Below are 72,089 nucleotides of genomic sequence, written 5' to 3'. Positions count from 1 at the left end.
TCAAACAGTCAGACTCCAAACTCCGCCATGGCCAAGACCAAAGAGCTTTCGAAGGACACCAGGAAAAGTATTGTAGACCTGCACCAGACTGGGAAGAGTGAATCTACAATAGGCAAGCAGCTTGGTGTGAAAAATCAACTGTGGGAGCAATCATCAGAAAATGGAAGACATACAAGACCACTGATAATCTCCCTCCATCTGGGGCTCCACGCAAGATCTCATCCCGTGGGGTCAAAATGATCATGAGAACGGTGAGCAAAGATCCCAGAACCACACGGGGGGACCTGGTGAATGACCTGCAGAGAGCTGGGACCAAAGTAACAAGGTCACCATCAGTAACACACTACAACGGCAGGGAATCAAATCCCGCAGTGCCAGACGTGTTCCGCTGATGAAGCCAGTGCATGTCCAGGCCCGTCTGAAGTTTGCCAGAGAGCACATGGATGATACAGCAGAGGATTGGGAGAATGTCATGTGGTCAGAGAAAACCAAAGTTGAACTTTTTGGTATAAACTCAACTCGTCGTGTTTGGAGGAAGAAGAATACTGAGTTGCATCCCAAGAACACCATACCTACTGTGAAGCATGGGGGTGGAACATCATGCTATGGGGCTGTTTTTCTGCCAAGGGGACAGGACGACTGATCCGTGTTAAGGACAGAATGAATGGGGCCATGTATCGTGAGATTTTGAGCCAAAACCTCCTTCCATCAGTGAGAACTTTGAAGATGAAACCAGGCTGGGTCTCCAACATGACAATGATCCAAAACAAACCGCCCGGGCAACAAAGGAGTGGCTCCGTAAGAAGCATTTGAAAGTCCTGGAGTGGCCTAGCCAGTCTCCAGACCTCAACCCCATAGAAAATCTGTGGCGGGAGTTGAAAGTCCGTGTTGCTCGGCGACAGCCCCAAAACATCACTGCTCTCGAGAAGATCTGCATGGAGGAATGGGCCAAAATACCAGCTACTGTGTGTGCAAACCTGGTAAAGACCTATAGTAAACGTTTGACCTCTGTTATTGCCAACAAAGGTTATGTTACAAAGTATTGAGTTGTAGTTTTGTTATTGACCAAATACTTATTTTCCACCCTGATTTACCAATAAATTCTTTACAAATCCTACCATGTGGATTCATGGATTTTTTTTTTTCACATTCTGTCTCTCACAGTTGAAGTGTACCTCTGGTGCAAATTACTGACCTCTGTCATCATTTTAGGTGGGGGAACTTGCACAATCGGTGGCTGACTAAATACTTTTTTGCCCCACTGTATATAATGTACAAAGTACTTTCATTTACATGCACCAACAGGAATATTTTAGATGAATATGATCCAAACCACTGCAGTGCAGTTCTGTTGATGCCCATGGTGTAATCTGATCTATGTGGTCAAATTTTTCACTCACTGGTATTGAATACTGTTTAACAGAACAAGCACAGAGATGAGTGCACTGTCAGAGGCCATAAGAGTCAATAAAGTAAGTCAATTCAATTAAAGTCAATTCAGAAAGATCAATCAGAGAGAAATAATTTAAGTAAATATCAGCAGCTATTAGAGTTGTTGTACTTAATCTGTGCACAGATGTAAAAACAAAACAAAAACAAAACTCTAATAGTTTACAATTTTTTCTGTCAAGAAATTCACAAGTCATGTTAAAGGAATACTTAACAGAGCTCTGACTCTTTTGCAGCCTGGTGGTACTGTTGAGAAGAAACCCGGGGTTGTTCCTGTTTTCCTCAATCAGTGACAAGTAATAAAATGCTCCTGCTTTATGGACAGCCTTTGGTTAATAGGGTAACAAAGTATTTTCCAAGTCAAATGAAGACCCTCTAAATAAGAAGCTATTTCCTCTCCAGGTCACGTGTCATGTACTTTAAGATGTGCGTTTGAGAATTATACTATGAGGTCAAGTACTTGACTGAAGTGATTCGAGGATTTATTTTTCAGAGGAGCTACATAATAATTCAACACTATTAACAGGATAATCAGCTGTGGGAGTAGAGTTTAGCTCCAGTTAAGATGTATAAAGGTGTCAAAGGTGAGAATTCTGACAGTCAGTGTGACTGGTATTGATTCATTTAAACTAACATTTTGTGTAAGGCAGAATAATATGTTGATTGAGCCTAATATAATTTACAAACAGGGACTTAGAGAACAAGCCAATGTGTAAAAATCCACATTTAATTTAACCTTAGTGTATGCCACTGATATTGGCAACATTGTCTAGAAACCTTTGAATCTAAAACTGTACTTGGGAATTAATTTCCCTTGTCATGTAACTTGTTTTCTCCTGGCTTACATTTGTTTCTTGTTTTAACAAATAGTTATGCAATTAGTGTATCTTTGCCAGTTATAGAAAAGTAGTTTTCCCTACTTTTGCTAGTTTTTAAACAGTCATATTCGATATAGTAGGATTTGTCGTGGTGGCAATCCCGAAAAAAGCTTCTCACATTGTTAATCTTATAAAAAGAAAAGCCAATTTGTGATCTTTTTGAATCTTAACCATATTATTCTGTGTTTAAAAACTGATCAAAATAAAAATAGCAAAACTGACAGTAAAAAAAGAAAATGATGGTCCAACACACAAACACACAAATCAGCTCAATTGTGCCTCCACCACCTGACTTACTGTGCACAGGTTAGAAAGAAAATATGTGATTAAGGATGCAGATCCCACTAAAGTAGTCAGCTATTCTGCGCAGAGATTACTGTGTACAGCCTGCACTTTTTCAACTGTCAAACAAACACTTGTTGCTGTTCCACTGCTCACCATCCGGATGATTTAAGAACTGAACCCCTAAAATGCAATTTGATACCTTCATTCCAGAAGTTCATGCAGTCATTAGGATTATAAGTACGCATGCGTTTATTTAAACTCTTTACGGCAGAATAAATGCTGCGATTAACTAAGTAGAATAGAAGCATCTGCTGCTGAAGCTGGAGACCAATTTTTAAAATGCCCTAAATGGGTGGTAGATGATATTAATTATGGAGCCTCAGGTTGCATCATCATTAAAGGTACTTTGTAGTCAAGGAAAAGGAATAATTGCTAGATAGATTACTTAATAATCATAAAACAGATGACACAGCCATCTCAGCTTGGAAGGTAATACGCAAGAAATCCTTAGTATATGCAACACTGTAATGGTTTTGAAAGTTGTACCCAACAAATTAACTCACTAACTCCATAGAAACCTTAATCATTTCCCTGCAACATGAGTACTTAAACACAATTCATACTTACTTAATACTTACTTACTCAACACTTTGTTACATTTGAGAACATTTTCCTGATGAGCTAGTCATCTTAATCAACACACATATATATATATAGGTTATTGGCACAGTGCATGGTAGCATAGTGTTCTGCCTACCTAGTAATCAGTCACTACTTTGAAAATTACAACTTTACGAGCATACATGGACTGGGAACCCATCCCAGCTACCATAGGGGCAGAGGCAGGATACATCCTGTCTGTTGCAGTGCAAACACAGAGAGACAGACAACCATTTGCACTTACATTCACACCTATGAGCAATTTAGAATTACCAAATAACCTAGCCCTCCTAACTGCATGTCTTTGGACTGTGACCTGGAGAGACAGACTTGGGAATAGCATGCACACGACACACAGAACTCCCCCAGCCAAATAGTGGAGTCAAACTCAGAATAAGCTTTAAGAACAACCCGATAATAATGAATTACAGTAGTTCAGCCTAGTAATAAAGTAATAAAAACATTAACTAGTTTGTCAGCATCACTCTGAGACATGATATTTTTAATTTTAGATATACTGTGTAATTGCAAGAAAGCAGTCCCACATATTTGTTTAATATCCAAACTGAAGGATATTTCCTGGTCAAAAATTATTCCAAGATTCTTTACAGCGTTACTGCAAGCAATGCCATTCATTGTAAGTACCTCAAGCAGGTTAAGGCAGGGGCAGCCATCTGCCGTGACCGGTTGGGAGGATGACAGGATAAAGACACGCTGTGGAAGCGAGCCAAAGATGAATAAGAACTAATAATTTACACACACAGTGAGTGAAAAGGAATGACTGAAGAAGAAACACCCAGTGCATCATGGGAATCCCCTAGCAGCCTACACCTATTGCAGCATAACTAAGGGAGGATTCAGGGTCACCAGCCCTAACTATATGCTTTAGCAAAGAGGAAAGTTTGAAGCCTAATCTTAAAATGTTTTTTAAGATTAGGAACCAGCTTCTGTGGAACCAGCTTCCAGTGTCTCCTGAATCCAAACTGGAAGCTGGTTCCACAGAAGAGGGGCCTGAAAACTGAAGGCTCTGCCTCCCATTCTACTTTTAAATACTCTGGGAACAACAAGTAGGCCTGCAGAGCGAGAGCGAAGTGCTCTAATAGGGTGATATGGTACTACAAGGTCATTAAGATAAGATGGGGCCTGATTATTTAAGACCTTGTATGTGAGGACCAACCCATCACTAGTCAGCGATCATGCTCCTGTATCTTTAAAACTAATACACAAGAATAATACTACACCAAGTAAAAACTGGAGATTTAATTGATTGATTGATTGATTGATTGATTGATTGATCATACTTTATTCATCCCGAGGGAAATTGGGTTAAGGCTGCCAGCCGTGCCAGCGCCATCTTACCCTTCCAACCATAGATACATTACACAAACATCACATGGGGAAGACAGGTAAGAGGTATAACAATGGAAAATACACAACATGAGGAAAGAAGAGGAGAAAAAAGAACTCCCCCCAGACTGAGCTCCGACAGGGAGATCAGTTTGAGAACAGAAAAAAACACCTCAGCGCATACAAAAAGCACATGACTATCAATACACCATACAAGACAACCCATATGGAAAAGATATATATAAATCTTATAAAGTTTTTATCTGTCTTGTATGAAACTTGTATGAAAAGCATACAAGAGTGAAAACACATATAAGATCCCTTGAAAAATTATATAATGAAACTAGAATTAAATGAGATAATTGATAAAAAAAAAACAAAATTCTTAGTACAAAGACTACGCCTACAAAATTATGAACATGGTAATAAATCCGGTCAATTTCTAGCAAACCAGCTAAAAATAAATAAAGAAAAAACAACTATATGTGCTGTTCAAGATTCATCTGGGAACACAATATATGACTAGAAAAAATAAACAACATTTTCAGGGATTTCTATAAAACGTTGTATTCACCACAAATAAACCCATCTAAAAAAGAAATTGATCAGTTTTTGGACAACATAACTCTTCCAAAATTATTGGACACTCAAGCAATGGCACTGGATTCACCACTGACACCAGGTGAACTCCAGGAAGCCCTGATAAGTATGCACAATAATAAGGCTCCAGGTCCAGACGGCTTTCCTGCAGAATTCTACAAAGAATTCTGGACGATTCTAGCACCAGTTTTCTACAGAACGTTGTTGGAAATTAAAGAAAAGGGCAGACTTCCATCAAATATGAGTTCCGCAAACATTAATCTCCTGCTAAAACCAGGCAAAGACCCTGTATATCCCTCAAGCTATCGTCCAATATCCCTTATAAATGTAGACCTTAAAATAATCTGCAAAGCTCTCTCAAAGAGACTGGAGAAAATAACCCCCCTCTTAATTCATCCTGACCAAACTGGTTTCATAAAAGGTCGGCACTCATCAACAAATACACGTAGATTACTTAATTTGATAGACTACTCATACAGTAAAAACCTAGAAACTACAATATTCTCTTTAGACGCAGAAAAAGCATTCGACAGAGTTAACTGGAAATTTCTATTTGCAACTTTACACAAATTTGGTTTTGGATCCTCTTTCATAAACTGGTTAAAAATATTATATAATTCCCCAACAGCTTGTGTCAGAACAAATGACCAGACATCCTCCAGCTTCTGTCTCTTGAGGGGCACCAGGCAGGGATGCCCACTCTCCCCTTCACTGTTTGCAATTTTTATTGAACCACTAGCAGCAGCAATTAGACAGAATTCAGTAATTAAGGGCATAAAATGCAAGAACGTGGAACATAAAATCAGCCTTTATGCGGATGATGTGTTACTCTTTCTCCAAAATTCACAAACCAATATCTCTGGGGTGATTGAATTGATAAACTCTTTTGCAAGAATATCAGATTACTCAATTAACTGGTCAAAATCTACAGTCCTACCGATTAATTGTTCCCTCCATAATTCCTCTTCTACACCACTGCAATCGGGAAATATAAAATATTTAGGTATTAATGTTTCTCCCAAGCTTGCAGATCTAACTAAATTAAACCATATCCCACTTTTAAAGAAGGTAGAAGATGATCTGGCTAGATGGAAATGTCTACCCATATCACTCATGGGAAGGGTTGCCGCTATAAAAATGATGGTCTTACCAAAAATAAATTATTTATTCTCAATGATCCCAACTAAACCGCCACAAGATTGGTTCAGATCTCTAGATTCATGTATGTCCAAATTCCTTTGGAAAAATAAACCCCCACGTATAAGCTTAAAAACACTACAAAAGACCAAGGATAAAGGAGGACTAGAACTGCCTAACTTTCAGCACTACTTCTTAGCCAACAGGCTTCAGTTTATCTCAGGATGGCTAAAACACACCCTCTTAGATGAACCTTGGCTAGATGTAGAACAAGCACTTTGCAATAATCTAGAGATCTCAGACCTACCATTTATCAGCTCAAACATCCAACGACATGAATGCTTTAAAAGCATCAACATCAGCTCTTCTCTGACAGCATGGTGGGAGTTTCTAAAATTGACGGCGTCTTCATTAATCCCATGCAAACGTACACCTATCTGGAACAACCCTGACATATTACAAAACAATAATATGATAAACTTTCCAGATTGGAGTGGTAAATTAATCAAATATTTAGAACATATACTAGAAGGAACAGAATTTATTTCATTTGACGGACTAGTTACACAATATGGGATCAACAAGAAAAGATTTTTAGAATATCAACAAATTAAATCCATAGTAAAAAAGAAATTTAAACCGGGTCAAGTTGAACTACAAACACCACCAAGTGTGGTTCAATTTCTTACTCTTAAAACCCCCAAATTACTTTCCAAAATATACAGAATGTTTTCTAAAACAGATGAATCAATATCCCTTCCTATTGCAAAATGGGAAGCGGATTTATCAGTTAACTTAGACCTAAACTTCTGGTCTCAGATTTGCTTAAAAACCTTTCATCTAATTAGAAATCCCAGTCTTCAATTAATTCAATACAAAATATTACATAGAGTGCACTATACAGGTCATCGGATGTTCAAGATGGGCTTTAGGTCTACCAACAACTGCTCACACTGCCAAACCAATTCACCGGACAATTATATCCACGCTCTTTGGTTCTGTCCACCAGTTCAGAAGTTTTGGCGCGAGATATGGTAAATGGTAAATGGCCTGCATTTGTATAGCGCTTTTCTAGTCCCTAAGGACCCCAAAGTGCTTCACACTACATTCAGTCATTCACCCATTCACACACACATTCACACACTGGTGATGGCAGCTACATTGTAGCCACAGCTGCCCTGGGGCGCACTGACAGATATGTCAAGATATGTGAAGACTTATCAAAGTGTCTGAAATGTAACATTCCAACTTCCCCCTTAGTGTGTTTGTTGGGCAGCTTAGATAATGTCACTACAGAAAAGAATATCGCCCACATGGTTTTCACTGCCCTATGCATAGCCAAGAAAACAGTCCTCATGAACTGGAAAAATAAAAACAATCTTAATTCTAACCAATATAGAAATTATCTATTAGATGACATTAGTCTTGATACAGCCTCTGCCACCACATCAGATCATCCATCACCTAGTGGGGGTGGGGGGTCATAGTTTGGTCCCACCTTTGCTGTTGTGATTGGTGTGGGGGTAGGGACAGGCTTGGGGCGTTGGGGGATTCCCCGGAGGCATCTTCCTTGGAGGACTCAACCCGGGGTAGCGGTCATGGCCTGTTAAGGGCTCTGTTGGCTCTTAGGTGACGGTTTCCTCGTGGCTGCGTGGGGTTCTGGGGGTGCACCGTCTCTGGGCTGGGGCCCTGGCTGAGCCTTGGGGGCTTGGGTCTTGGTTGGTGTGTCGCCGGGGTCGTGGGCAGGTGGGTGTATGGAGGCCCAGCCCTGGCGCAGGGTGCCGCCAGTGCATCGAGCCACCTGGGGGGCTCTTCAACTGGTGGGGGAGGCTGTTACATCTTGCAGGAGGTCCCCTCTCTCCAGGAACTCACTCTGCAGGTGGGGGAGATATAAGAGAGGTGGAGAAAGAACTCAGCCTGGGTGTCTATTGTCTTGTGTTGTCTGGGAGATGAGTGGATGACGGGGTGGGTGCAGTTTTCTCTGTGGTGGGGTCTGGTGGGCTGTCCCGGAATCTGTGGGGCCCGGCGGGGCTGCTGAACTGGGCCCCGGTCTGGATGGGCCTGGGCCCCCTTTCCCTGGTGGGTTGCAGGATATGGGGGTGCCTACTGGGGTCAGCGGGGGAGCTGGCCCCAGGGAGGGGCCACTTGCCCCTGCCTTCCTTCCCTCCCCATTACATTGAGGGCTATCAGGAGGGACCATGCGCTTACCTGCTGCTCTCTGGCAGGTAGCTCCATGCCCTCCTGGGTTTTAAATGCACCTTAGAACACACATGCATCAACACTACAATGAGCGGGTGGAGGGAGGTTTGGAGTCTTCACACACCCCCATTCTCTGTTGCCTGTTGGGGTGGGGGGCTGGGAGGAGGAGTTGGCTGTCCGACTGCGGTCTGGAATGTGGGGCCTCCCTGCTGCTGTGGAGTCGGGGCGGTCTGCCTCTCCCCACTGCAGGGAAAAGGGTAACACCACCTGGGTCTGGGTGCAGTTCCCCCCTCCATGGGCAAGGGTACCTAGACCCGGTTCGTAGAGTACGCTTGGGGAGTGTGATCGTGTGTACAGTGTCTCTTTATGTCTGTCTCCACGTTGGGTGAGTGTGGAGTAAGTGCATATGAGAGCATGAGGGTGGGAATGGATGTTTGTATCTGTGTGTGCCTGTATGTCTGTGTCTGTATGTCAGGTCGAGTATCAGACGCCACCTCTTTAGGGACATCTCAGGCCCTCCAAGGTATGGAGGCCTATCCACCCCCACCACTCCCCCTGCCGGTGGCAGACACCCACCCTGCATTGGTGGTTCTTTGTGTCTGGGGATGGGCGTCCAGGTACCCACCGGCTCACTCCTGGTGGCTGCTTGTCGGGGCCTGGAGCCTGGGGTTCACTTGGGCCAATTCGGGGGTGGGGTGCCCTCGGCCTCTCGGCCTGGGGCTCGGTCACTCTGGCACAGTTGGCTGCCGGCGGAGCTCACGGGCACGTCACTGCAACTCCCCCCGGCTTCTGCTCCCTGGCTGCTGGGTGAGCCCTCATCTGGGACTCTCCTCAGCTCTTTCTGGGACAGTGGCGCGGCTGCCCCTCTGTTGGTCTTCCTTGGTCTCTTGTGTTCTGGGGGCCTCTGGATGTCTGGAGTCTTGATCTCCTCCATACCTGCTTCATGCCCTGGAGGACGGGGCTGTGGCCCCCCCACACTCCCTAGCAGATCATTACATGAAGGAACCTTTTAAAAACAAGCGCGTCCATGCTCACAGGTGTACACACGGGTGATCACACCCACAAACTACACCCTTTTTGGCTCCTACCTCAAAGCACACTGTGTTCTGTTGATCTTACGTGCTGCACAATAATGTTTAATATTTAGTATTGACTGTTATATTCACATAGATCATCGCAATGATGTTGTTTATTGTATTGCTCTCTTTTTTTGCTTGTTTTCTCTTTTTTCTTTCTCAACAGGTGATCCAGGTGATTGATAGATGTATTTTTTGTCTGTTTGTTTTGTTGGTTTTTGTTTTTTGCCCTTTATCATTGTTTTTTCTTCCCCTCGTTCTTTCTACCCTTTCTTTTCTGCAGTCAAGTCTGTCCCATGTTTAGCTGGTGAAAATAAAATAAAATAGACAATAAAAGAAAAGGTGAATCAATTGGACCAATACGGCAAGGCTGGGATGGTCCGTTTGGTAAAGTAAATCTGTTGGGCATCTTTCTTCGCCTTTTGGCAATAATTCTGATGGCAAAAGAACCAAACGGGACAGGCGAAGAAAAACAAACAAACAACCCCCCCCCCCCCCCCCCCCCAACAAAATATCATCATTACCTTTCCCTTAAAGAGATATTTTGAACTTCTAGTGTTCTCCTTTATAAATGCTAACATTTTTGAAAAAGCAATGTAGAATTGAAAATCCTGTGTTATAACTGTGTTCCACTTTTAACACAAATACTTTGTCAGCTTCACACACAGAAGCACAGAGAACATGCTAGTGAGGTCAGTCAGCAAGTTGGCCCAAGGAAAGAATACTTGTGCATGATATACATTTACGTAGACTTAAGTAATAGAAGTTTGTCAAAAAGTTAATCTCTTTTGATTAGGCAGACCATTCCAAAGGTTAGGTGCCATAAAGCAGTAAAGACACCCGTCTGATCTAGTGAGCCGGTTGTTGTCCAAGGATATCAAGTTTTGTGTAAATTCAAATGAATGATTTACATCTGTTAACAGGTATCTGCAAGAATTCAGCTGGGATGAAACAAAGACATATACATTATTGTAAAACAATAATTTCATCCTTGAATTACAGAAACAGGAGGATGTGAGCTTTTGAATCATGAGATGTAGTTAGTGAGTCTCCTGAATCCCAAAAGACTGTATGTTGGTGGAGGTGTGTTTGAAACATGCAGAGGGCAGGATGGGCTGGTTTACATGTGCCATGAACATGCCATGTTCAGTGTTCAAGAAAAGGAAAGGGGGAAAAACACTCAATTGAATTAGTGTGATTTTAAAACCCAAATGAAAGCACACCAAATGACTTTAACAACAAAGATTTGGGTGGCATGCTGAAAGAAAGCAGAGATGAACTAGTGTATAAGTTCAATTACCTGTAGTGTTATTTTAAACATTTTCTAGATTATGTGAAAAGTGGTCAAAGGAAACAGGCAGTGCTCCTGAATGAAGCGACAGAGGAGAACCACAATCCAAAGTAACTGCAAGTATTTATTTCTGATTTTCATGGAAAGTAGCCTAAAACGAATTAAATTATTAGATATGTACTTTAAACTTTCATGCATGCAGTGGAGAAATAAAAGTACATTTACAACCTGCAGCTAAGTTTTCTATTTAGCTAGCTTGTGTCTACATTTGACATTTTACTTCACATGTCATATGTGAATAGAATTTTCAAAGCACCACAATGTCAAACTGAGCTTGAAATGGCCAGCTGTCTACAAACAGCACAGGTGTGATGATGCGTGAATTTTTAAAAAATGTAGCAGACTTTTATTTCTTCCCCTGACTGTCAGATGACTGAAGCAGAGCAAAACAGAGCGAAATGAAGATAAAACACAAAGTTTCTTAATACTTACCATGATGCATTATCTTGCACCATGAAGATTTATTTCATATTGAAGACAGATGAATCACAGGAAATGGAAAACAAGCTGTTATCTGCAGCTGCTTACAATAACCTGTGCATGTCAGTGTGCTGCTATTTCACCATTTTCATTATCATTAAAGCTGCAGTAATTGTTTTTTTTGTTTGTTTGTTTACTTGTGATCTGTCCAGTGGTATTTGATACTGAATCATGTGAATCAAATCCTGCATTCAATTCCATTTATGAAAAAGAAGATGAACCAATATATTATATGATGTTACCAGACACAAAAAAGAGCCACAAAATGCAGATCAATAAAGACCGAAAGCTGCTGTTATTAAAGGAAGCAAACAGAAAGCACAAACAAAAAAGAAAATCAAATGATTTTGATCAGAAAGTGTTACCTGTTGGGCTATCTACTCCACTGAATGCTGAGTCTCCACCTCCCCCACTGTGGCCTTAACAGGTACAGAGCCAGTGCCGGTTGTAGTACTGTTTGTGTACTTCTTGTTGCCACTATACTCAGTGCTGCTCTCGTCGTCCTGCACTGTGGTAGCTCCCGATTGGATGCCAGAGTCTGTGGCATAGTAAGTCTGCTGCCACTCTGCCACCTTCACCACGCTGTCTGCCTCACTCACTGCAGAAAACAACACACATCTACTGCAACCAGTAATATCTACTGCAACTATTGTAAAGTGGTACATTGGTTGCACACCTGCAGCTAATGAAAGTCTGGACCTAGCGGTTAACCTCAGTGCAAGCCTTTCCTTATAGTAATTTCTCACAGACTTAACACAATAAAACAAAAAATGTTTTATAGAGTTTTTTGTTTTTGTTGTCATTGTTTATGATGCACACAGGTCTGACTTTCAAGGGTTTTTAGAAGCTGGTATAGCTAATGTTACCTACTTTACTCCAACATTTTTCTCATGCCATTACCAGAACTTGCAACTTTTTGTACCACAATCCGCATTTTTACTCAACAAGGAAGTTTGCTTTTAGGACTTTCTGAAAAGTTGAAAAAGTAAACAGTTTTAAGAATGCAAAGTATACAACCAGACGAATCGGTAGTTAAATGGCTTAAACAATCGTCTAGCAAAACTTTCCTCTGTATAACTAGTTAGTATGTTTTTCAAACATTGCTTCGGAAAAAAAAGTCTTGTTTCTGACAGAATAACCCAGTCGCTGCATTCTTCCATTTCTATTGGGCACAGCTTGAGCTTGTGGGATGCTGGCCATAGAGCCTGGGTGAGGTCAAGCTGCACTAAGACTCTTCAGTGAGTAGCCTCACACAGCTCACTGAATGGTCTAACTGCATGTAGTGCTGCTAATTCTACCATTTTTGGAATAGTACTATTACTAAACTACTACCAATTCTTCAAATCTTTCTGTGACAAGTACAACCTTTTATTGGTAGCATTACCTTTAACCCTCTCAAGCTCAAATTAAACTTTTTGTTGCTAATGCACAACCAAGTCCTGCAGTGGTACTTCTGAGTAAAAAAAAACTCATAAAATATGTATGTGGGGTAATCAGGTTGTTAGTTTTTAACTGTTGCAAATCGGCAACGCCTGCCTTGAGAGGGTTAAAGATGGTACTGGTGTTATTGCTAGAGTATATACTACTTCTAATGCAATTACCACATCTCATTATAACTTCTACGTTTCCTGCTAGGATTAAACACTGAACTTCATACTAAATGCTACCACTCAGTACTACCACTAGTGTTCCTTCTACTACTGCTACTTATTCAGCAACTAATGCCAGTGCTGCTACTTCCTCTGCTGTTGAAAATACTGCTATTTGCACTAAACTACTAAAATGATTCTGGTATTGCTACCACTACAGCTACCATTAATGCTTGTTTTGTAAGTACTGTAACTGTGATTTTTGCTGCTGGTAGTCCTAATAATTCCACGTTTTTTACTCAAGAAGTGGCATTCCTTTATAGATAAATGAATGACAAAAGCAGCAATATACTGCTTGTACTATTACAAGACTACTACTACTAATCACTGCTACTATGAATATACCTACCTGTACCTGTATACCAGCTAGTCCTAATAATAAGTGCAGTGCTCATATTGCTACTTGTAGTGCACCTATTTTTTACTATATCAACTACTACGACTAGTGCTGCTTCTGTTAATTATCCCTGTTGCTTGTATCAGATACTACTCCTATTTCAACTCATGTTGCTACTGCTTTTACTTTTTTCTTCTAATGATGCAGATACTTCTTCCAAGAACCACCTGTTTTCCTCCCACAGCTATTACTACCGCAATGAACTTAGGCCAGAGCTGGGTGCTATGGTGACAGAATACTTACTTTGCATGGACATCATCTCCATCCACTGGTACTGCTGCTTTCACTGACCTCTCACCTGCAGGAGAATACAGGAATCATTAGGTCTGAAAAAAGATTCAAGATTAATCCTCTAGTCCGACTAGCCTGGGAAATCGCAAGTGACCCCTTGTACCCCACCCACTACCAGCCCTCTGGTCAGCGCCTCACATCAATCAGGTCCTACACTTCAGTCTCACAAACAGCTTATTCCCCTGGGCCATTCGGACAGTAAACAAACATCCACCAACCTCCCCACATCCCACCCATTCACACCCAACCAACTTATCGAGCCACAGTCTGAGTCCAAGCACTTTACAACTTCTTCTCTATTGTGTGCCTTTCTATTGTTGTTGCATATATTTCTCTTGTTTTGTATATATTCCGCGTGATTCTATGTATTTCTCCTCTTTGCCATTCATTCCTGTTGTGTCCTATTTATAGTTTATTCTGGCAGAGTTGGTGTGAGGAACCTACAATTTTGTTGTGCATGTACAGTAACAATGATCATATGGGTTACAGCATAACTCTGAAGATGATGATGGCCCAGATTTATAAGGGGCATATCCAGTCTCAGAGGCATCTTCACACAGACTGCACCTGGGGTCTTTCCTGGTGTGATAGACCCCAACCTCGATGGATCTTGTGCTCAGAGCTTGCTCCTGTGCTACCATGATTAGTGCCTCTGTGCTGTCTTTCGGTTCAGCTGCGTACAGCCACTGGTAGGATTTCTGGGTATCAGCCACGTCCTCTATCTGCCGGTGGTACATATCATGTAGGGGCCTGTCCTTGCATGATGGTTCCTCCTCTTGCTCCACCTTCTTCAGTCTCTACTTCATTAGATAATCACTAAGCACTTTCGGTCGACTGTGGCCATATTTCTGATGTACCCATGGATGTTTGTTGTCCCATCCTGGACAGTGGTTCTGACACTCACTAGTCCTTGGCCTCGTACCTTTCGCTTAGTGTACAGTTTCAGGGTCCTCGATTTGGGGTTGATCCCTCTATGCATGGTGATGACCTTCCTTGGCTTGATGCCAATGGCTTCAATCTCCTCCTTATCCCAGTTTATTATCCCAGCAGCATACATGATTGTGTTCAAGTGGATTCTAAGCAAATGGGAACCAATGTACTTGTATTATGTATGTACCAATGTATTTGTAGGTAATTGCAGCCATCCTCAGTGTCTGCAATGTTGCATTCTGCTAGCGCGATCCCCTCAGTTCTGACAGTCTTCCCTCTCTTTGTTACCACCCAACTACATTTCTACTACTACAGCTTGATGTCATCCAAGTAGAGGAGGTGGCTGATAATTGTGTCATTCCGTAATCTGTATCCATAGTCAGTCATGTCAGTGATCTCACTGTGGGGGGTTTCAGGCCTATGCAGACCAGCAGTGGGGACAGGGTAACTCCTTAGTAGATCCCGCACTTAAAAGTGACTTGTGCAATTGGCTTGAAGTTGGCCTCTATTGTTGTTCACTAATTCCCCATTGAGTTCCTAATGAGTTCCTTGTATGGTTCTAGGCATTCCAGGATCCATGTGTGGGGCATTGAGTCATAGGCTGTCTTGTAGTCAATTGTAGGGATTATGCATAATGCTGCATTTACATTTTTAGTAGACCTTCAGATGGTACTTGATGCAGTCTTGGTAATTGGCCACAGAGGGTCCAGGTTTCCATCTTCACCATGATCCTATCTTTCAAGTCAGCCGCTACTAGTTGCTTCACCATCAGTCTGGGTGTTGGGTATCAAACATTCCATAGGTCCACAACTTTCCTTTCATGTAACCCCTTCTGCTGGGATATTTGCACTATACCAATCCATTAGCGCCTTGTTTTCATCTCTTGCCCACTTATGCCTGCTTGTTCCGGTAACTGACTTCTCATCAGTGTGTCCTCAACACCAGATGCGGACCTTCTTAAGCCGAGCAACATCCGAGCTTATATCAGAATCAGAATCAGAATCAGAATGGGTTTATTGCCAGATGTTGAGGTTTACAACATTAGGAATTTGCTGCGGTGCTTCAGTGCAAACAATAAGAATTAAAGTGCTATGTAGAAAGAAAGATATGTGCATGAGATATACATGAGATATATACATGAGAATAAGAATTAAGAGTGCTACGTAGAAAGATATATACATGAGTGCAGGTGGTGATCAGTGCCAGACATGAAATGATGCAGTGACACAGCGTAGGGTCATGTGTTCGTGACCTCCTGTCTGAGGTAGGCTTGGTTGGCATTGGGGGGGGGGGGGGGGGGGGGGGGGGGGACTAGCCTTAGGACCTTTACTGGATACAGATGCCCTAGTCGAGAGTCAATCTCCCGACGATACGGTCTCAGAGACTCCAGCAGTAACACACACACACACACACACACACACACACACACACACACACACATGACCAATCAAAAGTTTGGACACACCTTCACATTTAATGTTTTTTCTTTATTTTCATAAATTCTCACTGAAGGCATCAGAACTATGAATGAACAGTATGCAGTAAAAGAAAAAAGTGTGAAATAAAAATGTTATTAATGTTTCACAATGTTAGCTCAAAATACGGAGAGTGTCCTCAGTGGCCAGAAGAGAGAAGGATGCCACACCGAGGATGTGGACAAGTGGGTGAAGAGTTTGTCTCACAAACAGCTTACCAAAACAGAGAAAAACATCCTTGCAAAAGGATAGAATTTTGCTGTGACACTGAGGCAAATCCCTCTAGTGGAACTGATCACAGCCACCGAAACTGCAATTCGATACAACAACATTGCAGACGTGGAAGCAGAGCAACTATGGATGAAAGTTTCAGCCTGTCTCAGCAATGCAAAGCCCCCAGCGTCCAACATCAGCATGGAGAAGAGGAAGGCAATCCCATCAGTTAGTCATGACAACAACATCATTATCCTTCCAGCAGGCAAGGGTAGGTGCTCTGTGTCGCTAAACCAAAAAGGCTATGATGAAAAAATTTTGTCACTGCTCAGTGACAAAAATACTTATGAGCCCCTGAAACGAGACCCAGGAAGTGGTTACAGGAAGACGGTGATAGACTGTCTGAAGCAGTTAGAACAAGACAAGGCTATTGACCGTACCTCATACCACAGGCTATACCCAGCGGAATCTATACCAAGTCTGTATGGTTTACCAAAGAACATAAACAGAGTGCACCTTTAAGACCAATTGTCTGTATGATCAACTCACCGCATCCAGAACACCTTGGATTGTGTTGAGAAGGTGAGCGATGTCATTATGGAGGCAGATGAAACCATGGTCTTGTACGATGTTACATCTGTCTTCACTCATGTTCCAGTCACTGAAGTGTTGGAGGTAGTTTGTAAGAGATTACAGGATGACCCCAACCTCAGCAACAAGACCACTATCAGCACCGACCAAGTGTGTTTGAACTGTGTCTTAATTCCACCTATTTCACATACAAGGGTCAGTCCTACAGGGAGAAACATGGGAGTGGGTTCCCCAGTTTCACCCATTGTGGCCAATTTGTACATGGAAGAAGTGGAAAAGAGGGCTTTGTTATCCTATCCTGGAACACCACCTAGTCATTGGTTCAGATATGTGTATGACACCTGCGTGAAAATTTAATCTCAGGACCTACCACAATTCACGGGTCACATTAACTCGGTGGACCAACACATCAAATTCACAAGGGAGGATATGAAAAGTGGCAGGTTAGCCTTCTTAGACTATGAGATTTCCATCAGTAATGGGGGACATTTAAAAGCTGACGTGTACCGTAAACCTACGCATACAGATCAGTATTTAAGGTTTGACTCTCATCATCCACTGGATGGTGGTTTGATCCCCCTCTGCTCCGGTCTGCAGGCTAAATATCTTTGGTCAAGATATTAAACCTACAACTTGCTCTAACCTTTTTCAGTGCTGTGAGTGAATGTTAGTTAGATCTGTACATAGAAAGAGACTACAAATCTATTTAATTCAACAAATGAACAGCCTTAAAGTAAATTAAAAAATCCACACAAAGGGAGGTGTTTGGAAAAAAATACGGAACTTTTACATTATTCCTACATGAAGGGTAGGAATAATAGAGTGGCTACATCTGAGTGACGTCTTGACAGCTTAAATGGCACAATGTTCTGTTTCAGTAATGGCCATTTAACGTGTGGGTGTGTGCAACAGTAGATGTGTTCTCTGCATGTGGCTGTGGCACGGTACATGAGTTTTATGCATGTGAATGTGTGAGGAGAAATGTTTCCTGTTAAAACAAATGTGGGTTTTTTGATGTGCTGAAAAGCTTTTTGAGAAAAGATGGAATGAAAAAAAAAATCATCACACACTCCCTCTCCATTTTACTGTACTCTTCAAATGAGACTGGACACTAGACACCTTTTTCAGCACCACATGGCAGTTTGGATTAAAATGAGACCCCTAAAACATTTAACATTCATTTAAAATTTTGGGGGTCCCATCAAATTGAACCTTCTTGTACATAAATGCATGTACAATATGTCCTAAAATACACAAAAAATATCTAAATTATTAAAAAATTCATAATGTGTTAAACATTGTTTAAACCATAACTAATCCTTCTTTGTATGCAACAGGTGAAAATAAATATTGATCATATTACTTATTTTCTAAGTAATATTTGTAAAGGTGCTATTGACATGAAAGTCTCACCAGATGTCAGTAACGACCAATCCTATACACACATACAAAGAAATCGTACCATAGATGTCAAAAGATTAAGTTATTTGTAATCATGAGATATGACACAGGTAAAACGTATTGAACAAATGAAGTAGAGAGGTCCAAGAGGCACAGAGAGTCAAGACACAAGTTGAAATCTATCAGCATTTAGAAAGCAATCCTGCCACTTAGTGCAAATTAATATTAGCTAGTTCAGTCCCAGCTGATGGTCTACAAAATGTGTCTCAAGTCCTGGGGAAGATACCAGAGGGAGAGCACCTGGTGGCTAGGCCTTCGTCCATGGGGACTGGCCAGATCATCACGAAGAAGAGACATGGACCCACCCTCCTGTAGGCCTTACCACCCACAGGAGTCCCCATAGGGTCGGCTGCAGTGTGTGCCAGGCGGCGGCCAGGGCCAGAGACCCTTGTGGACCAATGCCTAGCTATCATGGCTTGCAATTGAGACACAGAATGTCACCTCTGTGATGGGGAAGAAGCCTTAGCATAGTGCGTGAGGTTGAGCAGTATTGATTAGATATAGCTGGGCTCACCTCAACGCATGGCCTGAGCTCTGGAACCAGTCTCCTGTAAAGGGGCTGGTCTCTGGCCCAGTCTGGTGTGGCCCTCGGTGTGAGGTGGTGGGCTGGGGTAGGTATCTTAGTTTCTCCTTGGTCACTTCCTGTATTTTAAAGTTTTTCCCAGTGGACAAGAGGATTTGTTCCCTGTGCCTGACCATGACTGTCATCTACAATTATGTGTTTAATGAACTTTCATAGTGCACAGCCCTCTTCGAGTCCCTAGGTGGGGTGCTCGAGGGTGTTCCCCCTGGAGACTCTGTCATCCTTCTGGGAGACTTCAATGCTCATGTGGGTAATGACAGTGATACTTGGAGGGGTGAGATTAGGAAGAATGGCTTGCCTGATCTGTGGGGTGTTCTGTTACTGTGAAAACCACTGTTGGTCCATAACAGACAACATGTTTGAACATACGGTTATTTACAAGTGCACCAGGACACTCTAGGCTGCAGGTTGATTATTGATTTTGTAATCGTATCATCAGATCTGCAGCAATTTGTTCTGGACACTCAGGTGAAGAGAGGGATGAGCTATCAACTGATCACCACCTGGTGGTGAGTTGGATCAGGTGGTGAGGGAGAATGCTGGATAAACCTGGCACAACTAAATGTATTGTGAGGACACTCTGGGAATGCCTAACAGAGGCCTCCAACCTTTGCCAGAACTTTGACAGCATTCTGAGGGAGACTGGGGACATTAAGTCCGAATGGAGCATATTCAGCACTTCCATTGTGGAAACTGCTGCAATGAGCTGCCTGTCTTGATGGTAACCCCTGAACCAGACGTTGGACACTTGAGGTGAACAGAGCAATCAGGCTGAAGAAGGAATCCTATCGGGTTTGGTTAACCCTGTGGGACTTCGGAGACAGGCAATGGAGGCCAAGCAGAATGTGTCCTGTACTCACAGCTTCATGTTGAGTTTGGTCTTTAATTTGTTTTTTACATTACATGTTCATTTTGTAATACATTTTCAGTGCCTATTTGTATTTTTACTGCAGTTATGTTATGTCTAATTCTATGTATTCAAGTTAAACACTACTTTGAGACATTGTTCACAGCTAAAGAATGTTGAATAAAGAATTTGGTGGTGAAAAGTGTTTTTTGTGCTAATTTAATAGCAGCTAACAAGGACCAGTCAATTTTGATTGGGAACACTAAAGTAAGGGGGGTGGGGGTGCACAAAACCGGAGGGCTAGGCTGTAGTACTGTAATTCACTATTTTTTGGCTGTCCTAAAACTCTGCGAAAAGCCTTCAGTTGATTGTAGTTGATTGAAACTAGAATGAGAGGCCGGGCCTTCAGCTTTCAGATCCTTCTTCTGTGGAATCAGGTTTCAGGAGACAGACACCCTTTCTACTTTTAAGATCATGCCTAAAACTTTTGACAAAGCATATAGTTCGGGCTGCATCAGCTGACCTTAGTTGTGCAGCAATAGGCCTAGGCTGCTGGTTATGGAGGACCAGAAGAGTCACACGCATCAACATAAAGCCTTTTGTGCTCAATAATGAATTGTGAAATAAAATCTGCATTAATAAATTAATTTACAAGTTCATTTTGTAATTCTTTTACAAAACATATAGAAACATTTAAAAAAACAATTGATTACTCATCCAAGTGACTTTTTCAGTACTCTCCAGTGTCATGGATGAGTGATGAAATGTTACGATGCCTCTGATAACCACTGTGTCAAGTGTCTGGGATTGGATCTTAAAACTGGATTTTTAGGTGGCAGACAAATGGTGGCACAAGCCAATCCTTGAACAGATGGGGTAAAAGCTTTTCAGGAAGTTTTTAGGACAGCCCAAAAATAATGAATTACAGTGGTTCAGTCTAGAAGAAATAAATAGGTCTATCATGATGCGTCTGCCAGGACCTGACCAAAGCTGTTCTCTGTTTTCGTAAACTGGTACCAAGAATTACTTAATAAAGGTCAGTGAAGTCAGAACACAGAATCAACCCATTCCAAAGACATGTAACTCTGTGCTGTGATGTTCTTTCTCTACTTTTAAGATTAGGCTTAAAACCTTTTGCTAAAGCATATAGTTAGGGCTGGTGACCCTGAATCCTCTCTTAGTTAGGCTGCGATAGGTGTAGGCTGCTGGGGATTCCCACGATACACTGAGTAGTACTTCTTTAGTCACTTTTCTCACTCACCATATGTTTATACACCTCTCTGCATTGAATCATTACTTATTATTATTCTCTGGCTCTCTTCCACAGCATGTTTTTTGTTCCCAACACCCATCCCCTTTGGACTGTGTCTGCTTCTAAACCACCACAAAACACACCAAAAATCTGCAAAAAAAACCCAACTGAAACATTACCAATAAAAAAAATCACAAAGAAAGAACAATACAGCATCCACATCTGCACCAAAGAGTAACACAATGAAATGTGGATTATTAAACATTAGGTCTCTCTCTTCTAAGACCCTGTAAATCCATGAATAATAACTGATCAACAAAAAAATTTACCGTGCTATACAAAAACTTGGTTACAACAGGATGATTATGTTAGTTTAAATGAATCAACCCCCCTGAGTTACACTAACTGTCAGCATTTAATCTATTAAATGCTGACAGTTAGCATTTAATCTATTATTAGACTCAACTGTCTAAATATGACAAGACAAATAATCAAAGAACCTACGCACCACTTTAATCACACTCTAGCTCTTGTTCCGACGAATGGCATAAAATGGAGCAGAACAGTAATTCTTGAAAACCCTCTTTTTTCTGATCATTTCTTAATAGCATTTAACTTTACAATAATGGATTAGACGGGGGGGGGGGGGGGGGGGGGTCGATTTACAGTTGTTGTCTTACTGAAAGTGTTGTACAGTGCAAAAAGGAAAATGCATAGACAAACAGAAAACCTCGTACACCATTTGTTCAAAAGTTTTTAAATTTAAACTTAAATTAATCCGTGTTTAGTAAACAACAACATTGGTACATTTAATGTTAAATATCCTTTAATTTTCAAAACTATACTGAAAAACAATGACAGCATCCATCCTCATCATAAAATTACTTAACAGCTAATACATGGAGGTGGAGCATTTTTCTTTTTTCTTTAAATATGCATGTATTAAAGTGACTTTAAAGTGTTTTCTTCAAACAGGACACCTGAAAAACACAAAACTGTAACAATATTTGCACATTTAAGATTATCCAGAGTACATTTAAGCTGCAATCATTGCCTTTTGATTGTTGTGCCTCAGTCAAATGCTTAAGATGTGGCTTTCATTCTGGTCTGTTCACCCATGATACAATATCCTTTAATATCCAAATATCCTGTATATGCATACAGTCAGTTTTACTTCATTGATGAATCTGAGTGAACATTTGTCATAAATTAACACTGTAGGGTCTTTACCTTACAATATAAAGTGACTTGAGACCAGACTCTCAGTGGTGCTAAAACTGAACAGCCCTAAAGGGTGTTCCTGAAAGTTGGGTTTACTAGAACAAAACAGGTGGATGACCACAGACCTCTCAGCACAAGGATGACAGAACTTTTCCCCCATATAATAAATAAAAAAAACACAGAACACAACATTGAAATAGAAATAGATTAAGACAGATTACGATACCAAACGATACCAGATAAAAGTGCATTTACTGGATCTGTTCATCTCCTCTTGCTTTTCAAAGACAATGAATGAAGATGATGACAATGGGATGTACCTGCCACTGCAGGACAAGAGCCTGTGGTAGCTGTAGGACAGGGTGGTACAGAGGAGGAGCTAAACGTGCATGTACGAGACGCTCTGCTTCACTTCTTGTGCTCCAGTTAATGATATTATTCTCACCCCTTGTCATGTGCTTACAGGAATACTGCTGTTAGATGCCAAATGAAATAGAAATGATAAAGTTTGTTTACTTTTGCGGTTATTCTGTGTTTTCATGTGGGCTGTTACATTTTTCACATCACTGAAATGCTAACAGTTGTCCGGCTGTGGGATAAATCTCCTGTAGTGTAAATCACTTTACAGAATTATGGACACACCACATTTTTGTGTGGTGACATCACACGACAAAGACACAGCGTTTATTACTGGGCAACAAAAGTTTGGTGAAAAATGTCATTTAGTAATGACTGCTTAAATACAACAAACCGTGATGCACACACATTATAGGCTTGAAATACTTACAAATATGTACAAATTAGTGATTATTATTATTTGCAACAGCTAAGTTTTTGGTAAGACTCTCCTGGAACAGAGGGGTACAAACCTATATAAAGTATAAATTTGTTTTTTTAATCTCCAATGTGGAAAGTTTAGGGGTGAGGTGAAACTTGAGTGGCCATCCATTGCTCGTGTGAGGCTGCAAAGCACACTGAGGAATGCCTGGTTGAAGACTGTGGCCTGTGCCATTTCCTCCCTTCGCAGGGCAACTTCCTGCTCCCGTGCCTCATTGAGCGGCAGCTGGATGTGGTGTTCCCACTGATCTTGGTTTAACACATCTCCATCTGCCTGCATCTCCATGGGAACACTTGTGAGGTCAGGTTTGGACTTCTTTCTCTATAGTATGAAACCTATCATCGTGTCCTACCAGCGATGAGCAGTTTCTGTGTCATGCCAAAAGGTGTAGCTGTCGACGCCGTCAACCAGAACTGAATCACAGACAAGGGAGGTCAAGACTAATGGTGGTGGACGAAAAACCCTCACATGTAGAAAGCATTTCTGAAACATAAGACATGCATAGCATAAGGACACACACGACATGACATTACAACATAAATGAAAAAATGAACCCGTATTAATACTAGTAGTGTTCATCAGATGTTGCTCATATGGCTTTACAATGACCCCTCAGAAGAGGAAGTTAATGCACAGCTAGCACAAAACAACATGCAGAGCATGGAGTTTTTATTGCAGCAAGTAGACAATGGCGTTATTAAAAAATGTCCAGGCTTGTTCAAAGTGAACTCAACACGCGACAAGTACTATTATGTTTGAACACACGAAGCACTCACCGTCCTTCACCATAGTTTCTAAAAATGCCGTGTCCAAGTCGGGGCCACTCTGCCTCCTGATGCTCGCCAGTCAGTGCCCGTAGATTGTGTCCATTTGACTATACCACTTCCAATCTATTCGATTTGCCCCACTTCAGCCGTTGTGGTACCCAACTGGTGGCATGCAGTCTGATGACTTCACATTTTAATACCTGCTTGGAACTGCGCCAGAGTAAAATAATAGTATGACCTAATAGAAAACCCTGAAAGCCGTGGCAAACCATGCCGAGTCGATCCAAGTAGGTACTAATGGAAAAGGGGCTGAAGAGGAAGAGACAGAGCCCTTACTCAGATGGTGAGTGCAGGGAAAGTGAAAGAAAATGTGTTTCTAGCATTCAAAACAGCAGCGCTTTCCTTTAATCACTATTAAAATAATTACTGGGACTGGCCATTGGGCATACCATGGGCCATCTGATCTCAGGAATTCGCATGATTAAGGTGGGTCCAGGTTTCACAATGAGCTCACCCAAAACTCTGGCTGATTGGGACCCACACCCAGTTTCACACCTTGGCTCAGGCGATTAGAGGATCATCAGGGGTCCTTTGTCCCTCTTTGGGGGGAAACTCCCACTAGGTTTATATCTGGGACTCTCCACCATTTGACCTTAGAACTGAAGAAGCTTCTCGGATGAGAGGTGAAACGTCTTCAAGCAACTTACAGAAGTCCAAACGTTTTTCTTTACAAGCTCCTTTGACTTTGTTGTGCTGACTTTTTACAGTCAGTTACAATAACTCGTACTGCGTGCTAGCTAGCATGACGGAGTTTCTATATAGCTGGGTGGGTGCTATGATGTTACTGATAGTGAACTTTATTTAATTCACAAGGTTAGTTAGTAGAGTTTCCAACCGTCCTGTAAAAAGACGGAATCGTCTCGTATTCAGAGAAAATATTACGCGTTTCGTGTTGAGGTGAAAAGGAACAGTTTGTCCCGGACTTTAGCTACAATGAAAAAGACACAAAGCTGGAGTTATTCTGTGTCTTTGCTGCACAGCTGCCTCTTCTTCTCTCATTCTCTCCCCCTCCCTCTCCTGTTGCTACTTCAATCATGAAACTGATCAATGATCAGCTGATCGTCTCTCTTGTTTATTTATCGCCCACTTTGCGCCAGAAAGAGGAAACCAGCAGATGTCGCGCTAAACAACAGCAGCACTTTTAAGCTTGATCAGCTGTTGTTAGAATTTATTTAATATTAATTTCTAGTATCAGCTGATGTTTGCTGGAGCCACAGCTGTAAAGCTGCTGGTCATGATGTCAGTTTGGATACGTGGTGAGAGGGAAACATGAAGATGAAACCAGGAGATGTCCTTACTGAATCATCAGAGCTGAACAGGTGATGGAGAAACAGGTTTACCTTTTAGGTGACATGGATGAGTTAAAGTTATGAACTGTTTCTGAGAGACAAATAACACCAGGATCCTTTTCTAAGCAGCTGACAGCTGGTAACTGTGCAGGGGCGGGTCTAGCAAAGTGTTGCCAGAGCTCATGTATTGGTCCAACATGTCTTTCTCAGTAACAGACTTTCAGTAGATATAATTTCTGAGAAAGGCCCAGAGCTCTTTGGAAAGCTTTCTATGGGGCACTACGAGCAAAGATTAATATAAACTCTTTCCATTTCCATTTCACCACAATCCAGTGATTAAATGGAAAGGTAGTCCTATGTTGTATCCTCCTTCCATGAATAGAATATACTCATATGAACTTTTCAGCTACCTTTTGCGGTTTCTCTCAGATATAAAACTCCATTGTTTCTCTCTCAAGAAAGAAGCAGCTGTCTCCTCAGTCAAACAACATTGTAACACGAAAGCTACTGTGTGTGTCCAACATACACAGTCTGACACAGCAGTTTCAGTTTACACAGGTTTTTTATTTTGCTTTGCACACTTCACTTCCCAGCTTCAAAGACGTGGCCCTCGGCTTTATGGCAAAGTTGCTCTAACTATGGCTGTCACCAGAACACTGCCACTTCTTGGCTGTCAATCACAGCTTCTTGCATCCCCACATCCCCAATCATTCCCATGCCTTTCAGACTAGTACTGAGGTGCTAGTCTGAATTCCCTAAAGAACCAGTAATTCATGCAGCTCCTTTAATGTGCAAGTATTGAATAAGGTGTTCTGGTCAATATCTTTTACGCATGCTAACTCGGGAGATGATCTGAAACAGTGCCTGTGCCAGACTTCCTGCAAAATTGCTGCACAGGGGTACCACCAACAAATAATATCAGACCTCATGTGGCTGACCGTTAGGTTAAAATAAGCTGCCTGTGAGATGCCTTTTCAGCACAAATGACTCAGTTTCTCTCTCCAGTGTGTCATACTAGCCTGTGCCTAATTATCACAAAGGACTGTTCTGCCTCAGCACACACCATGTGACCCTTAATGTTTATTTCTTAAACCAACGTTGAGTGTAGAGTGTCACCAAAGGACTGCTCCAATGGAAAATATTCCTTGGATTTAATCACAGGAAGTGGCAGGGTCTCCTGAAAATGCCCTGTGGATTTCTCCTCCCTGGTAGCAGTGTTGGACAGCCTCAGCACAGATACCACAAGTCGTTCCCAGTCATAAGCGCTGCCCCACCAGCTTATTAAACTCAGCCCAATCCATCCCAAGAAATAAGGGGTGACCAAGAAAGGAGCTAACCACTGCCCCAACTCTATACATTTTAACCTAACACCACTGGATATTTGTGAAAGTCACTATGTACACACCTAATTCCCACCCAACAACAACCCAGGCTGAAGCAGGGTTTGGTAGAGTCCACCATAGCCTATTGTGTACCACACCCTGGCACCTCACCAGAACTTTGTACGTCCTTCCAGTCTGGGCCGGCCACAAGGATCCCACCTCTATGAGCTGACACTCCCTGCAGAAGAGTTCGGGCTGCGTGCACTTCCAGCTCTCCTGCGCTGATGTTTGCACAAATTCACGTGAGTCAGGAGCAACACCTGTTCCCACTGAGATCTGAGGAGAAAAACAGTGGGGAGAGTGTTAGTGTGAGGCATCTATGCCAGATTGTGGGGGTCGGATGTTTCTTCCTCTGTGCCAGGCCACCATGCTGCTAAGTGGTCCTCTGAAAAGGTCATGGCCCTCTCCAACACACCAAATCCACTCCAGTCACCAGGAGCCTCATCATCTGCTCAAGGACCACTAGCTCCAGTATAGGCAATGACTCAAAAACCTCGTTCCCTGTCTCCAGATGACAGTTACAGAAGCAGCAGCAGTGGTTCTGCAGTGGTTCTGTGGGTCATCCACCTCGCCCATCCTGTGAGATGTGGTGGACATGGTTGGAGAGAGCGGTGGCGGGTGAGCTAAGTATCAGGGTCTACTTTACAATATAAAGTGCCTTGAGGCAACTGCAGTTGAGATTTGGTGCTGTATAAATAAAATTGAACTGAATTTTCAAAGCTCTCCAGAGATGGTTAATTGGGATAAAGTCTTGGCTCTGGCTGGACCTGTCAAAGACATTCACAGAGTGGTCCCAAAGCTATTCCGTTGTTGAAACAAAAAAACCCCACACATAAAACAGAACAGAAACACAATTTTTACATATTTACATCATGGACAATAGTTACCAAAGCAGAGTACTGTACAGTTATTAAAATTAGAATACAGATAAGCGGCAAATCCAGATTGCATTGTGCGAGGGAGCTTGTTGTTCCTAGAGTATTTAAAAGTAGAATGGGAGGCAGAGCCTTCAGTTTTCAGGCCCCTCTTCTGTGGAACCAGCTTCCAGTTTGGATTCAGGAGACAGACACTATCTCTACTTTCAAGATTAGGCTTCAAACTTTCCTTTTTGCTAAAGCATATAGTTAGGGCTGGACCAGGTGACCCTGAATCCTCCCTTAGTTATGCTGCAATAGACGTAGGCTGCCGGGGATTCCCATGATGCATTGAGTTTTTCCTTTCCAGTCACCTTTCTCACTCACTATGTGTTAACAGACCTCTCTGCATTGAATCATATCTGTTATTAACCTCTGTCTCTCTTCCACAGCATGTCTTTATCCTGTCTTCCTTCTCTCACCCCAACCAATCACAGCAGTTGGCCCCGCCCCTCCCTGAGCCTGGTTCTGCTGGAGGTTTCTTCCTGTTAAAAGGGAGTTTTTCCTTCCCACTGTTGCCAAAGTGCTTGTTCATAGGGGGTCATATGATTGTTGGGTTTTTCTCTGTATCTATGAAGCGCCTTGAGGCGTCTTTTGTTGTGATTTGGCGCTATATAAATAAAATTGAATTGAATTGATTGTTTTCTGGAATCACCTTGAAGCAGTTAAAAGTCTTTTTCCATGGCCCCACCGAACTCATCCCACATCAAAGTTTTTTTTGAGCCACTGTCCGAGTTGCATTCCGCTTGGCCTCCCATGTACCTCTAACTCTAACTCCAAAATCCTATAGGCCCAATCCTATACCCAATGAGGGTTTCTACAGACAAAAACATAGATGTGCCATGGGCTTCCCAATGTGAAAGTGGAAACTAAAGCTCTTGGCTCTTTCAAAGAGAGAACCTATTCACTGGTACAGATATGTTAATAACACCTGGGCCAAATCAAAACCAAAGAAATATAAGCTTTCACTGTTCACATCAACTCAGTGGATAGAAACAAAGTTCACCAGGGAAAATACAAAGGATAATAGTTTGCCGTTTCTGGACTGTGCTGTGCACATTGAGGAAAATGGAAACCTCAACAGTGAAGTTTACTGGAAGCCCACATACACAGACCAATACCATCTCTTTGCTTCCAACCACCCTCTGGAACGTGGAGTAATCAGGAATCTGCAACACTGGGTAGAAATGTTCCTTCTAATCCAGAAGGGAAGGAAAAGGAACAAACACATAAAGAAAGCTCTTAAAGCATGTTTATCCCAATTAGGCTTCCATCAAATTAGCAAAGATGCACAGTAAAGAAGCTGAGACACCAATTAAGTAGAAACAGAATGGCAAACGAAACAACACTGTCATCCCTTATGGGGCAAGTTTTTTCAGAGAAACTCGGGCAAATATTCTCCAAGCATGACATCCCAGTGCACTCCAAGCCTAGCTACACACTGAGACAAAACTGGTTTATCCCAAAACTCCAAAAAACAAACTAAACAACGTAGTAGAAGAGCCACCTCGACGGGACAAGACTCAGATGCACAAGGTCACTCTTTTGAGGACACCATTGTTCTCATTTTAGATAGCATGAAAGAAGAGTGACAGAAGCCTACTTCTGTCTACTGCGAACGATCATTCTTGAATAGAAGGGGCGGTTTATGACACCAACTGTCTGCCACCTACAATCTAGTTTTGAGATCTTTCCCCAGGCGCCTGAACGCCCACTCACAGCTTGTGTCAGTTGATCTCAATAGATCACATGATAGAGAGAGGCAAGTCTCACAATGGCTTCACCGGAAAGCTTTGCTGATAATGACAACAACCTTTTTCACACCTTGTATGTCAAGGGCCGTCTTAAGGGACAAATCCCATTGCTGCTCCCACTAAATATCTGGGAATCTCCAGTATTTGGTTATTGTTATTTATATTGTCCTCTGTGTCCACGCTTCGTGTTATTGTTTGTTCTAGTACAGTGTGATCACTGTTTTTGTCCTTGTCACATGACTAAATAGTGTCTCTGTATGTTTTTACTAACTTGTGTGTAACACCAACCTGCCAGAGTGTCTGCAGGTGGAAATTAGTCCAAGACTATAATCTGGGATATTTACATTTGTTAAAATGTTCATTAGCATGTATTGCCCCTCTTTCTAAATAAAATAAAGTAAATAAATTGAACAGAAGAAGCTTCTCGGATGAGAGGTGAAACATCTTCAAGTAACTTGAAGTCCAGTTGCCTTTCTTTTCAAGGTCCTAGGATCATTGAGGTGTTGGTTTTTGTTTATCTCTAAATTTTGTTTTTCAGTTGACTTTTAGCTAATACAAAATCAAATACTGTGGAAACTAAGTCTGGCTTTTTACCAGGGAAAACATATCATTAGCTTCTGAAACAATGTCAAGGGCTAACAATATAAACTGAATCTAAAACACACATTGATTTTATGTGTGATTTTCAGCACCAGGAGTGCTGGTGGAGAATGTAGGGAAGACAAGAATCAAAGATGGCGGGTATAATTAACAATGAGTAGAAAGAAAAAGGAGAGTAAACAACCAGAGCAGTGAGAAGTAAGAGCATGAGGAGATAACAAGAGGGATAAGAGTGAACATGTGATTGTAAAAGGGAAAGACAAGCTTTCTAGTTTTCCTCCATGTCAGTCAAAGAACCACACACACACAGAGACCGAGTGACAGAGAGAGAAGCTTAGTATTTGACATGATCACCATAAATGGGTGACAACGTCGCACTTAACAGTATATCTCTATCTCTCATTTCCTTTCCCTTCACTCGGCATCTACAAACACCTAATCATGCTGCCTGCTCTATCATTTCTCTCATTATCACTTTCTCTCTTCTTCCTCAGACTTTGTCTATATAGACCACTTCCTCATGCCCTGTCTCACCCTCTCAAACTGTTTGTACACCTTTTACTTGGTTTAGATCAGGGTTGGCTTACGCTCACACCATAAATGAACTGCTCTGGAGATCATTTGGAACCATGCCATGACCACCTCCTCCAGAAGGTCTATGTGCAGATGTGAAAACAATAATCACACATGGATGGTGACCAAAACAAACACAACAATGGGTAAAACAAAACAAAGTATGATTTAAACAGACCAAACATGGCAGGTGTCAAAATACTCTCAAACTTAATCTGATCAAGGCTGAAACTCCATGATAATATACCCCCACCAACCTCGCAAAAAGTACCAATTTCTTTTAATTTAAAGACGCAAAGAAGTAAAATGTTCAGTTTGAATGCTTATAAAAAATCCAAACACATATGGCTTTTAAAAAATAAAGACCAATTCCAAAAATGTATTATTCGTAGATTAAACTACTGTACTTGGGGATCTTATTGTTTCATCCTACATAGTGGTTATGACACTCAGTAGTCCTCTGCTTCCTCCTTCCAGTTACCATACAGTCCGAGGCTGCTGGACTTGGGGTGAAACCCTCCATGCATGGTAAGGAGCTTTCTTGTTTTCGTGTCAGTGGCTTCCATCCTGTCACGGCCAAGGCTGACTAAAAAAAAACAAACTGAAATGCATGACGCAGAGAACGTTTAAGTGACAACGTTTATGATTCACAAAAAGTGTAAGCGAACAAAACTAGAAAACTGAGTCGTGTCTTTAACTTGTGCTAAGAACAAACACCAAAACTAAGGGGCGCTTATGCGACCTGAGCTATGTAAACAATCAGTGATTTTTCAACTGTGGAAACTGCAGTTCTGTGGTTTGGGCCAAAGGGAGAGTCAGACTGGATGGCTGGGTCCTGGGAAGGGGTCAGAGTCACTGAAACTAGAGTACATTTATTTAGGTATGGTTCCGGAGGAATACTGGCAGCTATTTGTTCTGAATAGTCCTTTGCACTGCCTACTTGCCGCGGGTGGATCAGTAGCATGCAGGGGAGAGTGGTCCAGGTGAGTGGTAAGTAATCCGAAATTCCTGACATTGAGGCAGGGAGGCAGGCAGGTGCATGGAGTGAGTAAAACTGTGAGACTGTCGGGAGGTCCAGCGTCCGGATGGGGGTTCTATGGCAGAGATTTGCTTCTGGTAATCTGGTGTGTAGCTATGAAAGAGAGATACAAGGTGAGACAAGGTAGTTTGCTAAGATGTGTACAAAACACAGAGCTGGCCTGCAGCAACTGTGGTTAGCTGAGAATCTAGCGAAGAGAGGTTGAGCGCGCTGGCCTTATAAATCCACGGCTTAATTACCCACAGGTGCCAGCAATGAGCAGGAGCATGGTGCTTCCTCCCAGAGGTGGAACTGCCCCCCCCAATGGATGCCTCCTGGCGGCCGACCAGAATCCGCCCCGCGGCTTACCTGAAAAAGTCAGAGATCATCACAGGGTCAAGTATCAACGATCGAGGTACCCAAGAACATTCCTCCAGCCTGTAACCCTCCCAGTCCACCAAAAACTGCTGCCCTCTACCCCGCCACCGCACATCCAGGATACGCCAGACGGTGAAGGCTGGGTGTCTGTCGATGAGCAAGGTGGGAGGCGGGGGGTCAGGAGGCGGGCAAAGGAGGCTAGACAGTACCGGTTTCACCTGGGAGACATGAAAAACAGGGTGAATCTGTAAGGCTGGAGGTAAATGGAGCTTGACAGCTGTGGGGCTATCCACTGTATAGGGACCAATGAATTGAGGGGACATTTTTCCAGGAGGACGCTCTGAGAGGGATGTCCTTAGCAGTCAGCCACACCTTCTGTCCTGGTGAGTATGTTGGTGCTGGTGACCGTCGCCAGTTGGCATAGCGACGTTGATGGGCTACTGTACATAATAGTGCCTCCCATTTACGAGTCCAGACCCGACAGCAGCACTGCTGGGGACAGCGAGATCAGCCTCCTGCTCAGGAAACAGTGGTGGTTGATATCCCAATGAGGCTTCAAATGGTGACAACCTGGTAGCGGATGTTGTTAACGTGTTGTGTGCATATTCCACCCATGGTAGATAAGTGGCCAAAGTTGACAGGTTAAGCAGTGGAGTGTGGCCTTGAGCTCCCAATTCAAACATCCTGTCTGGCCATTAGTCTGCAGGTGGTACCCAGAGCTCAGGCAAGGCTTGGCCCCTAAAGTGGTGTAAAAAGATCTCCAGACTTGGGACAAGAATTGTGGACCTCTGTCTGAAACTATTTCTACTGGAATGCCATGAAGCCTGAAAACATGTTCAATTAGTAGCCTAGACGTTTCTGCTGCTGTGGGCAGTTTCTCTAAAGCTATAAAGTGTGCTGCCTTAGAAAACCGATCTATGACTGTGAGTATGGTAGTCTTTCCTGCCGAAACCGGGAGTCCTGTTACAAAATCCAGGGCAATGTGGGACAAGGGTGATGAAGCGTGGCCAATGTTCCCTCTAATGTGCCGACACCGGTGTTTTAGCTAGCAAAGCGGCGTGTTTGGTTTTCTTCCTGAATACTGTCGTTGTTTATATTTACTGCAGGAAGAAACGGTAAAAACGGCGTTTTATAAGGAAAACGCTCGAAAGCCTGTGAACAAAAACAAAACCAAAGAAAACCCCACCCTTTCCTATTGGTGGAAAAATGTACCATGTCGACCAATCAAAAAATGATATGGCAACATGGCATTTAGTTGTTTAGGAAGGGGGAAGTTTTAGGAGTGACGGCGGAGATTGAGATGTGAGAGATTTGTGACATTTAGCATAAATCTTGTGTAGTTAGTGTGTAGTTAGTGTGTAGTTAGTGTGTAGTTAGTGTGTAGTTAGTGTGTAGTTAGTGTGTAGTTAGTGTGTAGTGTAGTCAATAGTTTTGTTGTGTGTGTCAGAACAATGAGGCAATGAGAAAGTTGTGTTTTCAAAATTGGCGTTCCAAGTTATTTTTACTTCCAATAGACTTAACATACTGCACAGGTCATGAACAAGACTTATTTAAATTTTCATTGTAAGTGGGCTAAAGCAGTTAATTAAAAGTAAATAAATAAATGTAAATGCTGTAATTTGATTATTTTAATAAACCATGTGACTTGGATGGATTAGATGCTGGCGTGACCACAGTGCACACGTCTACTGTTGCTCACAGTGGTCCAAGGGATGCTCAGGGAGTTTGTGTGTTTGCTCAGACACATGAAAAATTAGAGGGAACATGGGCTGTAGCAGCCCTGCAGGATGTTCATTATGTGATTTATTCCTGGCACATACTGAGCACGCAGCCACATACTCCCTAATGTCCTTATCTAGCATGTCCCATCAAAAATGTCTTTTAATTAGAGTAAACCATCCTATCTCTGCTGGGTGGCACACGAACTTAGAAGCATGCACCCACTCCAGCATCTTGGAGCGAGCGGCTGCAGGAACAAAACGCCAGTCTGGCAGCCCCAGTTCTGTCTGGAGAGCCTGGTTAATGGCGTGACAGTGACAGCTCCAACCTTGCAGCTGGCTGGAAGTATGGGGGAAGATTCTGATTGTGCTGTTTCAGAGTCAAACTGCCAAGAAAGGGCATCCGGTTTTACATTTCTGGAGCCTGGGCAATAAGAAATAGAAAAGTTAAAAAGGGGGGAAAAACAGTGACCATCAAGCTTGGCATGCATTCAGTCTCTTAGCACTGCATAAGTACTGTACATTAAGTTCTTGTGGTACGTCCACACTAGGAACGGTTTCTCAGCGCCCTTCAAATGATCGCCACTCCTCCAATGCAAACTTAAGGGCAAGCAGTTCCCGGTCCCTACATCATAATTCATTTCCGCTGGCAAAAGCCGATGCAAAAAAAGGTGCCCGACCGGTATGCTTACAAGAGGGACAGTACTGCCCCAACCCCACAACAGAAGCATCCATCTCGACAATAAAAGTCTGGGTCAGGCAGAATGAGGATGGGCGCTGTTGCAAATAGATGTTTCAGTCTAGTGAACGTGCTATCTGCTTCATTGGACCAGATGAATGGAAGTTTAGTGGAAGTGAGGTGTGTAAGTGGAGCTGCTACCTGACTAGTTTCTTATGAATCGGCGTTGGAAATTGGCGAATCCCAAAAACCTCTCGAGTAGGGCTGCTCGATTATGGCAAAAATGATAATCACGATTATTTTCACTGAAATTGAGATCACGATTATTTGACGATATTTCAAGGTTCAAGGTTCAAGGTTCTTTATTTGTCACATGCATAGTTATACAAGTATAACACACAGTGAAATGTAGCCTGACACGCTCCTCGACATGTGCAAAAATTGGGGGGGGGGGGGGGGGGGGTGTAGAGGAAGAACATTATATATATATACATACAGACATATAGTATATACACTGGGTGAATGTGCAGTAGTAGCAGCAAGCAGGTGAATTCTGTACATTAATATGAATAGACATCTGACTATTTTACAGGATAGACAATATAAACATATTTAAAATTAAAGGAATTGAAATGTACATTGTGCCTTGGTTTAGTGTCCGGAAGAGTCCTGTCTCAGTCAATTATAGATGATGTGAGAGGGCGGGTGTGTGTGTTTAGGGTACGGATGGCTTGGGGATAGAAGCTCCTCTTGAGTCTCTCTGTCCTTGCCCGGAAGATGCTGAACCTTCTACCAGATTGCAGAAGTTGGAACAGTTTGTTGCCTGGATGGGACGGGTCCTTCAGTATCTGCGCTGCTCTAGTCCGGCATCTCCTGGTGTAGGTGTCCTGAAGCGGGGGGAGAGCAATCCTGCAGCAGCGTTCTGCTGTACGGATCACTCTCTGGAGAGCTTTTTTGTCCTTCACACAGCTGTTCCCAAACCACGATGTCATGTTCTGTGTGAGGATGCTCTCCACAGCGCCTGTATAGAAAATCCTGAGGATCTTTGGAGAAACCCTGAACTTCCTCAGTTGTCGTAGGTGATACAGGCGCTGCCTAGCCTTTTTGGTCTGGACCTGAATGTGGGCAGCCCATGTCAGGTCTGAGGAGATGTGGACACCAAGATACTTGAAGGACTGCACCCTCTCCACTGGAGCTCCATTGATGATGATGGGCTTGTAGTCTCTGTGCTGACCCCTTCTGAAGTCCACCACCAGCTCCTTGGTCTTGCTGACGTTCAGCTGGAGGTGGTTGTCCTGGCACCACGATGCCAGATTCTTCACTTCATCCATGTAGGCCGCCTCATCGTTGTTGGAGATGGCACCCAACACCACTGTGTCGTCAGCAAACTTCACAATGGTGTTGGAGCCGTGGGTGGCCACACAGTCTGAAGTGTAGAGGGAGTAGAGCAGTGGCGAGAGGACACATCCCTGAGGTGCTCCTGTGTTGATGGTGATGCTGTTGGAGAAGCACCCTTTATTTAACCCTTTAAGACCTACTATAGAACCAAGTCCACCAGAGCTTAAATATATATATATATATATATATATATATATATATATATATATATATATTTTTTTTTTTTTTTTTTTTTTTTTTTTTTTTTTACATGCTGTAGTGCCATTTGTGGGAGCATTTCAAGTTGCTATACATCAATACAACTGTTATAGCCCATATTTTAATAATATGTATGCATTAAGTCCATAGTAATTACATAAATTGCAAAAAAGTGCAATAAACTACAAAAAAAATTGAAAATCGCTTTTGTTTTGTTTACATATACTTCTACTTGGAGAAATTTAAGAGGTTTATCCCTCAAAACTTTAAATACAATAAAGTTGCAAAAAATAGTTTCCCACCAGAGGAAATTTATTTTGAGTGTCTTCATAGTTTTATTTCAGAGATACAGCAATTTTTATATACTGCAGGAAAAACAAAAAACAATCCTATGATGCAAATTTGCAAAGAAAACAGCAGGTGCATCATTTCACTGTGGGAAGTGTTACGAACAGCTGATCGGATCGGTAAAGCGTGTTTCTGGAATATTATGTTTCTGTTCCTGCAAGCGCTTTTTATGCAATTTTTGCAAAGCTATATGTGGAAGGAAACCGTGACCGAGGACAAGCTGATGGCATCAGATGTAAGTACAACTCCTCCGGTTTCATATGCAAAACAAATTATTGCGCTAGCTTACACGGTTCAGGTTCTACAGGGATTTAAAAATAGTTACGCAAAACGGAGCGTGCTGCTCTGACCGGCTTTAAAGGGTTAACAATGACTTTAAAAAAAATAATATAAAATAGTGTGCAACACCACTGAAGTTTTTTTACCTCTCTTTTCAACCAACAGCAGTCACTCTCCTCTCCAAATAACTTCTGCTTAGCTTTCCGAGCTTCCCTCGGGTCCTCTTAATCAGCGGTCTCCACCCTTTTTTGCGCCACGGACGGTTTATGCCCGACAATATTTTCACGGACCGGCCTTTAAGGTGTCGCGGATAAATGAGGGAGGGGCTAATAATCGGCTCAGTCATTTTTAATGATCGTTGAAAGCCCAGATCGTAATCGTGATTAAAATTCGATTAATTGAGCAGCCCTACTCTCGAGTCGTTTCTGAGTGGAGGGTACAGGCCAGTCTGTGACCGCTTTCACTGTAGCCGTTAGTTTGTTCTCCATGAGGCATTGAAGGACAGCTCGGACATGTGAACAATGCTCTTCCAGAGTCTTAGAAATAATGACAATGTCATCTAGATAGACAAATACAAACCGGTCGAGGAAATCCTGCAGAACGTTGTTTATTAGGGCTTGTAACACGGCTGGTGTGTTTGCCAAACCAAAAGGCATGAGAAGATGCTCGAAATGACCAAGGGGGGTGTTGAAAGCTGTCTTCCACTCGTCTCCCTGACGGATTCGCACTAAGTGACAAGCGTTGCGGAGATCTAACTTAGTGAATATTGTAGCACCCTGTAGTGATTCAAAAGCGGAGCTAATGAGTGGCAAGGGATACTTGTTCTTGGTAGTAATGTAATTTAAGCCTCTGAAATCAATGAACCGCCGGCAAGAGCCATCCTTCTTGTCTACAAAGAAAAAAAAACAGCTCACACAGGAGATGACGACGGACGTATGATACCAGCTGCTAGTGACTCCTTAATGTACTTTTCCATCGCGGCACACTCTGACTTAGATGTTATATAACCGGCTCGTTGGCAAGGGCGCACCAGGGAGCAAATCGGGCCGGAACCAGGGACAGCGGGAAAACTAGCTTGGACTCAAATGCAGGACGCAGAGTAGCACAGAGAACATTTAAGTGACAACATTTATTTTTCTAGTGATATGGATCAGTGAATCAATGTCTTGTTGACTCTTTACATACAACGTGATGTCCATGTAGAGGAGGTGCCTGACATTTGCTCTTTTCCATAGCTGGTATCCAGTCTTGTTAATGATCAGGTTGAGGGGGTTCAGGCCTATGCTGAACAGCAGTGGGGACAGAGCATCATCATGGCAAATCCCGCACTTGACGGTGATTTGTGCAATTGCCTTGAAATTGGCCTTTAGTGTTGTCTTCCCCTTTCCCACTGAATTGAAGGCCTTTAGGGTCCTGTTGGTCTTGAACAGTTTTAGGCATTCCAGAATCCATGTGTGAGGCATTGAGTCACACAATGCCTGTCTTTAGTCAATTAGGCAGTGCATGGGTTGGTGTGGTCTTATAGCCTCGAGCTATATATGTACCGTATTTTCACGACCATAAGGCGCACTGTGCTAAAAGGCGCAGTCTCAGTTATGTGTGCCATTACTGTATTTAACACACACATAAGGCGCACTGGATCATAGGGCGCATACAAGTACCGTATGCGTATTTAAAAATAAAGCAGGAGCAAACCTGAGTTCGGTACCTTACTCACATTTCTATTGCCGGTAATCGTCATCATCAACAACACACAAGCATACAAGTGTGCATATTTAAAAATAAAGCAGGAGCAAAACAAAGTTTGGTACTCACATTTTTATCATCAATCAAACCCATGGAAGTCCTCATCCTCTGTGTCTGAATTGAACAGCTGCGCTAAATCTCCATCAAACATGCCAGGTTCACTGTCTTCACCGTCAGAGTCACTTTCCGTGCCGTGCGGCTCCTCGGAAACGATGCCGGCTTTTGCGAAAGCTCGAACAACAGTGCCAGCAGACATGTTAGCCCAAGCATCTACAATCCATTGGCAAATTGTGGCGTAACTCGCCCGGCGCTGCCTTCCACTCTTAGTGAAACTGCGTGGAAAAAACCACCTGGTCTCCTTACATACACCTCCCTCAGCCAGTCTTTTATCATTTCCTCATCCATCCAGCCCTTTTCATTTGCCTTAATGATGATTTCTGCTGGAAACTTCTCTTTAGGCAAAGTCTTTCTCTTAAAAATCACCATAGGTGGCAGTTTCTGTCCATTAGCATGGCAGCCAAGCACAACAGTAAAAGAAGACTTTTCATACCCCGTTGTGCGTATCGCTACCGTGCTGGTCCCCTTCTTCTCCACAGTGTGACTCACCGGGATGTCAAAAGTGAGCGGGACCTCGTCCATGTTAGTGATGTGGCTGGGCTGGATGTGTTTGTCGCCGATGTGTTTGCTGTAGTAGGAGCGGAAGATGGCCAGCTTTTCCTTATAATCCGCTGGAAGTTGCTGCGCTACCAAGACGGACCTCCTTGGAAATGTTCAATGTTCATCTCTTCAGCTAGTGAAACTGCTTTTAGCCGAATGGTGAAGTCGAAACGCTTCTCCCGCTCGCTCTTTGCTCGATGATCCACCGCTCAAGTCTTTCCTCCAACTCGGGCCACCTCGCCTTATTTCCGCGGAAACTCAGCTGCGTTTTCTTGACCTGCCGGAGCTTGTTTTCTAGCTTCCTCCATTTGCGAACCATCGATTCGTTAATCTTAAATTCTCTCGCCGCTGCTCGATTTCCATGTTCCTCCGCGTAGCTGATGGCCTTCAGTTTAAACTGTGCTTCATAAGCGTGTCTCTGCCATTTTCAGGGTTGTTAAAACAACGATGTTCCACATAATGCACATACCTGTTCTTTTATACAGGTATGTGCGATTGTCCAGTATATACGATCAACGCCCACACTTCACCCTTTAACGTTCTCATGGTGTTCTCTACTACGTCCTCCTTACAACACACAGGGCGCACTGCGCTATAGGGCGCGCCGTACTATTTGAAGAAAATCTAAGACTTTTAAGTGCGCCTTATGGTCGTGAAAATACGGTATATATTTATATAGCTCGAGGCTATAAGATAAATACCAGTAACTGGTGATTGTCCTATTCCTTTCTGGCCCCACCTGTTCACCTCAGCCTCAATGATCACTGTTGCAGAACAGGTGAAGCAATATTGAAATGTATTATCTTTATTTTGCAGAGCATTTTTTCTTCTTTTCTTTGCTAAATGAACTTTGTTTGTTTGTTTGTTTGTTTGTTTATTGTGATCATGTAAGCAATACATAAACTGTTGCAGGTATGATGTTTGATTTTTTTCAATGAGGAGCACACTTATTAACCAACTGAAAAAAACATTCACCAACATTATAGCCATGTGATGGATGTGGTCACTGCTGAGCTTAAGCACTGCCAGGCTTTGTCATGATTACTTCTTTACACATGACTTCACATCCTAACACTCCCATTGCACACACACATGCACCACACTATCCTGCCTGCTGGCTACCTCTCTCCTTTCTGCTGCTCTCTCCTTTCTTCCTGTCCCTTTTCATTTTTAGCTCTCCTCTCCTCTCCAGTCTAATTTATTTCCCTCTTCTTTTTTGTGCTCCTTTTCTGTCACCATGACTTCTTTTACAAACCCTGATAAGCTGCGCACACACACACACACACACACACATACACACACACACACACACACACACACACACACTGTTCCTCTTGAATATACACATTGTTTACTGTGTGCTTGTGTGTGCACATGCTATCCTGTCAGACTGGCCTAGTCTTTATTTGATGTATCTGTGCCCACCCACTGGCCATGCACAGTCCCCCTTTCTATTTGTCTCTCTCTCCCCATCTCTGTGTGTGCGCGTGTGTGTATCACGCTTGACTGTAAAAATGAAAAGGCTAAGCTTCAAGAAAGAAAAGATAAGAGCCAGGCTGAAAAACGACAAAGAGTAGAGAAAGAAGACCGGGAGGGAGGAAATGGGGATAGAGAGAAATGCATACTAGAATGGAAGGAAAAGATAATGCAGTTTGTTTCTGTGTAAGGTAATGTCTGCTACTAACAGGTTATTATCATGCAGACTGGTGTAGTTGTTTCTCTCCCTCACACACAAACACACACACACTGAGGCTCACAGAGCATGCAACATGAAGAGTGGATTCTAAATGCAAATATGCAAAATTTTAATCACACTTTCCTTCTTCCCTCTTTCTTATCTGCTTACACCAAACAGAAAGGACCACCAGCATCTTCCGAGGTTTGCCATAGCAACAAGCAGCAGCAGGACTTCGACATCATTTTCTTGATGGGAAACTGACATAAAACTTAGACAGCCAGCAGAATCCCAGGTTCATCCTCTGTCAACCCTCTGCTCACGTGCCTTTAAACATGACACAGTGAGCTTGTCAGCATGGATTGGTCTTTACCGCCCTGGATATCAGGTCAGATTATTAGATAGATGCATGTGAATGGATTAATGCTGCCTGGTCTTATGATGCTGGAGAGTTTTCCAAATGAGGCAGCAGAGTATTGAAGAGTGACATAAGTAATTTAGCATAGGTACATGTTCTACTCTCCTGGCAGTTAGAACAAGCAGTGCTCCAACTGTTTGGTATTTACCTACCTTGCTTTGCTTTTCTGTGTGGTATTTTGATGCCAAGTGCAAAGCAGAGCGCAGAGTGAGCAGTGCACAGGTGGAAGGAATTAAACAAACAGCTGGGAGGTTCATGCAAATGTAGAAATTCCTAGACTTTCCACCCATAACAGACTGAATAGTCTGAGACATTTCTGGTTCTGGACAGTTTAATCTCATTGGACATTATCAACAGTAGTGAAAAACCTACCTACTGTGTTTATCTTTAATCAATTATGCACAGCTGACACCAGGTAGGGACACACCCTAGTCTGATTGGCTATTAGAGATTTCACATTGTATTCCTGTGAAATTGTCAACTACTAACCTGAAGCTAGAGCCAGTCACCCTGCATAATTCATACTGTGTATTCAAACATAAGCTCTGCTGCTGGTGAGAGAAAGAGAGCAAAATAAAAAGAGAGTGGGTTTATTTCTCATTTCCAGCATGGAGAAAAGCAGCAGTTAAGCCTCATTTTCTTGCAAGGATGAATGATTTAGCCTACAATAACTTTCAGACAGATCTCAGCGAAACAGATAAAACAGTATTAAGTCGTAACATTTTCCTGGATTACAGTTCTACTAAGACTTTCAGGCAGAGTAGGTCAGAAGGTCAGAGGGTTGGTTGTTCAATCCCTGGCTGCTCCCTGGCAAGATTCTGAACCCCAAACCTAGTCACACTCCCGTGGGTGCATTGGAGTGTGAAAGCTAGAAAGGAAGAACTTTACTAAAACATAGAACAGGGGTCCCCAATCCCAGTCCACGAGGGCCGGTGTCCCTGCAGGTTTTAGAGCTCACCCTGGGTCAACACACCTGAATCATGTGATTGAGAAGGTAATTTATCCATTTAAATCTGCTGTGATGGATCAAGGACACATCTAAAACCTGCAGGGACACCGGCCCTCGTGGACTGGGATTGGGGACCCCTAACATAGAATAACATTGTCCCATGAATAGAGAATCACAGAAAATTCACCTGTCTTTGGAGCTAAAAGAGGGCACGCAAACTAGGGCTGAACGATATATCGCATTTGCGATAATATCGCGACATGATCAAGTGCAATTTTCTAACCGCAAAGGCTGCGATTATACTGCGATTATAAGGCTGTCCAAATTACTACCATATCCCAGAATTCATAGCGCGGCCCAGCCAAACTCCAGTTTCCAGCAATGGGGGCCGCTACTAAGTTTTAAAATTACTCATACTAATCTTTCTGGGTCACAAAATAAACTTTTAACATATTTTCAGGCGAGAAAGTAGCTGTGTAAACATCAAATATCTGCTCGGTTTATCAAGATATCCCATATTTGCAAAAGTGCTTCGACGTTTTCAGAGGCGTCTGCTACCCACCAGCTCGACAGCTAGCCGGGAGCTCGAGGGTTACTGATGCGGCCGAGAACGGCACAACTCCCGGCACATCATTTTCAGATCACCGCGGAGTTTCGCTGCTCGGGTTAAACGTAATATATAAGTCACTTAGACAACCTAAAAATGTTATTGTTGGGCTTTTTTCAGTGTTTTGTTTGTTCGTGAGTAAATCGGTTTGGCTGAGATTAAAGTTATTAGATTAGATAAAATAAAACTTTATTAATCCCCCGGGTGGGTTCCTCCTTGGTTTTCACACAGCTGACTAAACGTCAAACAGAAAACTTATTAAACAGAAGTATGAGACAGTCGAGAATTTACACCAGTGTCTGGTTATATTTTAGATAGCAAGAAGCAGACGGCCGAGTTTATTAAACTCCACCGAGACAGCGGTGACGCTAATCTGAACTAGACCGTCCAATTTCACGCCTTTAAACTTTAAAGGCGTGTTTGTGTGTGTGTTTATACAATTGCTATTATCTTTGCACTTTATGTGTAATGTTACTGACTGCAGAGATCAGTAAGATGTGTGTATTTTTTATTTATTAGTTTTATTTATTTAATATTATTTTTTAATTGAATGACTGTCTAGTAGTTCACAGATGTCGAAAAACTGAGTGTGGTAAAGCCACTGATTTTGTTTATGTATATTTCTGCAATCTGCACATTGTACTGACTTTCATTTTAATGTTTACACCAGGGTTCCTTGTCAGCACTTTATGCTCAGATGTTTGTAAGCTAAAAATAAACTATTGTGTATGTTCAAATATACTGTTGTGATTGAAGAAGTTAAATAAAAATGTCAGTCATCAATTCATGCATCACCTCATGTCATCATAACAGAGGTCTGTCTTCCAGGAAAGAACAGTTTAAAATTAATGTAATATAGTATTGGCCATACTATATGATGTATTGCTTGTCTTTGTTTAATAATACAGAAGACAAAGACCTTAAAAAATAATCGCATATCGCATCGCAATCGCAATATTGGGGCAAAAAAATCGCAATTAGATTATTTTCCATAATCGTTCAGCCCTAACGCAAACACATAAGAATCAGTGGACAGACGAGGATGTCCTCTATTGAGCACATCATGACTTAGTAGGGTAGCTGAAATAAGTCAAAAGACAGAGACCAAAGACAAATATCACTTACAGAAGACATAAATGAATAGGCTGTGTCTCATGGATATAAGTGTATGATATATGACATATTCCACCACAAAACTAGAACAAGGCTAATTTTCTTGTTCTGCACGTAAAGCATGTAAAGAGGTGGACCCTGCCTAGTTGTTTCTAGATGTACAGGTCTTTGTTTTGGTGTTAGGCCAAAAACCAGTAATTGTCAAGGAAAACATCATTTACTTTAATTGTGATTACATAAATGTTTTATGGATTACAATTTGGTATCCATACGTATTTCACACAGATGGGTTTTGCGAGGCCCACAGCTGTTTACTCAGTAAAAATGTGAAACATTTTGAGTTAATCTTACAATGACCTTTAATTCCTTAATCCTGCTGAACATTGCAAATATATTTATATGATATACACTGTGTACATGGTAAAAAGTTTTAAATATATGGTACCGAATATATTAGTTTTACAGTACACTAAAGCACAAAATTTAATATTTTAATAAAGAAAGATCTATATACACTGGTAAATTTACTAGAACAATAATAATACAGGGAGTGCAGAATTATTAGGCAAATGAGTATTTTGTCCACATCATCCTCTTCATGCATGTTGTCTGACTCCAAGCTGTATAGGCTCGAAAGCCTACTACCAATTAAGCATATTAGGTGATGTGCATCTCTGTAATGAGAAGGGGTGTGGTCTAATGACATCAACACCCTATATCCGGTGTGCATAATTATTAGGCAACGTCCTTTCCTTTGGCAAAATGGGTCACAAGAAGGACTTGACAGGCTCAGAAAAGTCAAAAATAGTGAGATATCTTGCAGAGGGATGCAGCAGTCTCAAAATTGCAAAGCTTCTGAAGCGTGATCATCGAACAATCAAGCGTTTCATTCAAAATAGTCAACAGGGTCGCAAGAAGCGTGTGGAAAAACCAAGGCGCAAAATAACTGCCCATGAACTGAGAAAAGTCAAGCGTGCAGCTGCCAAGATGCCACTTGCCACCAGTTTGGCCATATTTCAGAGCTGCAACATCACTGGAGTGCCCAAAAGCACAAGGTGTGCAATACTCAGAGACATGGCCAAGGTAAGAAAGGCTGAAAGACGACCACCACTGAACAAGACACACAAGCTGAAACGTCAAGACTGGGCCAAGAAATATCTCAAGACTGGTTTTTTTAAGGTTTTATGGACTGATGAAATGAGAGTGAGTCTTGATGGGCCAGATGGATGGGCCCGTGGCTGGATTGGTAAAGGGCAGAGAGCTCCAGTCCCACTCAGACGCCAGCAAGGTGGAGGTGGAGTACTGGTTTGGGCTGGTATCATCAAAGATGAGCTTGTGGGGCCTTTTCGGGTTGAGGATGGAGTCAAGCTCAACTCCCAGTCCTACTGCCAGTTTCTGGAAGACACCTTCTTCAAGCAGTGGTACAGGAAGAAGTCTGCATCCTTCAAGAAAAACATGATTTTCATGCAGGACAATGCTCCATCACACGCGTCCAAGTACTCCACAGCGTGGCTGCAAGAAAGGGTATAAAAGAAGAAAAACTAATGACATGGCCTCCTTGTTCACCTGATCTGAACCCCATTGAGAACCTGTGGTCCATCATCAAATGTGAGATTTACAAGGAGGGAAAACAGTACACCTCTCTGAACAGTGTCTGGGAGGCTGTGGTTGCTGCTGCACGCAATGTTGATGGTGAACAGATCAAAACACTGACAGAATCCATGGATGGCAGGCTTTTGAGTGTCCTTGCAAAGAAAGGTGGCTATATTGGTCGCTGATTTGTTTTGTTTTGTTTTTGAATGTCAGAGATGTATATTTGTGAATGTGGAGATGTTATATTGGTTTCACTGGTAAAAATAAATAATTGAAATGGGTATATATTTGTTTTTGTTAAGTTGCCTAATAATTCTGCACAGTAATAGTCACCTGCACACACAGATATCCCCCTAAAATAGCTCAAACTAAAAACAAACTAAAAACTACTTCCAAAAACATTCAGCTTTGATATTAATGAGTTTTTTGGGTTCATTGAGAACATGGTTGTTGTTCAATAATAAAATTATTGCTCAAACATACAACTTGCCTAATAATTCTGCACTCCCTGTACAATATTATAAATTTGTTTCATCCAACCGTTGTCTTCCACTTATTCAATTCAGGGGACTTGAGCCAGCGACTATAGGGTGAGAGGTGGGGTACACCCTGGATAGGTTGCCAGCCTGTCGCAGGGCTAAATCATGCAAGCTCCACACCAGATGGTAGAGTTCAACTCAGGACCATCTTCCTGTGAGGCAACAATGGGAACCACCATACCGTTGTACCACACGTAAATTTGTCAGATGTCATATTTTAAACAACATTAATATGATAAAATGGAAAATATATTAAAATTACAGAAATATATTTAAATAATGATAAATCACGAGGTGTTAATACCCAACAGGCTGCTTTGTAGTGATGTGTCGGTCGCAAACGAAATGGCTCTTAGAGCCGGATCTTTGAAGTGAACGACGCGAGCCGGGTGGGTTTTTTTTTTTTTTTTCCTTTCTCTCACCCTTTTTCCGCTTCACTCCACAGCGAGCCTTGTGCTTTGTGCTGGGCAGAGGGGGGAGGGGCGGTAGTTACACTCAGTAGCACAGGAACAGAGCGGGAGGGAGAGAGAGAGAGAGCAGGGACAACAACGTCACATTAGAAAGGTATAGTAATCATCCACAACTATTTTCAGTTGCAGATGATACGGGATTCAGAAAGTTTATTCATGCAGGTCCATATGACAGAGAATGTGCATCTTCTTTTTGTTTTCATATTTTAATTTAACTTATTTGTGTTGTGGTTTTCAGTGTTTTGTGTTGTTTCACTTTAAATTTGTTTAAAAGGAAAAAGCTAAAAATTTTAATATTTAAAAGTTGAACTGTAAATTGTTGGTTCTTGTATTATATGATTTATTTATTCTATTTTATGTGGAGAGAATAAATAAAAGTATATTTATGGTGGCCCCCAGAGACAAAACACATACAAATTCCAAGGCACAACGGAAGTGCTCCAGGATGCTAGGGGGCAGTGTTGAGCTTTTGTTACCTCGTGTCTACACAAGCCAGGAAGTACCAACAACCAGATTTGGTGTGTGGTAGTAACAGGTAAATGAACATTTTTTTTAATCATTTGAATATATATTACTGTTGGTGTATAAATACACAAACAATACACACATGCTTTCAATTTTGTAATTTAAGTGATCTAGGTAGCTCTGTTTTGGAAGTTCAGTTAATGCTAGCAATGTGATTGTACGTGCTTTGGAGTTTGTACGTGCTTTGTCTCTAGGGGCCACCGTATATATTTATATATAAACAAGAGCCGGTTCTCTAAAAAAAGCCGGAATTCCCATCACTACTGCTTGAGGGGTCAAATTTACCAAAACAGATACTGCGTATGTGTGCATGCATTAATATTTTTGTGAGCCTATGTGTTTTGCAAATCTTTGATGTTGCCTTCTCAACTGACCCCAATACTCAACTGAGCCCCGAGGTGCAGTCTCATAGGCACACAATCCCACAGTCTGTTCACAGATGGAAGTAAATAATTGCAATTTGGCATCTTACTAAAAAAAAATACATTTGAAACTTTATGAATAACAACAATAATTCTATTTTAACATTAAAAATATCATGTTGACTAAAGAGCTTGCACACTGGTGGTGGTACTGGTGGATTAACCAATAAAGAAAAAGAAATGATTTTGTTGTTAATTTAGGTCAGCTGCAACATACACCTTCACTGGGTGGTGGTCTAATACATTTGAGTTATCTCAGTCATTTCATGTTAAATCAGCCAATTTTAGGTCAACCATCTGCACACATGGATGTTATTGCAGTGCAATTTTTATATTAATTATATTGCTCAAGATATTCAGACTGTGTTCTATATTAAAATACAAATTAACATTTTGTTAAATGTGTAATTTGTTCAATTCTTGAGAATTCATCTTCAGGTAAGCTTCATCTTGCCTTCAAATGTTTGTTGAAATGTTTCTATTCTTATGAAGTATTTCGTCTTGTAAAAGTAGCTTATATAATAGTTTTCAGTCACACAGAATACAGACATTGAGGCTAAAGGCATGATGGAGCCAGAAAATGCCCAGTTGGATATCAGTGTTCAAGCTCTGGTGGTCCTCAATGGTATGGCTAGCACTGCAGAGGCATATGGTCTGCTGTCTGGCCCTAAGCTTTCCACCAGAGCTCAAATACATGTTTGAAGTCCTGCAAAAAATATTTTGGAAGCTTGATGAACACCAATTATCATCCACGGCACATACTCTCAAAAACAAGCTTCTGCTATAAGTTGAACAAGACTGACGGGTACCAGCACAGGTTCAAACTGAGGTAACTAATTCAGATGGCTTGGAAAAATATGTTTAGTCTTGTAAAGAGTTTTGTACAAAAGTCTTGAACCATCCATTTCTTTGTTTTTATGAGGGAAATAGAAAATAGGTGCAATGTTTTATTAAAGTGTAAAGTGTGTAAGCATACATGGAAATGCAGTATTTCCCATGTATGTAGGCAAAATCAGAGTTTGTACATTCCTAATAATATTGAAAGTCAGTATTTGTTATGGCACTTGTATTCTTCAACACAGCCTGAACTTTCTGAGGTGGCGTTCTGTAATTTCTTTAAGTATCTTCAGGAATTATTCTCCAGGCTTCCTGAAGGACATTCTATGCTCTTCTGTGGATATTTCTGCCTTTTATTTCTTCTCTGTCAAGATGATCCCACACTGCTTAATACTGAGTTCCAGGCTCTGGAGAGGCCAGTCTATTAGGAGCTGGTGCGTACATGTGGCGTTCTTGGGTTTTTTCCTTTTTTGGCACAGGTAGGCGGGCCGGTGCTTTGCGGGAGCATTGCGCCCAATCACAACAACAGTCGCCTCAAGGCGCTTTATAATGTACATTAGATCCTACAATAATACATACAGAGAAAAACCCAACAATCATGTGATCCCCTATGATCAAGCACTTTGGCGACAGTGGGAAGGAAAAACTCCCTTTTAACAGGAAGAAACCTCCAGGCTCAGGGAGGGGCGGGGCCATCTGCTGCCACCAGTCTAAACCATGACAGAGCCTTCACGGTCTTTAAGTGCATTTTCACACCAATAGTTTTACTCTGGTCTGAAACTGTTAATTATTTTATAAACTTGTAGCTTTTCTCCATGATTTGGATTCTTTTTCATGCAGAAATGATAAGTCTGCTTATTGGCTAGATGTGTCTGTGACAGGAAAAAGTAAATACAGTAAAAAGGTGCTGTGTTCTATGGGAGAACGTGGAAAACGTACACTCATGGTAACTTTACATGGCTAGTTGCTAACCTGTTCTGACATTTGCACATCTATGGTACCTTGCCACATCCCTGAATGGAAAGCATACATGGCTATGGGAGGGGTTTAGCTTAAACTTGCAACATAAAACTGATAGCTGGGTTGGATTGAGATTGAATCATATTCACACCATGAATGAACCTCATTAGAGGTCCTTGGTGCTTTTTTTTGTTTGTTTTTTTGTTTGTTTTTGGGTTGGCACCCAAGTATGACTATTGTGGTGACATCACATGAACCGCACCAAGGGGGGGGGAAACAAACCAGACCAGATTTTTAAACAGATTAAACTTTGCAGGATATTATCCTATTTCTTAAGCTTAGCATTAGCATGCTATCTGTGCAGTTTCTTGCAAGGAGCAAAGTTATGTTAGCAGCATAATGCAGTTGCACTTTAGCATCATCATCATCATCATCGTTTATTTGTATAGCACTTTAAAAACACACCAGGCAGACCAAAGTGCTGAACAACACAGATAAAATAAAAACTAGCAAAATTAAAATGACAATAAAATTCTTACAAATATGATCAAATTAACAATCAAGATAAAAATAGTTTCCATATCCACACTGTACACTGCCTTAGTATAAACAGGTTAATTCTTCTAACAAAAAACAAAAACTCGATATTAGACAGAATTATCTACACCGACTCTGATGACCCAGACAAATACAAAAGAGAAAAGAAATATGAAACATAGGTGTGTTGACTGCACAGGTGTAATATATGAGAACATTCAAGAATTATGTTTTGAATTCAACAGAAAATGTCACCATATAATGCAATGAGAGTTAAATGGCCTGGCCTGCATTTGTATAGCGCTTTACTCAGTCCCTAAGGCCCCCAAAGCGCTTTACACTACATTCAGTCATTCACCCATTCACACACACTCTCACACACTGGTGTGATGGCAGCTACATTGTAGCCACAGCTGCCCTGGGGCGCACTGACAGAGGTGATATAATGCAATGAGAGCTAGTGCCATACCATTCGTTATATCGGTATAATTTTTATGTGACACCACCAGTGTTGGGACTAACGCACTATTAAGTAATGCTTTACAGCAACTACATTATTATTGTGGTAACGAGCACGGTAACTAGTTATTATGCCAAAACCAGGAACGCGTTACTCGTTACTGGGATTTAGATAGGCTCATTGCTCGTTACTTTGTGTGGTGGCTATCGCGGAGCTTCCTCAGATTCAGTAACATTAGCAGGTGGTGGAGGCCAGCAGGTGGATGAAGGAAAAGGGAGGCAAGAGGAGAGACCCGAGGCGGGCGCTGGTCCGAGTGTCAGGTGAACTGAACTTCAGGTAAGAAGTTATGACCTGCAGTCTATCTGGGTCAGATATGAACCAAGTTTAGGTGGAGTTTATTTTCGTTGTGATGACTTTTTCGTGCTGCGCACTAGCTAGCATGACGGGGTTTCTATACAGCTGGGTGGTGCTATGTTACTAATGTTGAACTTTATTTTGTTCAAAAGGTTAATTAATAGTCCTGTAAAAAATGGAATCGTCTCGTATTCAGAGAAAATATTACTCGTTTCGTATTGAGGTGAAAAGGAACAGTTTGTCCCGGACTTCAGCTAGAATGGAAAAGACACAAAGCTGGAGTTATTCTGTGTTTACGCTGCACAGCTGCCTCTTCTTCTCTCATTCTCTCCCCTCCCTTTTCCTGTTTCTACTTCAGTCGTGAAACTGATCAATGATCAGCTGATCGGCTTTTCTCTCTTGTTTATTTATCGTCCACTTTGCGCCAGAAAGAGGAAACCAGCAGATGTCGCGCTAAACAACAGCAGCACGTTTAAGCTTGATCAGCTGTTGTTAGAATGTATTTAATATTAATTTCTAGTATCAGCTGATGTTTGCTGGAGCCACAGCTGTAAAGCTGCTGGTCATGATGTCGGTTTGGATATGTGGTGAGAGGGAAACATGAAGATGAAACCAGGAGATGTCCTTACTGAATCATCAGAGCTGAACAGGTGATGGAGAAACAGGTTTACCTTTTAGGTGACATGGATGAGTTGAAGTTATGAACTGTTTCTGAGAGACAAATAACACCAGGATCCTTTTCTAAGTAGCTGACAGCTGGTAACTGTGCAGGGGCGGGTCTAGCAAAGTGTTGCCAGGGGGCAGGTAGGGCATTAACAGGGAAAGGGGGGCACAAAGAAATACTTTTCTTTCTTATTCTCATTTACAATGTCTCGCTTTTAAAAAATAATTATCTGAATCTTACAACAAAAAGCGCACATGACGTAGGCTAGAATCATGGCGGCGAACAACGACGGTCCTGGCGTGGGATTTCTCTCGTGGAAATATGCACATTATTTTTTCTTTTCTATTGGTAGGTGGCACAGTGCACTTGTGGCAAGTAAGCAAGCTAGAAGACTGGCAGTTGCTGGGTATCCAGTTAGCAACACATTAACAGAATTCTGAGTAAAACCAAAAGTTACTTTCCCTAGAACCTTCACAGACATATTCCCTTGTAACTAGTTACTCTGAAAGTAACGAGTAACTTGAAGTAATGGAGTTACTTTTGATAGAAGTAACTAGTAATGTAACTAAGTTACTAATTTAAAGTAACTTACCCAACACTGGACACCACGTAATCAAAAATTATATAATAATAATAATAATAATAGATTGGATTTATATAGCGCTTTTCAAGTCACCCAAAGCGCTTTACAATTCCACTATTCATTCACTCTCACATTCACACACTGGTGGAGGCAGCTACAGCCACAGCTGCCTTGGGGCAGACTGACAGAAGCAAGGCTGCCATATCGCGCCATCGGCCCCTCTGGCCAATATATCAGCGATATAGCAACACTATGAATATTCCTTAGTGCATATAACAGCAAGACAAGCCCAAATGAGTCCACGCTAAAGGTGGAAACCAACAAAACCACTTGAGGCATAAACACACAGGTTACGAAGGCATGCAAGAAACAGATACAAGCCGCTGTCGATGTGAAATTCAAAAGTAAACGATGTAAATACCAAATAGTGGACACAGTACACAGAAATGACTGATTTGGATAAAAGTAGTGTATCGTGCAGGCTCCCACAGAGTCACAAGTTTATTTTAGTTATTGATAAAAGTAAACCGCTAAGTTATGCTAAACTTAATAGGAATATGTTCTTAATCAGGTACCTGCTGTCACTATGAAAATACCTGCCCTCCATCATTAAACAGGAACTGTGGATAATGAAATGAAAAATTAAAGAACCCAATGTGAAAAATAAATAAATAAATAAAATCTACTGAAGATTAAGCAGTCCATTCACTTTGCAACTTTACACACGTGCAATACATAGAAAAAAAATAATTTTATTAATGGAATTTCCCCTTGTAATTTGAACAGTCTGCTGGATGACTTAAAAGGTACAGTGTGTAAAATCCCACCATTATATTACAGTATAGTGATGCGCGAATCATGAACGAATCACTTTACTGACTCGTGAATCATGATTCACAAGCCCAACTGACTCACTGACTCATCCCTGTTGCTGTTAGCAAACTCATTTCATTAGTAGAAATATATCCAGCTTATAATTAAAATTGTGAGGGAAAAAACAGCCAGTTTCTTAACAAAAACATTTCTGCTCTGAAATGGAAGAAAAAACCCTGAGTAGAAGCTCACATCAAGACAACAGCTCCTCAGTTCACAGTAGCATCGCTCTGCTAACATGCTAACACCACATTTAAGTTACTCACCCCCTCCCTCCTGGCTCACAGCTTCTTCTTCTTCTTGGTTGACAACCAATGTTAAGGCGCATTACCGCCCCCTGGCTCACAGCTCAGTGGACATTTAGATGAGAAAATATATATTTAACACATTTGAGGAAAATACTAATAAAATTAAATAAAAATAAATAATATAAATGTTCCCTTTATAAATTTTTTTTTTTGCTCTTTTTGCTCTATAAAATAGTTGTTTTCTTTTTCAATCACTCATCTTAGCAGTAGGATTTACATGAAAAGAGAAACAAATTAAGTTTGAGTGAAAATGTACATTTTTTGCACTCTCTGGTCGACTGACTCAGTGACTCAAATGACTCAAAAAAAACAATTCACTTTGGTGAGTGACTTATTAACACTCGATTCAGTAAAAAGAATCAAATTTACCATCACTATTACAATAAATTACAGCTTGCAGTCAAGTGAATTCTGTTTTCTTATCCCTCCTAATTTAATGCTAGCTTTTTAAATCCCCATCAGTATTCTCGTTGGAACATTCTGGGTCAACTGACTACTTTTCAACAAACTTACAACAACCTGATAACAGCAGTTCTGAATAATAATTTGTTTATTACGCACACTGAAGGACATATCCAAGAATGACTCCAGGATTCCCCACAGTGTTACTGGAGGAGAGGTAATCCCATCCAGAGTATTTATGAGTGCAATAACCGCAGTTTTATCTGAATCAGGAGGTTAGGGTTAGGGCTGGAGGTGACTGGAGGTCATCCAGCTGTGTGTGTCATGTCGGGTATTACCTGCATACTAATGCAAATGTATGCTATGGTTTCTAACAATATGTATAATGTATAAGGAAACATGTCAAGTGTAAATAGAACTGTCCTAAGGACAGAGCTCCATATTAGCTTGAGTGTGTTAAGAAGCCACCAGTTTATTTATAGTGCTTTTCTATTCTAATTTCTATGCTTTATATAACATGTCTCCTTCATCCACCCACATAGCCATTCATACAAGACCCTTTTTAAGGTCTAAGTGCTTTTTCTCTAACATTCACGCTGTGATGTAATCAACTCAGGGTGCAGCATCTTATCCAAAATTACTTTGGTATGCAGACAGGAGCAGCCAGGGATTGAACCAACAGCTTTTCAATTAGTAGAGGCGTTTTAAGTAAAAGTGTTTTAATTCCTCCCACCTTTCAGGCCTGTGGTACATGGGATATTATTAAAGACAGGTTGCATATATTTAAGACTGAAACATTAATTAATGGAAGGACTTCTTTGAGCAGTCTTGTAGGAATGGTGTTTAAATCCAAAATACTTGGTTTGGGTTAAAGTTTACCCTTTCACTTCCCTTTCTAGTTATTAAAAGTAATCACACATGTAATTAAATATAATAAATAATAATAAATAGAACAAAGGAAAATTCAGCTCAACAGAGCTTCGTCACCAAAGAAAGTTGGGGTTCTTCTAGTTTTCTTCTAATCTAGTCGAGTCATCTTCTGCCTTCTTTGAGCTTCTATTTTGCTTGCTTTAAATTTTTATTTATATAACACCAAATAACATCAACAGCTGCCTCAAGGATACTAGAAATTTGTCTCAAGCTGATCTCTGTGTGTTTCTGTCATTCGTGAAACAGGCTTCACCCAACTGACTTAGAACTGCATTCATCTTCTAAGTCAGTTGGGTGAAGCATCTTCATCTTCACCACCGCAGCATCTTGAATCTGGGGAGCCTGTCTTAAATCCAATCTCTTCATAACAGACTTTAAGAAAACAGAACATAAAGTCTGTTTTCAGCAGCACAAAAACCTGCCTCCTATTAACCTCAGAAAGCCTTTCAAGAAGACAAGAGTAAAGGTACATTATCCCTTGGTTTCGATTGCATATAGAACTTTCTTATTAGACTTTGTCTGTACTTAAGATTATTTGCATATTTTTGCATTTAAGAAAATACTTTCTTTAAAAAAAAATCAACATGGGACGTACGCACAATCAAAGGATCTAGTCAGGGTTTTTTTTGGAGAGATGGCCTCAGTTAAACTTTAAATCATTCCCATTTTAAAAATGGAAACCAATGAGCAGCTCATTCTGAAAGATGCGTGTTTTTTTTCTTTTGAATATTTATGCTCATTACTAAGACCAAAGTATTTCTTATCTGATGAAATAGATTGCTCAATTACTAAAATAATCGGTAGCTGCAGCCCTAACAAAACAGTCACCCTGACTAAACGAGTTATCCTCTCACTCCTTTGAAATGGATTTAAACTCCTATGGTAAGCATTTCTGACAATTTCCTTTCCTACTGTCGAATATTGGCTCCAGTGTGGTCAGTGGAGTCTATCCAAACTGTTTCTCCTTGTACCGACTGGGACTTGTTTCGTCTCTCTGCTCCATGATGCAGACCACGACCGTGGCCCAGTTGTAGCATGGTGTGGACAGTCCTTTCTTGACATTAAAGTGTTTAAAACAAAGGGAATGGTTGTTGATTTTCATAAACACTGATTTTCATCCCTGCCCCGTTTGTATTCATGGTCAAGAAATTGAGGTGGTAGAGAAATACAAATATCTGGGCACCACTGCTGATGAAAAGTTGAAATTTAAATTGAATACAGACACCATATGTGCAAAGACTCACCAGCGTATGTATTTGTATCAGAAACTAAGTGATTTTAATGTGAATAACATTTTATGAAAATGGTTTGTTCTTGTTTTATTGAGTCTGTCTTAACTTTTTCTTTAATCTGCTGGTTTGGGTCTCTTAGCTCGAAAAATAAGAAGAAGCTGGAGCACATTGTTAAATTGTGTAGTAGAGTGGCAGTATAAAGCTAAATGATCTTGCCATCCTGTATGGAGGGTTGGATTATGGAGATATTCCATATATGAAGGCTTCTGCTCAATGTCTTCGAACGGTTGATTGCATATCGTGCTTCTCTGAGGTTCATCACTTTCAAAATTTCACACTCACCACTGTGAGTTATACTCTCAGGTAGGATGGCCTGCTCTGGCCAGTCGGAGGAAATCTCATTTACAGTTTTATATAAGGCAATACTGGGATTGCTGCCTTCCTATATATGTTCACTGCTTGCAATGAAACATGTTGGTCATTATTGTCTTCGTCCGCGAGGTTACTTGTTGCTTTCTGTTCTATTTGCCTGAACTGAACTTGTGGAAGTTGTAATCTGGACCAGGATGAGACTGAACATTTCCAGATAAAAGAAGAAAAAGAACAATGGAGCATTTTTGTAATAGTACAGGAATATAAACCAGTCATATGGAATAATCAATCAATTAAATCAGATCTCCACTGATGATCAAGATTGAAGAGCTTTTCTAGACTGTTTTTACATCTCACCTGGACAGAGAGCTGTCAATAAAATCAGTAAAAGAAAAAGCTACATGATAGACACGTGACAGGAAGAAAACAATGGTGAAATCCACACTAGTGCAGATAGAAAGCTGATTCAGGCCAGCTTTTTGGTCCTTTCCAGTCACATGATGATGATGATGATGATGCAGTGTGACATCACACATTAACCAGGAAATCAGGTTAGAGGAAGAATGCTGTGAATAAATTTACCAAAATCAAACCAGCCTGGGTCCAAAATAGGATGGTCACATTTTTGGGGGCTTAATATATTCAGCCGGATTTCTAGTACTGAGGGCTGTACCATCCAAAGTAGGCTAAATGCTGTCTCTCCTAACAACACCGGGTTTTACAGAGACTGTTTCCCCCCATGGTTTGCTGGACATCATTCACACAGCCATGCACATAGTGCAGCTAAACAAATCATGACCAATTGGGGAGTGGAACACAGAAAACTACAGAAATCCTGCACTGTGTTACTGTTGGGCAAATATATGGATCTGCCTCTAATCTGTAGAAAATTCTGTTAGGTCAAAAAAGTAAGAGGCAAATGATTAGGCCAAATACAAATGCATACATAAATGTTCATATATTTGTCACAGAGGGAATTTTAAAAAAATATGTACAGAAGTGATTCATTTTCTGCATAAGTGGGACAAAATAACTGAGAATATCTTAACATCTTTCTTGGATTATGCTGCCAATCTATAAGATGAACTGGATCGATGTGCCACTGGAACTGGACTAAGCCTGAGATAGAAACTCGGACTGTTTCTGAATTATGTAATACAATAAAGAAAGACATGAATAACTTTCAATATTATAAATATGGGTCTGTTACAAGGTGAGGCATGTGTGTTCCATATGTCACACACAGCTATACACCCATAACATTAGTGTTGAGCATGAAGAGCGGGGTAACTCCATCAAGTTACCTACACTGAGCGCACAGACGCTTGGCTGCTACACCTGCTTTTCAAATAATATGGAGTCAATAAAAAAGAGGGCAGTGTAAATATGCAGGAAAGAGGTTTAAACATCACGGGTGGCGATGGCATCTGTCTGTGTTAGCTGCTGGACGTGCATTTCACAGCCTCACCTGCAACATCTGTTGAGACTCTTCTACAGACTTCAGAAGCACACCAGCCATGTGTGTCTCCACAAATAGAAGCATAAATGCAAGCCAAGACAGGGAGAATGGTAGCAGAGTGTGGGATTTGCCCTGTAAAAATGTACCTGAAAGACCTAAAATATCAGCATAGCTCATTGTACTGAACAAAGGGGGCAGACAAGGCAGAAGGAAAGTATGTCTGTATGTATGTGGGAGAAAGAGTGGGGGAAAGAGAGAGTGGGAGAAATGTCATCCAGAGAGACTGCACCGAGACACTAAGCGACATAGAAAGCCACACCACATCGACTTGAGCCAACAAACTGCATTGCTTTCAAACACTTATGCACACATATAGCAATAATATAAATGCTAATTATAGTCTAGGAGACGGCACACATCCCAAAATCCATATACTATTCAATTTAAAAATGCAGGCAAATAGGAAACCCGCACTAAATCAGTTAATGTGAGATTGCATGATTTCAATGAACAGTCGTCAGCACAGAAACATGGGAGATCTACAACCCCCCAAATCCCAGACAAATTCTGTTTATTCTGACCGCCATAATGCATGTCGATAACAATTAGGTCAGCATTCTTGTTTTATTTAACGTCACGTGCCATATCCCCTGTGCGTAAAATGATAGCCCTTTGATCTGTTTAGGGTGCGTAATAAGACGGCTTCGCCGGATCTGGTTACCTCTTATCTGACCAGCGGTGTGGAGCGGATCCCTGTCGCAGCACTGACAATTTCAAATCCTCTTCGTCGCTCTTTAAATCCACAGACAGGTGTAGCTTCGCTCCTGTGTTACCTCTGCCTCGCTTTGTCTCCCGATGAAGGCGATTTGCAGCACGCAGCAAGCTATACACAGCGAGGGGAGCGAACCGGCAGAGGCTCGGCTGCTACGGCGTCATAGAAGAGGAGTCAGTGAAGAGGTCTCACTCCGCCAGCGAAGAATGGCGTCGTTTTCACACCTTCCAGTCACATAAAGCAGCAGTGCTATGCGATGCGACTCACCTCCACATACTATCTAAACATACCATCGCGTAACTTCACAAAACCTTTGCTTCGGAAACAAGGTTTGGTTGGGTTTGGTTGGTGCAGTGTTGCTAGCTTTAAATCAAGGTCACAATTTAGATTTTAAAGCAATTAAAAGCTGGCTCATGGCACAAGCAGCCATTCATTTTACTTCAGTCTTTCTGGTCCTATTTATGTCCCTACATTTAATTTCACCTCCTCTGTCTCTTCCTCACTCTTTTCTTGTTATCTGAAAATCTGAAATGACATAAATGTAACAGAGTAATGAACAATACTAAATCAGGCTGTATCTTCACACAGTTTTTATGTTATACTGCTGTGAGTCTGGAGTTTTGGTCATACTGAAGCTACAAAACTCTTTTTGAGATATTAGTATCAGAACCATTAGCAGGAATAAAAAAAAAAGGAAAAATCTCAAGTGTAATGAAAATTGATAAGAACTAGGTCACCTCTAATTAATGAATGTGTTGCTCTAGGGTTTTTTTTACAGTATGCATGTATTCTTTATGGTGGCACAGTGTGTGAGTCAGGGGTTATAGTGAGGATGAAGTCGCTTAAATGCAGCAAATGACATTTTCTGTTGGAAGTTGAAAAAGCAGAAGGAGTCAGAGCTGAAATCTGCGTCTGTTTAATTTTCTCCTTGAAAGCAGAGATATTTTAATCAATTTATAGCAGTGTGCTGCTCTCTCTCTCTCTGCTGATATGAATTAACTTAGAACTTTTATTATCAGTATGCAGTTGCTTACACAGCGAAATTGGGTAGCAAGACCACAAAGGTACAAAAGTACAGACAACAATATAGAAGGAAGTACAACAACATAAGCACAGTATATACAGGGTGTATGAGTTACAGAAACATTAATGGAGCTCACCTAGCAGTCGCTGTCTTTCTCATTTTCTCTCATATATACGAAAGTTATCATTCGAATAAGATATTTCTATATTATTTATTTATCCTTATAGTATTTGATTACCTCTGATTCCAGTCTGTGTGAATAGTCTAAATTGGTTTCACAATCCACAGTCAAAAATAATAATGAGAGAGAAAGTTTTCTGTCACACATGTGTGTCTAATAAATGGAAGCAGTCGTATCTGTTACTTTCCCCTGAAAGGGTCCAGGTCTGAAAAAGGAGACAGAGGCAAAATGGTTAAATTAAAGAGTTTTATTACAGTTTCTACTAACAACTCAACTAAAAGAGACGGACAAGCTGCTATCACCATTTAAAGAAACAAAACCAAAACCCAAACGTTGGTCAATAAACTGAAAAGTACGTCGAAAAGAGATTAGTGACCAAACACACTCCTCTCCACCGAGCAGGAGCAAATAATCACAAGATACAGCTGTGTCCACGTTAGGTGAGTGCTGAGTATTTGCATGAGGGTGTGAATGGATGTTTGTGTCTGTGTGTGGCTGTATGTCTGTGTCTATATGTCAGGTTGGGTATCAGGCGCCACCTCTCTGGGGACATCTCAGGCCTTCCAAGGTATGGAGGCCTATCTCCCCCCACCACTTCCCCTGCCAGTGGCAGACGGCCTCAGACATCGGTGCGTTGGTGGTTCTTGGTGTCCGGGGCTGGGTGCTCAGGTATGCACCAGCTCACTGCTGGTGGCTGCTTGTCAGGACCTGGCACTTGTGGCTCGGTCGAGCCTCTTCGGGGGTCGGTGCCCTCGGCCTCTGGGCCTGGGGGGATTGGTTCAATCTGGCACAGCTGGATGTCGGCAGAGCTCACGGGCACTGCAACCCCCTCTGGCTTCTGCTTCCCCCACACCCTCTAGCAGATCATTACATGAAGGAACCTTTTAAATACAAGCGCGTCCATGCTCACAGGTGTACACACGGGTGCTCACACACACAAACGACACCCTTTTTGGCTCCTACCTCAAAGCACACTGTGCGCTGTCGATATTACGTGCTGCACAATAATGTTTAATATTTAGTATTTACTGTTACATTCCCATAGATCATCGTGATGTTGTTGTTTATTCTATTGCTCTCTTTTTCTGCTTGTTTTCTCTTTTTTCTTTCTCAACAGGTGATCCAGGTGATTGATAGATGTATTTTTCGTCTGTTTGTGTTGTTGGTTTTTGTTTTGTGCCCTTTATCACCGTTCCTCTTCCCCGCTCTTTTTCTTTCCCCCAATCACGTCTGTCCCGTGTGTAGCAAGTGAAAATAAAATAAAATAAACAATAAAAACAAAGGTCAATCAAATGGACCAATATGGCAAAGCTGGGATGGTCCATTTGGTAAAGTAAATCTGTTGGGCATCTTTCTTTGCCTTTAGACAATAATTCTGATGCAAAAGAACCAAACGGGACAGGCCAATAAAAAAAAAAGCATTCATTGTTGATGGTTGGGGTTAGGCTGGGGACAGCATTATGTCAATGGGATGTGCCCACGAGGATAGCAAACCTGACGTGTGTGTGAGAGAGAGAGTCTGGTATGTTTATGTGGTAAATTGCAGCACTAAAGGCAAAGCAGACATGATACAAACAGAAAGAGAAGAGAAGAGATATGAAAAGTGAGAAGAGAACTAAAGCAACCAGAGTGACCAAATAACAAGAAAAAAAGAAAATGTAAGAAACATGCTACACAGATTAGAGTACACATGTCTATTAGTGGGACAGAAGAGTGAAAAAAATAGAATCAGAATAAAGGCATTTGTGCAGATAGAGGTCACCTGACTCACTGCAGCCATGGCGTGATGTTTTGGTTGCAATGAAGCTTCCTGTTGACCTACAGCTTATCAACCACAATGACAGCTCGGAAATTTCTTTCAATGAACTTCTGTCAGAACGGGAACACGACCTTGCATCGCACCAGGATATCCTTGGGAAGCTGAAGTCCGTTCCTCTCGGTTCATGGCCGCAGCTTGTCAACAACTATTTTTGTTTAAAGTGTTCAAATTTGGCCACGATCGGTCTGGGACTCCATGCAGCTGGATGCTTGCTTCCCAGATGGTGAGTGTTAGGTGGGTTTGGGTGATTTCTCTCACTATTGTCATCTTCTTCTGCCTTCTCTGACATACCTGAGAACACCAAGCTGTCCCTCATGCTGTTGGCCTGGAGCTCGATGACAGTACCTCTATCTAAATTCTGTACATTAATAAATCATGGTCATTTCTTTCTAATGATCTCCTTTTATTGAATACTTTGTATTAATTCATTTAGTTTAGTCAGTTACTGTTCTTACTGTGTTGGAGCAACTGTGACCACATCGTTTAGTATTCTGATTCTGAAAAAAGAAAACTACACGTCGGCTGTTAACAAATGAATGCCATGTTAATTTAAAAATAGGTCATCCACTCTGAAAGTTCTCAAACACAGTTCAAATCAAACGTTGTCAGTTTGGACTGTTGTCAGACGTGCACGTAGGTGCAAATGACACTGTCACCATCACTGGTGATTTAAACCATACCGGTCTTGACTGCTGTGCCAACTTTCCAGCAGTGGACTGCAAAACCGTCCATATACTTTTGAACTTTCAGTTTGGAAACATGCAGGATGCGTACAGAGACACTGACCTTAATGACTTCACATCATGTGTCATAAAGTTGCTGGAGAGACTGGTTCTTAGTCCGCAGGTGAAACATGCTCTCGACCCTGTTTAGTTTGTTTGCCAGCTTCTTAGAGGGGTTGATGCTGTTATCTATACGTCACTTTCACCTGGTATTGGTGGCACTGTGATAATCATGTTTTTTAATTTTTTCACTGCCTTTAATACCATCCACCCACTTCTGCTAAAAGGCGACTTAAAGCAAAGTCATACGAGCTTTCAGAACTAGAGGATGAACGCTATACTTGTCCTGATTTCTGTTGTGATGTGTTGTGCTTGTACTGCTGGTTCAGGGTGAGGAGGACCAGTGCAAAGGAGACAGTAATTAGATTTAAATGTTGGTGATAGAGTCTGAGCCAAGGACATAGGGTCAAACAGTCCAGCTGAAAATCAGACTGGTCTTTGATGTGAGGGGCCCAAACACTTACATCACCACTAACTGATAGACTGAAGACTGCTTACAAACCAGTCGTCAGAACATTAACTCGACTCAAAGAACAGGAAAGGTCATGTGATGAAGTGGAAAGAAAGAGCCTTTTATTAGCTGTGTAGAGATATTAAGGCAATTTGAGCTCAAAGAAAAGGAAGAAAACATAGTATAGTGTCATAATATATATATATACTATAGTGTCAACAGTGTCATAAAATATTGGTTCATATACTAAAAGAAGTAGCAAATGTTTATTTGCCTTTCATCTGATAACATATATGAATTTCCATATTATATGGGAAGAAGTAAGCAAAACTTGTCAGCTTTTGGAAGAAATGAACTGGAATACTGACCATGAGAAAGGCATGTCAGCATAACTAATGCTGCGGCTGAATGGGAGCAAATTCCCGCAGCAAACATCTGCTAGAATGCCAGAAGAGTAAACACTGTGCTATAAACACTATTTGTCCAAGCAGTGCACAGGCTGTTGAAGAGAGGTCTTAGATGCATCGCGGTAAATCATTGCCATATCAATGTAAACACCAGGAGCAGCACTTGTTGTTGGAGTAGCTGCAGTCAGAAATTGCAATCTGCATGACTCCCACTAGACCAAAATGACACAATCATTGTGCAAAAGAGACAGCTTGACTGTCTTTAAAAATAAACACATTTTCATTCAGTTGGCCTAGCTACAGGAGAGTCTGCATATTATACTGCATCCAAACACACTGAGGCCTGAGCAGCATGCAGCAGAATGAACATGTAGCTGCTTTTGTTGTTTACTTTCTACAGTGTGTATTTTTTAGTTTCGTTTTTTTGAAATACAGCATGAATATTATATTTAACTTGAAGTTTTCTTACAAGGAGTCTGGCTTAGCTCATAAAACCCTAGTATTCTCTGAATGGGTGCTGATTGGTCAGTAAAAGATTTTTGACTGAACACAAATTTACAAAAAGTTCAAGGTTTTTATTTTGACATGTTTATTGGCAAGGACCATCGAGACTAGGGAGGACAGCATGAAGAGGAAACGACTGGCACAGAATCAAACTTAGGCCTGTGCGGTCTTTTTGCCATATTGGTGACTCTGTGACGAGTGAAGATGTAGTGGCACCGCTGTTCTGCTCTGTTGTGGACTAACTTGCAAGAAAATTGGAGTTATAAAAAAATGACCACCCCCACCCCACCCCTGCAGCACCAGGCAAAAAATAGGTATTCAGTAATTAGTAACTAATTATGATTTTCAAGTAACTTCACCAACACTGGTCATAACAACCAACAACTACATTTGCCCGGGTTATTGCTTTAAAAAAATTCTTATACAGAAAAGAAACATCTGCAAATCCAGGTGGTAACAGTTGCACATATGTGAGGTCAGATACAAGTATCGATATGGCCCATAGGCATCAAAGGCACCAGGGAGAATTGCAGAGTGCATTCTGTGTCCCTAAACTACACTAGCATGACAAAGAAAAAAGATTGATAAACTTCACAGAGCCTATTAAAGCCATATCATTATGAATCTATGACACGGAAGTTATTAGAAGGAGAAGAAAAAATGTGAACGTTGGTCCACATGGCCATGGCCATATAAGGTGCTCTCCAACTGTACTGTATGTTCAGCTGCTCTCCATGGATCATCGGGTCATCCTGTTTTCTTGTTACTACAGCAAAGAGGTCAGCACATTAAGGAGGACACGTATGCATTTGTGTATTTATCTCCAGGAAAACAGTGTAGTCATTATTCATTTCATCTCATTTTCATAACATCTAAAAATATCAAAGTTCATTTAGCGAGCACTGGTCTGTGGCTGGAGTTCAAGGCACAAACAGTTTTCACTGTTTGATCTGCACTTTATGAAGCTCCCTCTTCTTTATGAAACAGGTAGCAGTAAAAAGAAAATGAATAGCTTAGTCTTCCTTTGCTAAGCACCTTAGCAAATGTGAGGAGCTGATGTTTGAAACGCAAACACATTAAATTGCTTACATTAAATTTCCATTAACTTTGTGATTCCCATGTAGATATTGACGGTTAACCATGTTACACACTTTTAATGAAGCAGTGTTTTTATTGTTAATATATTTTAAAATATTTTTTCAATCAAGGTGCAAACTTTCACATCCGTAGTGGGACGTGCCCACTGCAAACTGATCTGAGGTCCAAACTTTTATTGGCTGTTTTTCATTACTTTTGATTCGACCTTTTCATGTTTCACATTTAAACTGTTTACCTTGCCTTGCTTGATTCCTTCTTTTCAGCACACCTCACAATTTACAGTTCACAAAAATCATAAAATCCAAGGAGGAAAAGGTTGTTTTACTGTAAAAACCACAAACATGTTTAACAAATGATTTTCATAACTTGACATGCAAAAACAAATTGTGAATTCAAAAACTTGTTTCCAAACCTTGCGGTCAGCAAAGATATATGCACCTGTTTACCTAAAACTGCAGCCAAAGCCTCAGGTGTTTTTTTGTACAACCATTTAAATCAACTACTAAAACTAAAATGAGTGAACAATCAGTTGTTACAATAAGATGCCACAAAAATGATTTGTGTCACTCCAAAAAATAGTTTCTGTTCACCACAAGACAGAGGGGCACATCACAGGGATACGTTCTTCCCTTATCCCATCAGATTATGCTCAGCTGTGTTCCCCAGGTGTTTCCTCTCCGCCCTGGTTCACTGTTGTGTATATCTGTGTCTCCCTCCGCCCAGTGTCACGATCTCTGTGTGTTCCTCCTGTTTGTATTCCTGAATTTCTGCCAGTTAAATCAAGGTCAAGTTTAGATCAAGGTCAAGTAGGTTTACTATTAATGCACATTTCCAACAGCTCAAAGTGCTTTACAAACTAAAATGCAGCTAAAACAAGTAAAATGCACAACAATGATGCAATAAAATATAAAAGACAATAAACACATGAAGTACTGTCTCACACCCAGCTTTGACCCCCACCAGTTTGCCTATAAGGGAAACAGGTCCACCGAGGGTGCAATTTCCACTGCCCTCCACTCTGCTCTGGAGAATCCTGGGACTCTGCATTGATTTCAGCTGGGCTTTTGATACCATCATCCCAAACATTCTTATACCCAAGCTGGTAAATTTGCCCCACACACAATCAGTCAAGGTTGGCAACCGGAGATCATCCTCCCTGTCACTCAGCACTGACTCCCCACAGGGGTGTGTGCTGACTCCTCTCCTATACACCGACTACACCAATGACTGCACCCCCTCGCATCCCTGCGACATCATCATCAAATTTGCAGATGACACCACTGTGATGGGGCCATCACCAATGATAACGACACAGCCTACAGAGATGAGGTCCAGCTTCTGACAGAATGGTGTAACTACAATCACCTCACCCTAAACACCAGGAAAACCAAAGAAGTGGTCATGGACTTCCACAAAACAAGAACTGATCCCCCTCACCTCTCCATAAACGGTGACTATGTGGAGAGGGTGTCCTCCTTTAATTCCTCGGCACCCACATTTTCAAGGACCTCTCTTGGTCCACAAACACATCAGCCCTAGTGAAGACTGACCTACTAGTGTCAATCAAGAGTGTTCTGGTGCCCACCATCGCTGTGTGGTACGCTGGTTGCACAACAGCCAATAAGAAGAGACTCCAGAGGGTCATCAGAACAGAGAAGATGGTCAGCTGTCCACTCTCCTCCGTGGACTCTATTGTCAGCTCCAGATGTCTCTCCAGAACCAGAGCAATTATAAAAGGCGTCTTCCAGTGTGCTGTCAGAACCATAGATGCACAGTAAGAGTGTGAGCAGACCTCTCCCTTACAATCATTCTGTTGCTGCTATTTATTACGTTGCTGCCATTCCCTGTGCAATATTTCTGCAGATGTTCAATTTCCATCCCTATCTTCCTTCTTTATTATTTATTATATTTTTTACAATGCCCTTGTAGACAGCCCAAACATCATGTATATAGCCTATATAGTGTTCTTATATTATTTTTCCTTTTTTGTATGTTGTTTTCTCTACTTTTGAACTTTTGTGGTCTTGCTACCTGATTTCACTGTGCAAGCAACTGTGCAATGACAATAAAAATTCTGACTTCTAAAAAAAGTTCTAAGAAGGAATAATAGAGTCAGGCAATAAAAATTCAATTCAATTCAATTCAATTTTATTTATATAGCGCCAAATCACAACATAAGTCGCCTCAAGGCGCTTCATAGATACAGAGAAAAACCCAACAATCATATGACCCCCTATGAGCAGCACTTTGGCGACAGTGGGAAGGAAAAACTTCCTTTTTAACAGGAAGAAACCTCCAACAGAACCAGGCTCAGGGAGGGGCGGGGCCATCTGCTGTGATTGGTTGGGGTGAGAGAAGGAAGACAGGATAAAGACATGCTGTGGAAGAGAGACAGAGATTAATAACAGATATGATTCAGTGCAGAGAGGTCTGTTAACACATAGTGACTGAAGAAGAAACACCCAATGCATCATGGGAAACCCCGGTAGCCTACGTCTATTGCAGCATAACTAAGGGAGGATTCAGGGTCACCTGGTCCAGCCCTAACTATATGCTTTAGCAAAAAGGAAAGTTTGAAGCCTAATCTTGAAAGTAGAGATAGTGTCTGTCTCCTGAATCCAAACTGGAAGCTGGTTCCACAGAAGAGGGGCCTGAAAACTGAAGGCTCTGCCTCCCATTCTACTTTTAAATACTCTAGGAACAACAAGTAGGCCTGCAGAGCGAGAGCGAAGTGCTCTAATAGGGTGATATGGTACTACAAGGTCATTAAGATAAGATGGGGCCTGATTATTTAAGACCTTGTATGTGAGGAGCAGGATTTTGAATTCTGGATTTAACAGGAAGCCAAAACAGGAGAAATCTGCTCTCTCTTTCTAGTCCCTGTCAGGACTCTTGCTGCAGCATTTTGGATCAGCTGAAGGCTTTCAGGGAGTTTTTAGGACTTCCTGATAATAATGAATTACAGTCGTCCAGCCTGGAAGTAATAAATGCATGAACTAGTTTTTCAGCGTCACTCTGAGACAGGATATTTCTAACTTTAGAGATGTTGCGCAAATGGAAGAAAGCAGTCTTACATATTTGTTTAATATGTGCATTGAAGGACATGTCCTGGTCAAAAATGACTCCAAGGTTCCTCACAGCGTTACTGGAGGCCAAGGTAATGCCATCCAGAGTAAGAATCTGCTTAGATACCATATTTCTAGGCTTTTCAGGGCCGAGTACAAAAACCTCAGTTTGATCTGAATGAAGAAGCAGAAAGTTAGCGGCCATCCAGGTCTTTATGTCTTTAAGACATTCCTGCAGTTTAACTCATTGGTGTGTGTTATCTGGCTTCATGGACAGATAGAGCTGGGTGTCATCTGCATAGCAGTGTAAATGTATGCTATGTCTTCTAATGATGCTGCCTAAGGGAAGCATGTATAATGTAAACAGAATTGGTCCTAGCACTGAACCCTGTGGAACTCCATAATTAACCTCAGTGTGTGAAGAGGACTCTCCATTTACATGCACAAACTGGAGTCTATTAGATAGATATGATACAAACCACTGCAGTGCAGTACCTGTAATACCTACAGCATGTTCTAATCGCTCTAATAGGATATTATGGTCGACAGTATCGAACGCTGCACTGAGGTCTAGCAGGACAAGCACAGAGATGAGTCCACTGTCAGAGGCCATAAGAAGATCATTTGTAACCTTCACTAAAGCTGTTTCTGTGCTGTGATGAGCTCTGAAACCTGACTGAAACTCTTCAAATAAACCTCTGCAGATGATCTGTTAGCTGTTTGACAACTACTCTTTCAAGGATGTTTGATATAAAGGAAGGTTGGAGATTGGCCTATAATTAGCTAAGACTGCTGGGTCTAGAGATGCTTTTTGAGTAAAGGTTTAACTACAGCTAGCTTGAAGGCCTGTGGTACATAGCTGATCATTAGAGATAGGTTGATCATATTTAAGATCGAAGAATTAATTAATGGCAGGACTTCTTTGAGCAGTTTTGTAGGAATGGGGTCTAAAAGACACGTTGATGGTTTGGAGGAAGTAATTATTGAAGTTAACTCAGAAAGATCAATTGGAGAAAAAGAGTCTAACTTAACATCAGTGGTACTAAGAGTAGCTGTAGATAATATTACATCTGTGGGATGATTACCGGTAATTTTTTCTCTAATGATTAAAATTTTATTTGTGAAGAAGTTCATGAAGTCAAAAACAACTAAAGAAACAAATTGGATCCTGTAAGGAACAGGAAGCCAGTGTAACGAGACCAACACTGGGGTTACATGCACCTTCCATTTTGTACCAGTCAGCAGATGAGCAGCTGCACTTTGGACCAACTGGACATGGTAAATAAAAGACTGATTGTTTCCTGGAACCTGTAAGGGAGTGTGGCATTTTGAGTGCGGTGTGTGCGAGGAGGAAAGTTTCCCATGAGAAGCAAGCAGATCGACAGTGAGTGTATGGAGCTGTGTGCAAGAGTAAAAGCTCTGTTCTCCCGACACCAGTGGATCCCTGGACACCCTCTCCCCCAATTGTATACAGTGCACTCGGTGTTGTGTCAGTAAAGAAATGTTTCTTGTGATTCTGCGCTTGAGTCCATCCTGTTCCGCTGTGACAGAATAGTCCAGCCAAAATCATGGACTCAGCTGACTCATCCCCCTCTTTCCTCATCCCTGTCACTCTGGAAGTGTTGTTACAATGCCACGAACAAATGCTCGTTCAGCTCAGTGGAGACGTTGCGGCCCTAACTCAGGCGGCTGCACAGCAAACCCCGCTAGCAGAAGGACCACCTTCCAGCACAACCCCTCAAGCATCACCAGCAGCTACAGTAAGTGCACCATCACCTACTTTCATTCCTGTGCCGTTTCACAAACATCTACCTAGACCAGAGGCTTTCTCAGGGGAGCTGGGGAAATGAGCTGGATCCCTGATGCAGTGCTAGCTTCAGTTCTGGCAATGGAGCATGCATTCTCGAGTGAGGGAGTTATAATTGCTTGTTTTATTCAGTTGCTGAGGGACCATGCTCTGACATGGGCTCAGGCTGTGGTGCGCTCAAATCCTGTAATTTCATATGCTGACTTTTTTTTATCTAAGTTCGGAGCTGTGTTTGATAAGGGGTCCAGTGCTGAAGCAGCTGGTCACCGCCTACTTAACCTCAAGTAAGGTAAGCACAGCATTTCCAGTTTTTCCATTGAGATTTGGACCTTGGCGGAGGAAACAGAGTGGGGACAAGAAATGTTAAAGAGTGCCTTGTTTAATAATGTTAATAAAGAACTAAAGGATGAACTAATTATGTGTGAACTGCCTACTTCCCTAGATGCTATTATGACACTTTGGATCCAGGTGGATAATTGGCTGCAGGCGCACCGAAGATGCGAATTTGCTCTCTCCGAGAGCCAATGGTGCCAATGGAGACCTCACCCCGACCTCGGGCAACACGTGAGTACAGTGAAGGTGGGAAGGGGAGCAACCTATGCAGCTCGGGCGTTCACCATTCTCCCAGGTGGAGCGCCAACGCAACTCCCTCTGCCGATCACGATCTGCAGAGGGTGTTTAGAAAGGACCAGGCATGTTTGCTTCTTCCTCATCGGCCCTATGATTAAGCCATAGATCACCTCCCGGGAGTGCCGAGTCCCTCAGGCCGCCTGTATAGCCTCCCTCAACCCAGGAGAGAAGCAATGGGAAAATACATTACTGAGAAATTAGCTGCAGGCATCATCCGACCGTCATCTTCCCCAGTGGCAGCAGGGTTCTTCTTTGTGGAGAAAAAAAATAAAACACTCCGACCAAGCATTGATTACCGTGGGCTTAATAAAATCACCATCAGGAACAAATATCCTCCACCTCTCCTCGCTTCTACGTTTGAGCTGCTCCAGGGGGCGACAATCTTCAGTAAACTCGACCTCCGTAATGCTTACCATGAGTGGAAGACAGCGTTTAACTCCCATTTAGGTCACTTTGAGTATCCGTTTACAAGGTAACCTAAAACCCGACCTGGTGAAGGTTCTAGCAGTGCTGGACTGGCCCAAACCTCCCAATTGCCAGCAACTCCAGCGCTTCCTCAGATTTGCTCATTTTTACCGTTGAGTTATCAGAATCAGAATCGTGTTTATTGGCCAAGTATATGTGCAGACACACACATTTGGTTCCGGTAGATGGTGGCTCTCAAGGACAGCAATATAAATCTCACTCACACACACACACACACACACACACACACACACACACACACACACACACACACAAAGCTGTGTAAACCAACTATAAATAACGAATCTAAACTTATATACATAAAATACAGAAATGAATGAGGTGGAGTGAATACTACAGAATGTACATAAGGTGCAGCTGCAGTCTGGCAGTGGGAGCAGTGTGACAGGTCAACTGTTTAGGAGGGAGATGGCGAGGGGAAAGAAACTGTTCCTATGTCGGGTGGTCCTGGTCTGCAGGCTTCAGAGATTTCAGTAGAATTGCTCTGCCTCTCACAAAACTAATTTCACCTAAAGTCATTCCAGTGGAACCAGCCAGCTCAGGTGGTTTTTTCCAGTCTAAAGGAGCGGTTTGCCACAGCTCCCATCCTCCGACAACCTAATCTCAGTCAACAGTTTGTGGTAGAGGTGGATGTGTCAGAATGAGGAGGAGAATCAGGTCCTGTCTCGGCGGTTTGAAGGTGAACTCCACCCAAGTGCCTTTTTCTCACAGCGTCTCTCCCCTACAGAGTGAAATTGTGATGTCAGGGATTGAGAAATGCTAGCCATAAAACTCACCCTAGAGGAATGGAGGCACTGGCTGGAGGGCACTGAGCATCTGTTTATTGTCTGGAGGGACCACAAAAACCTGGAATACATCCGGCTGGCGAAATCCCTCAACTCACGCCTGAAATAAACTTCTCAACCGACTGCTGTCTGGATTACTGCAGCTACTTCCCACACCTGGCCGGCCTGGCCCACATCACCCTGGATTTCATCATGGCGCTGCCACCCTCTGCAGGTAACACAACTGTACTAACCATTGTCGATCGTCTTTCCAAGGCTGCACGCTTTATTGCCCTCTCAAAGCTTCCGACCGCCTTGGCAACAGCCCGCCTGCTCACCACACATGTGTTCAGACTCCTTGGTATCCCAGAGGATATTGTCTTTGACAGGGGACCTCAGTTCACCTCACGTGTGTGGAAAGAGTTTTGTACCACCCTGGGCGCAAAGGTTTGTCTCTCATCTGGTTTTCACGGCCTGGCGTGCGACTCGTGTCGGCCTGCTATGGACAAAAGAGCGAAATAAGGCTGTCCACTTGCTTTGTGTCTGTTTGAGTGGAGTCCAGAAAACTCTCTACGGAACAAAAGACTATAGAACTTGACTTCAAGCTGAGGTGGCAATTCAGCCATTTGATTCCTATCACAGCAGCTCATGATGAATGAACATGGTGCAATAAAAGTAGAAGTAGACTTTTCCAAACACTTACATTTACTTCAATTTTCTTGAGTAAGTTTAGGGGTTGTCCCATCAGCTTGCAGTCAAGTTCTATACTCTTGCTAATGAGCTACTAATTATATTCAGGTGTGCTGCAGCAGGGACACATTGGAAAAGTTTCAGGACACCCACTCTCGAGGACTGGAGTTTGAAACCCCTGCCCTAGATCACGAGTTACCCCACTAGTGGACCTGTCTGTCCTGAAGGGGTCCTCGGAGCTGCCGAATCCCACTACTGCTTTTGCCCCGCCTGATCCTCCAGCGATGAAAGTGGATGTTTCACGCCAGCTCATTGGGCAGCTCGGACACAGCCTTCCCCTGCATCCATTCCAGTTCCCC

General features: G+C 41.9%; 1 long non-coding RNA gene across 1 annotated transcript; it reads right to left on the bottom strand.

Moving 5' to 3' along the window:
* Positions 1 to 11,874: 11,874 nt before the first annotated feature.
* LOC113021509 (uncharacterized) lies at positions 11,875 to 58,203 on the bottom strand. Its single transcript, XR_003272307.1, has 4 exons — positions 57,972 to 58,203; positions 26,820 to 26,984; positions 13,752 to 13,806; positions 11,875 to 12,060 (listed from the first exon to the last, which is right to left on the bottom strand). It is a non-coding gene; the product is annotated as an uncharacterized LOC113021509 (long non-coding RNA).
* Between the last annotated feature and the right edge of the window lie 13,886 nt (positions 58,204 to 72,089).

Source organism: Astatotilapia calliptera, chromosome 4 (assembly GCF_900246225.1).
Source record: "Astatotilapia calliptera chromosome 4, fAstCal1.2, whole genome shotgun sequence".
In the NCBI taxonomy this organism is placed as follows: Eukaryota; Metazoa; Chordata; class Actinopteri; order Cichliformes; family Cichlidae; genus Astatotilapia; species Astatotilapia calliptera.
Note: the sequence above shows the minus strand (reverse complement) of the source record. Positions and strands in the feature narration are given on the sequence as shown.